This window comes from Beta vulgaris, chromosome 1 (assembly GCF_026745355.1).
Source record: "Beta vulgaris subsp. vulgaris cultivar EL10 chromosome 1, EL10.2, whole genome shotgun sequence".
In the NCBI taxonomy this organism is placed as follows: Eukaryota; Viridiplantae; Streptophyta; class Magnoliopsida; order Caryophyllales; family Amaranthaceae; genus Beta; species Beta vulgaris.
The window spans coordinates 48,035,367-48,107,455 of record NC_079202.1 but is presented as its reverse complement, the minus strand read 5'-3'; the positions used below and the strand labels follow the sequence as shown (position 1 = coordinate 48,107,455).

The 72,089-nt window shown below is 37.5% G+C and overlaps 5 protein-coding genes and 1 long non-coding RNA gene across 6 annotated transcripts; 3 read left to right on the top strand and 3 right to left on the bottom strand.

Moving 5' to 3' along the window:
• Window positions 1-4,008: 4,008 nt before the first annotated feature.
• On the top strand, window positions 4,009-4,870 carry LOC125492308 (uncharacterized). Its single transcript, XM_057396419.1, has 2 exons — window positions 4,009-4,111; window positions 4,193-4,870. Exon 2 carries the CDS (start codon window positions 4,280-4,282, stop codon window positions 4,733-4,735), a length of 456 nt encoding a protein of 151 aa, XP_057252402.1. The 5' UTR covers window positions 4,009-4,111; window positions 4,193-4,279; the 3' UTR covers window positions 4,736-4,870.
• Window positions 4,871-36,353: 31,483 nt separating this feature from the next.
• LOC104891861 (probable galacturan 1,4-alpha-galacturonidase SALK6) lies at window positions 36,354-38,675 on the bottom strand. The gene is made up of 4 exons (XM_010677638.3): window positions 38,523-38,675; window positions 37,521-37,844; window positions 36,900-37,415; window positions 36,354-36,668 (listed from the first exon to the last, which is right to left on the bottom strand). The coding sequence occupies exons 1-4, from the start codon at window positions 38,673-38,675 to the stop codon at window positions 36,414-36,416; spliced, it is 1,248 nt and encodes a 415-aa protein (XP_010675940.2). The 3' UTR covers window positions 36,354-36,413.
• A 6,182-nt stretch (window positions 38,676-44,857) lies between these two features.
• LOC125496517 (uncharacterized) lies at window positions 44,858-52,193 on the top strand. The gene is made up of 3 exons (XR_007273086.2): window positions 44,858-45,575; window positions 45,747-45,842; window positions 50,271-52,193. It is a non-coding gene; the product is annotated as an uncharacterized LOC125496517 (long non-coding RNA).
• Window positions 52,194-52,803: 610 nt separating this feature from the next.
• On the top strand, window positions 52,804-53,184 carry LOC125496512 (uncharacterized). Its single transcript, XM_057392271.1, has one exon. It carries the CDS (start codon window positions 52,804-52,806, stop codon window positions 53,182-53,184), a length of 381 nt encoding a protein of 126 aa, XP_057248254.1.
• A 6,250-nt stretch (window positions 53,185-59,434) lies between these two features.
• LOC125492311 (uncharacterized) lies at window positions 59,435-61,048 on the bottom strand. Its single transcript, XM_048634641.1, has one exon. It carries the CDS (start codon window positions 61,046-61,048, stop codon window positions 59,435-59,437), a length of 1,614 nt encoding a protein of 537 aa, XP_048490598.1.
• A 743-nt stretch (window positions 61,049-61,791) lies between these two features.
• Window positions 61,792-64,804, bottom strand: LOC104891852 (probable galacturan 1,4-alpha-galacturonidase SALK6). Its single transcript, XM_010677628.4, has 4 exons — window positions 64,511-64,804; window positions 63,396-63,719; window positions 62,740-63,255; window positions 61,792-62,496 (listed from the first exon to the last, which is right to left on the bottom strand). The coding sequence occupies exons 1-4, from the start codon at window positions 64,661-64,663 to the stop codon at window positions 62,242-62,244; spliced, it is 1,248 nt and encodes a 415-aa protein (XP_010675930.2). The 5' UTR covers window positions 64,664-64,804; the 3' UTR covers window positions 61,792-62,241.
• Window positions 64,805-72,089: the final 7,285 nt, after the last annotated feature.

Sequence of the window (72,089 nt, the reverse complement as noted above, 5' to 3'; positions counted from 1 at the left end):
ATTGGAGGAGGAAGCGTACATGAATCAACCTGAGGGGTTTGTAGTAAAAGGTCAAGAAACTAAAGTTTGCAAATTAGTTAGATCTTTGTATGGTCTTAAACAAGCACCTAAGCAATGACATCAAAATTTTGATGAGGTTATTTTGTCTAGTGGGTTCAAAATAAATCAGTCTGATAAGTGTGTATATAGCAAATTTGATAATGACGGTAAAAGAGTTATAATTTGCTTATATGTGGATGATATGCTTATTTTTGGGACTGATTTGGAACAAGTGGAAAAAACCAAAGTCTTTCTATCTTCTAGCCTCTCCATGAAAGATTTGGTTGAAGCGGATGTTATTCTAGGTATTAGAATAATGAGAGGGAAAGGGTCTATTTCTTTATCACAATCTCATAATATTGAGAAGGTGGTCAAGAGGTTTAATGCGTTAAATTCGACTCATTTTGCTACTCCCATGGATCCTAGTATTCACTTGGTTCCGAGTAGTGGTACTCCTATTTCACAATGGAGTATGCAAGCTTAATTGGAAGCTTGATGTATGCTATGACTAGCACTCGTCGGATAGAACTTTTGCTATTGCAAGCTTAGTAGGTATACTATAATCCTATAGTTGCATTGGCAAGCATTGAGAAGAGTGCTAAGGTATTTGAATAAGACCTTCGAGTATGTCATAACTTACAAAGAGAACCTTCTATTTAGAAGGTTACTCGATGCTGTTGGATTTCCAAAAGGAAGATTATTCATCCACTAGTGGATGGGTGTTTCTTCTTAGAGGAGGTATTATTTCATGGGCATCCAAAAAGCAAACATGTATAATGAATTCCACTATGGCATCAGAATTCACTACATTGGCTTGTTGTTGCCAAGAAGCGGAATGGCTAAGGAATGTGTTGAGTGAGGTTGACTTATTGGTCAAACCTATGTCACCTCTTGCTATTCATTGTGATAGTGCATCAACCATAGCTAAAGCTTATAGGGAAATCTACAATGGCAAGTCAAGGCACATTGGAGTTATACATAGCTATGTGCGGGAAATGATAAGGAATAGTTGTATAACTATTAATTTTGTTTGGTCTAGTTTGAACTTGGCTGATACGTACTAAACCGTTGTCAAGGGAACTAGTGAACAAAATGAATAAAGGATGGGTCTTAAGCCTATTGAACAACCTATGGTGAAGGAAAACTCTATTTGATGTCTAATACAACGTTAGTCTCAAATTTAAAGAGGATAGTATTCTCTAGAAGGTTGGGAGCACTTGTTTGATACATCCCAAGGTTAGTGCTTGTTGCTACAATGTTAAAGAGGTTGAATTTATTCTTAATAAATCTTTGATAAAGTGCTTAATTGTAGGAGCATGTTCATAAAGATTTACCTATATGAGCTAGAGGTTTGGCCGCTTCACCAAATCTAAGCCTTGACTTGGAACGCTTATGAATGGATATGAACACCAAGGCTTCATAGGTGTCGGAGGTTAAGAACCTAGTTTATGTTTATGTGTATTAGTATCTTCAATAATTTGTAGTGGTTATATGATTCAAAGCTTTGTCTATCATTATGATCGAAATTTACCAGTGCTTTGCCATGACTCGCAATCTGTATCGCGAGTCGCGATGGGTCTTCTGTTTTGGGGACGTGAAAAGGTGCGTTGACGGTTTCCAACCGTTATATTGTGTACGTTATCCGTTTAATGACTATTAAGATTCTTAATTAGTGGATTAAAGGTCCTTAATCAGTGATTAAAATCAGTTTTTCCATACTCTAAACTACTTGCTTTGCTTGAGAGAAACTTTGCTAATTTCTCTTGAGTGTTCTTCTCAAACTCTAAACATAAGTTCTTGTTGATTCACTTAGAAGATCATTGTTTATGCCAAATTCTGATCAGGCAGAACTTAGCTGAGGATCTACAGCTAATGGAGATGCAGCTACAAACAACAAAGGATGCTAGCTACGGAATTAAAAGAGAATGCAAAGCAAAGACAAAGACACCAAGAAATGGTGACGCGGAAAACCCCAGGAAGAGGGTAAAAACCGCGGGTGGAATTGAGTCCACCAATCCACTATTTGAGAAGATTACAACTTATAGCTAACAGCTAGCAGCTTAGAGCTTGTACTAAATACACTTGAGAATATTGTAAATGTAGAAGAGAGAAAGAATGTAAGTAAGTGCAATGTAAAGACTTGTGTTTTACAGAGTGTTATTCCCTTCTATTTATACTAATACAATTGTATAACGTTACTCCTTATTTGAACGTTGCATAACTAACTTCCCTACGAAAGTGCCACACCTCCTAGAATCTAGGGAGATCTCTTCTTCTGCTGGCTAACCACTTCCTCCTATTTCTTTGGCTTAACGTCACTTATTTTGACTTGGTCTTGATCAGTATCCAATGCTCTTTCAACCGAATTTATTCAACTCCCTTCATCTCTGCTTGTTGTAGCTGCTACCTGATAATCTCTAGTTGGGACAGATGCATAACCTGCAGGTCAGCTTAGGAAATTTTTAGGACATAACAATTCCCCTAATTGTGATGCCAACCTAGGCGTAGCTGAGTTAAAATCGCAAGTTACCAATCAAAAACAAACTGTTAGCAAAAGGACTTAAGATTTAAACAAACTTGTATTTCTCAAAATTTTATCTCTTAATCTGAGGAATTAAAACGTGTGAAGATAACAACTTTTACTCTAGAAGATAAATTCCTTTAATCCGCTGAAAAGATAATTTTCTTGGGAAGAAAAAATTCATCAGATAAATGATTACTTATCAACAGCTAAAAGATAATTTTTTCACGCATCAATAAATTTTTATCCGTTAGCCCAAACTACCGTTGAGCTACCAGTATTTAAAGGACTCCTCCTCTTTTCCTGAACTTCACTTTATTTTCTAGCGACTTCATCTCCTTCTCAGGTAAAGCTTCTTTCTCTTCTTTCTTCCTCAAGAACTCTGTAGATTTTTTCTTCTTTCTAATGGGTAGAGCCATAGATGACGTTGCTTCGTCTGTTACTGAGAGAGATCTTGAGGTGCTTAAAGTTCTGGGGGGCTTCCCTGAAAATGCTCAGATTATCCTCCCTACTCCCACATGCAGGCCCGAAACCTGCCCTGAAGATTACATTTGCTATTACGAGCACCCTTTTTACCTAGGATACAATTACACCTTTTCCCCTCACTAGATCTTTCATGGAATCTTGCACCTTTCTCCTGGCCAGCTAATGCCAGCTTTTTGGAAAACCTGCCTAACCTTAGAAGCCCTAACTAAGACATGGCATAATCCTTTCTCTCTAAACGAACTACTGACTGCCTATAGCGTTAGAAAATCGGGCAAGGGTTTCATCACTTTTAGGCTAAGGCTCCCTTCCCCCATTAATAGAATGTACAATTGCATCAGACTCTATTTGGAAGACTAGGTATTTCTTTGTAGTGAAAGATTCGCTGGGCGAAGCGGGGGCCCTCTAGTTGGGGTTGGTCTACTAAAGGTACCTAACTGTCCAATTTGTGCTTTGTTTCTAAAAATGAATTAACTAGGTTCTTACCTTGTTTCTCTTGCAGGTCTGGCCCTATTATCTCCCAGATTCCTGAACAAGCTGAGAGGCTACAAGACTTGCTTAATTTCCCTATCGAGGAACGCACCTTCACAGCTCCTGCTGAAGTTTTACCTCTGGATTCTAAGGCTTCTTCTCGTACCAATTCAATGTCGACAGGTAATTTTGATTTTTGGTGAAGGTTTTACTTTGCTCATAATTCTTGGATATTAGGCTAACTAGGTTTTCCTCATCCATGCAGCTCCAGCAAGGTCTAGCAATTTGTCTGATGAAGATGCTATGGACAGGCTGAAGAATAGGAAGAGATCAGCAGCCTCCTCTGGGCAAACTCAGGTTGAGAGGGCTCCTCGCAAGCACCTTCGCTCATCTACCATCCCAACCACCATTGACATCACGACGGATTCTCCTAGAGATGAAGTCCTCGTGAGCTTTCCTGCTGACTTCTAGCTGAAGAAGGTCTAGAAGGGGATCTGGCCTGCAGCTGACAAGCTCGTATTCCCAGCTGCACAAAAGAGGTTAAAGGGACAGGACCCTGAGGTCATCCTGAATCATGCTGTTCAGCTATCCCTGCAGGTTAGTAACGTCTTTTGACCCACTTTAGATTAAGAAAATGATTACTGCCGCTTATTCTTATGATTTTCATTGCCTCGCCAGCTTTCCCAGAGCTGCATAGCTGCCAGGGACAGCTTGCGGACTGTCGCTACCCTTCAGGATAAGGTGGCTCGTCTGCAAAAGGACAATATGAGCCACCAAGCTAAGCTGGAGAGGGAGAAACGGTCTCGGCTGGATGCTGAGAGCAAGCTAGCTGCTGAGCAAAAATTAATGGAGAAAGAGAGGCAAGAAAAAGATGAAAAGAGAGCTGAGGCGGAGAAAGAAAATGCGCGCCTGAACACAGTTGTCAGAGATGCTGAAGAAAGGGTTTTAGATGTTCAGGCTGAGGCAAAAATTATTGAAACTGCGAAGCTGGCATACCTGATAAAATTCAAGAAGCTGGACGACAAGGGTATCAACTTTTACATCGACAGGTTCCTCAAGCTGGACTCGATGGCTGCCTTGGAGGCCCTAGCTACTGGTGGGAAGGCAGATGACTCAGAACAATCTACAGCTGGATCTCCTCTACTGCTTAACCAGCCAGAGGGTGCCGCTCCAGCTAGCAAAGACGAAATTGTTGGTGATGATGCCAGCGTAGCTTCCTAGTTTCTTTAGTACTTTATCAGCTTTCTTTCTGGAACATTTTAGTTTTAATTAGCTTTGATACTTTTACCATTGCCTACGGGGGCAATGCGTTTTTGTAAGAACATATTTCCTTTCAGTAATTTAATCGTTTGAACTTATGCTTTGGCCTTTTGATTTTAGCTATTGATACTTTGATAAATACTTAAGTTACATGCATGCTTTTTGATCTTAGATATTAGAACAACCTATTTACCTGGGGTAAGTGTTGTTCAACTCAGGTTGGGCCCGTTTTCTTGGTGCTATGACCATTCAGCTAAGTTTGGGTGAACTAACCCTTAGCTGCTTGATGCTGGCGCTACGACCTTGTAGCTGAATCTCGAAATTCCAGCTACCCACCTGGGTGCTGCGACCCCTTGCGTTACCTGCGTATGAAGTGGACTTAGATGGCTTGCTGCTATGAGCATAAAATACTTAAGTTGTTAGACAAATTAAGTTGTTGTTTACCTGGTGGACCAATGCTTTCAAAGCAGTGGTTCCTTTAAAGATTCTGGCGTCTTCGGCCCGGTGGTAACCTGGTTGATGCCCCAGGTCAAAAATGATATAGCTTGAGGTGAGAAGCGTTCCAGTTTCTAGGTACTGCTTTTCCATCTTCAGTAGTTAAGCGATAAGCCCCCTTTCCAACTACTTGATCGATTAGATAGGGGCCTTCCCAGCTGATTCCTAATTTACCAGCATTGACTTCTTGGGTATTCTAAAAAACTTTCCTTAGAACCCAATCTCCTACCTTGAATACTTTAGCTTTGACATTCTTGTTGAAGCTACGAGCCACTATTTGTTGTTATGCAGCCATTCGTATTAATGCACTATCTCTTAACTCTTCGATGGAATCTAGGTCGTAGCTAAGTTCCTTGTCTTGGTTCAGGAGTCATCAATCCATATCTAGCTGTAGGGACAGCTACTTCCGCAGGTAGCACCGCCTCGCATCCATACACAAGTGAAAAAGGAGTTCTTCCTGTGGCACCTCTTGGCGTTGTTCTGTTTGCCCCACCTCATGAAAGGCCAGGGTGTTAAGGTGGGGTGCAATATCTCAGCTGGCTGATGTGTCATGCCTGCGTGTTTCTGGCAGCTTTCGCATTTTTGCACATACTTCTTAGCATCAGCACGCATGGTTGGCCAATAATACCCGTATGCTAGGATTTTGTTTGATAAGCTTCTTCCAGCTGCATGAGACCCGCATTCACCTTCATGGAACTCCTTGAGTGTGGGCTCCCATTGGTCTTTGTCTAAGCATCTTTGTAATAGATCGTAGCTGGCGCAAGCTCTTTTGAATAGAGTGCCAGAAATAACATGATATCTTGTGGCTTTCATTCGCAGCTTCCTAGCTTCCAGCTTATCTTCTGGCAAGATGCCCCTCTCCAGAAAATCGATGATTGGCTGGGTCCAGCTGGTGCTTCCTGCCTGGCTGTCATCTGATTGCACCATGTTTACCTCTTTGCTGATAGCTGGCTCAGCTAGGTGGGCTATAGGTATTGATTTGAAATCGCATTTTCTGAGTGCTGATCCGAGGTTAGCTAGGGCGTCGCCTTGGTATTCTGGTCCCTTGGGATCTGTTTTATGCTGAACTCTTCGAATAACTTGGCTTTGTCTTTGGCTAGCTCCAGGTAAGAGGCCATTTTAGAATCTTTAGCTGCGTACTCTCCATTTACCTGGCTTACTATTAGCAACGAATCACTGAAGACACGCAAACTGTTAGCTTTTAAATCATGTGCTAGTATCATACCTGCGATTAAGGCCTCATATTCAGCTTCATTGTTGGTAGCTTTAAAATCGCAGCAGATAGCGCGTACTATCATGTCCCCTTGTGGCGACTTTAGCACTATACCTAGACCAGCCCCTCTGAAGTTTGAAGATCCATCCACATACAGCTGCCATGAGCCTGATTTACCTACTTTTTAAGTGGCGCACTTCTTCCTCAGCGGTAGCTGCTAAGTCAGGGCTAAAGTCTGCCACAAAGTCAGCTAGGGCTTGCGATTTTATAGCTGTCCTGGGTAGATACCTAATGTCATGTGCACTCAGGGATATGGCCCATTTGGCCATTCTCCCTGAATGCTCAGGTTTTCGTAATACTGCTTTGATGGGGTAATTAGTCATAACATGAATGGGGTGAGACTCAAAATAGTGCCTCAACTTACGAGATGCCATATATAAAGCTAACACTAACTTTTCAAGTGATGTGTACCTGGTTTCAGCATCCAGCAAGGATTTGCTAACGTAATAAACTGGGAGTTGTTGATTTTCAGCTTCCCTGGCTAGTACCGCACTTACCGCTTTGCTGCTAACAGCTAGATACAGCTGGAGAGTCTCTCCTGTGGATGGCTTTGATAGTAGGGGAGGTTGAGCCAGGTAGGCCTTCAGATCCTGCAATGCAGCTTCATGCTCATCTGTCCAGTTGAATCCTTTATTCTTTTTTAGCACGTTGTAAAACAGGTGGCACTTGTCAGATGATCTGGATATGAATCTGTTCAGTGCAGCTACCCTTCCTGTCAGCTTCTGGACCTCTTTCAGGTTTCGCGGTGACTGATGTTGATTAGTGCTTGCACTTGGCTGGGATTGGCTTCTATTCCTCGCTGGGTGACTATGTAGCCCAAAAACTTGCCTGCTGGGACACCGAAGGAACACTTGCTAGGATTGAGCTTCATCCCATACTTCTTTAAGACTTCAAAGGTTTCCTTGCAGGTGGTCCACATGATCCTCTGCTTTCTTTGTTTTGACCAGCATGTCATCTATATAGACTTCCATCGTGTCCCCCAGCTGCTTCTCGAACATCTTGTTGACTAGCCGCTGGTGGTGGCACCCGCATTTTTTAGCCCAAAGGGCATTACCTTGTAACAATAGATGCCTCTTTCAGTCATGAAGGCGGTCTTTTCTTGGTCTGCAGGATCCATTAGTATCTGATTGTAACCTGAGTACGCATCTAGGAACGTTAGCCTTTCATGGCCAGCTGTAGCGTCCACAATGCATCAATATGTGGCAGCGGGAATGGATCTTTGGGGCATGCCTTATTGAGATCTGTAAAATCGATGCACACCCGCCATTTGCCATTTTTCTTTCCAACAACCACCACGTTAGCTAGCCAGTCGGGATATTTGACTTCTCGGATTTTGCCAGCTTTGAGTAGCTTGTCCACCTCCTCGTTGACTATCATATTTCTTTCTGGAGCAAACTTCCTTCTTTTCTGCTTCACGGGCTTTGAGTTGGATCGACGTTTAGCTTATGGGTGATGATGTCAGGCTCAATGCCTACCATATCTTCATGGCTCCACGCAAAACAGCTTACATTTTTCTTTAAGAATTCAATAATCCGCTGCTTCTCCTCAGCTGGCAGGGATGCCCCAATCTGCACGGTCTGCTCTGGCTTTGCTGGGTCCAACGCCACTTCATCTACATCTTGATCTGTTGGCTTGGCTGGCGCTGGACCTTGCTGTAATTGCTAGATAGATTCCTTTTTTGCTTTTAGAGATATGCTATAGCATTCCCTAGCCAGCTTGCGATCGCCCCTGATTTCTTGTACTCCCCACTTGGTAGGGAACTTAATAGTCTGGTGATAGGTTGAAGGTACAGCTCGCATTTTGTGGATCCATGGTGTCCCCATTATGATGTTGTATGCTGAGGGACAATCTACCACATTGAACCTGGTTTGGAGGTTGACTCCTTTTGCATAAGTGGGCAATACGATTTCCCCGAGCGTTGTAGCTGGCTCGCCATTGAACCCGAACAGAACGGTTGCTTTCCTGAGGATATCAGCTTCCTGCAGCCCCATGCTTTCTAGAGCACTTTTGAAAATGATATTAGCTGAGCTGCCATTGTCTATCAAGACTCGCTTCATGAGGCAATTGCTGACGGTGAGAGATACGACGAGGCCGTCATGATTATCAGCTTCCTCATCTCCATCTTCTTCGTCGAAGCTGATGGTCATGCTTCTGAGCTTTTTCTCTTCAGCACTCCTCAGCGGGCTAGGTGCAGTTTTGGAACCTTCTCGAGCAAATCTCTTGGCTGCAGAGTATGTTAGTCCACATATTTCTGAACCTCCAGAGATAGAATTGATTACCTTATCGTGCAGGGGCTCAGGTGGCGGATGAGGCTGTTGCTGGCTGGGGCCAGCTTTATCTTCTTGCTGCCCCTTCTTCCCCATCAAGTGCTCGAGATAGCCCTTCTTGAGCAGCCATGCCACCTCCTTTTTGAGAGCATTGCATTCTTCTGTTCGATGGCCATGGTCGCCATGGTAGCTACACCACTTGGTGGTGTCCTTCTCGCTGTCTGGTCTGTCGCTTTTGCGAGGCCACCTAACTGTGGTTCCCAGCTTTTCTAGTGCGTTTACTACGCCTCCTGCATCCACGTTAAAACAGTAGGAAGCAATGGAAGGGTAATCGTTGTTAGATGATTTACCTGTGGCCTTGCTGGCTACGTTATTACTTTCGCGCTTCTGATATGGCTGATGGCGCCAATCAGTCTTCTTCTGGTTCTGGGATTTCCGATCGTAGCTAGGCTCGCTCACGTACCTGGACGCTCGTCCTCCTCGACACGTATCTCAGCCATAGCTCTGGCCCTGACCTCTTCGAATGTGCCACATGGGTACCTGGTCAATTCATAATACAATCTAGATTTATAGGTTAGTCCTCTCCTGAATGCTTCGATAGCTGTGGGAACATCCAGGTTCTTGACAGAGATCATTTCCTTGTTGAATCGATCCAGGTACTGCCTCACAGCTTCATTGGCTTTGGGTGATGCGGTACAAGTCGCCGGTGTGCTTCTCTAGGACTCTGCTGCTTGCAAACTGCATATAAAACTTGTTAATTAAAGCAGCAAAATTTTGGATGCTACCTGGCTTAAGACTTATCAGCCATTGTAAAGCGGTCCAGATAGGGTGGCCCCGAAGGACTTGCACATGGTGGCTTCTAGCAGATGCTCAGGAATGGACAGAGTCCACATCTTCTGTTTATATTGAGCCACATGGTCATAGGGATCCGCAGCTCCATCATACAGCTTGTGAGGCTGGGTCACGTTGATCTTTTTGGGAATCCTGGCTCTTGCGATTTCTTCCACGAAGGGGATTGGGCGTAGCCATCAGGAGATTCTTCAGCCACAGGGGTAGGTGCTCCAGGCAGCTTCGTCAGCATGCGAAGTATTTTCCTGTTCTGAGATTCTAGGAGCGCCATTTTCTTAGCTGCGGGATCAGCTTCATCTGCTTCATCGTCGGACCTAGCTGCTCCATCTTCGCCTTCACTGGCCTCGGAATCTTCGAGATCAAGTACCTTAGGAATTACGTTCCGGATACGCTGTTTGGGCGTTTTGTTACTTTTGACATAATCCAATTCTTTTCTGAGGCTGTCAATGGTCTGCTGGGCCTCAGATTGAGTGCGGTGAAGGTCCTCTTGAGCCTTCAGCAAAGCCGCTTTCATTGCCTCAGCAGAATCGTCAGCCATTTCAAAGTTGGGTTGAAGTGTTTCTTTTTTTGGGATTTTGATGAGAGTTTAGCTGTAGAGCCCCACGGTGGGCGCCAAACTGTTTATGCCAAATTCTGATCAGGCAGAACTTAGCTGAGGATCTACAGCTAATGGAGATGCAGCTACAAACAACAAAGGATGCTAGCTACGGAATTAAAAGAGAATGCAAAGCAAAGACAAAGACACCAAGAAATGGTGATGCGGAAAACCCCAGGAAGAGGGTAAAAACCGCGGGTGGAATTGAGTCCACCAATCCACTATTTGAGAAGATTACAACTTATAGCTAGCAGCTAGCAGCTTAGAGCTTGTACTAAATACACTTGAGAATATTGTAAATGTAGAAGAGAGAAAGAATGTAAGTAAGTGCAATGTAAAGACTTGTGTTTTACAGAGTGTTATTCCCTTCTATTTATACTAATACAATTGTATAACGTTACTCCTTATTTGAACGTTGCATAACTAACTTCCCTACGAAAGTGCCACACCTCCTAGAATCTAGGGAGATCTCTTCTTCTGCTGGCTAACCACTTCCTCCTATTTCTTTGGCTTAACGTCACTTATTTTGACTTGGTCTTGATCAGTATCCAATGCTCTTTCAACCGAATTTATTCAACTCCCTTCATCTCTGCTTGCTGTAGCTGCTACCTGATAATCTCTAGCTGGGACAGATGCATAACCTGCAGGTTCAGCTTAGAAAATTTTTAGGACATAACAATCATCTAAGTGGATTGTTCTCTCCATTGTATCTCATTAGTTGTTTCGCGGTAACCCGTTGATCCTAGAGGGGCGAAATTAAACTAATAGGAAAGCATAATTTCCGTGCCTTGGAGTGATATATCCAATTCTCTCGTTGATCACACATAACAATATCCACAAACAGCAACTGACGAACAACAAGTTGCAACGGGTGAACAACAACAACAACAGCAACGGACGAATAACAACAACCAACAAACAACAAATGACCCAAATCATACAAATTAAAACAAGAAATTCGGAAATAAATTGAGCCCCAAACCCGTAAATTCGAACATAAATTGAGTCCCACAATGACAAATTGATTGGTGGTGATGAGCAGGTGATGGTGGAAACGAGGATGTTAGTGTTGGAAACGATATAGTGATAAGCGAGAACTAGTTGAAATGAGGTGGGTGGTGGTGGTGATGAGTGGAAATGATGGTAAGTGTGGTAGGTGGGTGATGAATGGGTACTTGGGGAGTGGTAATTAGTTTAATCATAGTTGGGATCTTTAAGTTTCTAATGAAGATTTATGTAGTTTAACAAGGTTTTTACAATTATAGTAAAGGGTATTGGTAATCCCACCCTTAAAAATTTAACTAAAATGAAAAGAATAAAATTTTTTGCGTTTGTTTTGTTATGTTGCAAAAGAATGGCAACTATTGTTTTTTTGTTACGAAGGAAGACAAAAACATGTCATATTGTCACATATACCCCAGCAATAAAAGATATGAGTTAGCTTAAGTGGGTAGAGCGCTCCCCCTTGGCCCATGTGGTCAGGGGTTCAATCCTTACCCCAGGGCCCCAACATTATGCTGGGGTATTTCCTTCGCATGCTATGCATGCCTTACCAACTAATGTGTTTGTGTTTCCTACAGGCTAATAGCCTTGTAGGGATTAGCCCTTGGGCTGACTTAATTTCCTAATCAAAAAAAAAATACCCCAACAATAAAGTAAGACTATTAAACAATATGTGTGTATTAAGGCTCAAACCCATGACCTCTCATTTGAGATGCAAATGCACTAACCAACTACTCTACAATCTCATGTTGGCCTTTGTGGGAAAAAAAATTATTTAAAGACTTTAAAAAATTCAATACAACTTGTTGAACCCTAGTTTTGATGATGACAAAGAAACAAAGATGCAAACTAAGTAGTGAACTAATGAGTTATTTAAGTGTATGATTTTTAAGGTATCAATGAAAGGAACTAAGAGAATACTAGGTCAAGGAAGAAGTCAAGAGAGGATTTCAAAGGCTAAGTAAAGAAGTTTCTATAAGTTGATACTGGAGCAAGCATTGGATCAAGAAGAATAAAAGTAAGGTGTTTTAATTTCTAGTTCCATTGTAAAGGAACAAAGTAAGGATGGTAAGGAACATTGGCAGTTTTATTTGAGAATGAGAGTTTGTTCCTTCCTAAGGAACAAACTAAGTGGCACTAAACGAATCTGTTAAAGGAACTTGATTTATAAAAGGAACTAGACTTAGGCGTGCAGTAAAATAACGGTACAATTATGTAATTGAGTAAGTCATGCCTAAATAATAGGAAATCAGTTTTACCTAAGTGAAAATCAGTTTTTAATAGAAAATCTTTTTCAAGAAAAGATTTTGTTTTTCAAAAAAGATAAGAAAATTATTTATCCGGTTTTTATAGAGTTTAATTTAAAAGATAATATTTTCTTGAAGATTAAAATTCATTTTTAGTAATAAAATTGTTTTGATATTTAAACTGATTTTCAGATAAAGCTCAAGAAACTCCTAATCTTTAGGAGTTGTGGCTAAAATATATCCACGTTCAAAAAGAGATCATGGGATCATGGGACATGATGAGGAACGTGTTCCTTAGGGGAAGGAATTGACATCATGGGTTAATGGATTTAACATGAACTCGATTTTAACTCCCACGTTCTATGTGTTAGTCACTATAAATATTGAAGTCTAAATGAGTTCCAAAGTGTGTCTAACTAAGTAATTAAGTGAGTTTAACTAATTAAGTGTCAGTGCCTTCATTCTCTCATAATAGCCATTTGTTCTTTGCTTTCTTACTCTAATTGCACTAAGCTTATTTCGATCAAGTGTATTTTGGTTTTTGGGGTAAGGGAACTTTGAGTGAAGTTCTGTAAGAGAGAAGCTTTGAGTAAAGCTAGTAAGAGTGAGAAAACTTCGAGTGAAGTTGAGAGGAGCTACTGTTAAGGGAACAGTGGCTCAGGAACTTAAGTTTAGGAACTCAAGGTGTGGCTCGAGATTAGAATTAGGTTGTAACAAAGTTGTTTGGCCTAATTAGTGAAAGAATTGAGTTCAAAATCCCTAGTGGTCGAGGTTGTTTCTTCTTGTTGGGCCCAAGAAGTTTTTCCTCGTAAAAATCCCTTGTGTTCCTCTAGCTTGTTTATTCGTTTAAGTTTAAATTTCCGCAAAAAGTTACGTTTATTTCTACACATACAATTCACCCCCCTCTTGTAGTGTTCCTAGGGAAATAACAATTGGTATCAGAGCAAGAACTCACGTAAGATAGGAAAACCCTATTGAGAAAAAGATCCAAGGAACAATGAATACCACCGAGAAACTTGAGGAAGGTTATTCCACTCAAAGGCCTCCTATGTTCAATGGGAAGTACTACAACTACTGGAAGAACCACATGGAGATATTCATCAAAGCTGAAAATTATCAGGTATGGAGAGTCATTGAACTTGGTGATTTCGAAGTCACAACTACAAATGACAAAAATGAGGTAACTCTAGAACCCCTCTCTGATTATGACAAATCTGATTTTGAAAAGATGGAAGTAAATGCCATGGCTATTAAACTGTTGCATTGTGGACTTGGACCCCATGAACATAATAGGATCATGGGATGCAAATCCGCAAAGCAAATATGGGATTTACTAAAAGTAACCCATGAAGGAACTAATGAAGTTAAAAGATCGAAAATTGATTTACTTATGAATCAATATAAACTGTTCTCCATGAAATCTAGGGAAAGCATTCGAGATATGTTTACTCGTTTTACTAACATTATTAATGAGTTATCTTCTCTTGGAAAGTTTATTTCATCTGAGGAACGGGTTCGAAAGGTTCTTAGGTGTCTTCCTAAGGACAGATGGATGGCTAAAGTCACTGCTCTTCAAGAAACAAAAGACTTCACTAAGTTCAACTTAGAACAGCTGGCAGGGTCACTTATGACTCATGAGCTTCACCTTGATACTGAATATTGCGAAAGCTCCAAATCAAAATCAATTGCTCTCAAAGCAGATGATGAAGATGATTCGGATTAAGAAGAAGAAGAAGCAGCCCTCATGGTTCGAAAATTTCGAAAGATGTATAGGAACATGAAGAATGGAAACTTCAAAGGTAAAACTAAGAAATTTTCTAACAAAGCTGCTTGTCATAAATGTGGTAGTACAGATCACTTCATCAAGGAATGTCCTCTTTGGGAAAATGACAAAACCAAAGAAAGGAACAAGGAACGCTTTGCTGAAAGGAACAAAGAATCCAAGGCACCTTTCTCTAAGGCAAATGTGCGCAAAGACGGAAGAGGAAGAGGAACAACAAACTGAAGAAACAACAAACCTTTTCCTCATGGCAAACACTGATGAAAAGGAAGATGAAGAAAAGGTTGAGGTAAGTCAACATGGTCTTGAGTCAGACTTAGATTGTAAAACTAGGCCTGAAATATATGATCTTCTTTATGATGCAATTCTTGAATGTAGAGATGAATGTGAAAAACGTAAACAAACTGAACAAGCCCTAAAGGTTTGCAAAGAACACATAGAATGGCTTAAGAAAATGAGAATAGATGTTGAAACAAGATTCTTTGATTTATTTGATAAAAACCTGAAAATCAAAGAATGTTATGAAAGTTTGAAAAATGAAAATTATCTAATTAATTTAGAAATTTCACACTTGAAGGAGTTTGTCCCTGTTCTGAGTTCCTCTGATACAAGATCAACTCCTTTGAAAGGATACAGATCTGAGATTGAAATTTTGAATAAACAGAAAAATGTTTTAAAGGAACAGAACTGTAGTCTTGAAAAGGAACTGGTTGTCGCAAGGAACAGAGGTAAAATTATGGCAGTTCCTAAGTGGATTGAGAAACCACAGACCAAAAGGAAAGAAGGTCTTGGTTTTGAAAACTACAAGAAAAGGAGCAAGACAAAGAAATATGTTGATCTACCTAGTGATAAATTTTGTATGTATTGTGGAAAGGTAGGTCATTACATAAATCAATGTCAACTAAAATCTCAGATGATTGGCAAGAATGTGAAAAAAAGTAAGAAAAAATGGATTGTCAAAACAAGTCCTAGTCAAGAACAGGAACCCACGAAAGATGGGGTTCCTACAACTAACACCTAGTTGATTTTTGCAGGTTGGAGTGAGGGGGAACAACACATGGTATCTCGATAGTGGTTGTTCCAAGCACATGACAGGAGACAAAACTAAGTTTCTCTCACTCACAACCTATGAAGGTGGAAGTGTAACATTTGGTGACAATAAGAAAGGTAACATAGTTGTCATGGGTAAGGTTGGTTGATGACTATGAGATTGGGTTGGTACAACCAAGTGAGAAAATGCAGATTCACAAGAAGAAGAAGAAGTGAAAGAGGAAAGGAACGAGGAAATTGGAAACAATAACATCGATGACGTTCCAGTTCCTCAAGGAGGAGAAGATGTTCTTGTTCCTCAAAATGAAGGAAGAGAGTCCACCGAGACTAACAGAGGAACAACTGATCAGAGTTCCTCATCCACTCAAGGAACTCATGAGGAACAACATGTTCCTATAAGAGAGTTTCAACCAAAACCTTGGAGACAACAAAAGTCACATCCAATGGAACTCATAATCTGCGACATATCCAAAGGTACGCAAACTAGATCTCAGTTAAGAAACTTTTGGGCATTTCATGCGTTCCTATCAATGATGGAACCAAGAAATCATGAAGAAGCCTTAACTGACTCTAATTGGATTACTGCTATGCAAGCTGAATTAAATGAGTTTGAAAGAAACAAGGTATGGCATCTAGTTCCCTCATCTAAACAACAAAAAGTAATTGGCTTAAAGTGGGTGTTTAGAAACAAACTAGATGAATATGGAACCATTGTCAGGAACAAAGCTAGACTTGTAGTAAAAGGTTATAATCAACAAGAAGGAATAGATTATGAAGAAACCTTTGCTCATGTAGCTAGATTAGAAGCCATTAGAATTTTAATTACATTTGCTGCTTACATGGGATTTAAACTATATCAAATGGATGTTAAGTGTGCATTTCTAAATGGCTATCTAAATGAAGATGTATATGTTGAACAACCCCCAGGCTTTGAAAATAATAATCTCCCAAATCATGTCTACAACAAGTGTTTCTTTTTCAGTACTTGTTAACGGTATTCCAGGGGAGATGTTCTCCCCTTCTAGGGGGATAAAACAAGGCGATCCCCTATCGCCCTATATATTTATATTATGTGCTGAAATCCTTGCCCGACTTTTGTTTCAAGCCAGCTCATCTGAAGAAAGATTAGTAGGGGTTACATTGGGGCATTCTCGAGTAAATATTCCTTTCCTAACTTTTGCTGACGACACCATGATTTTTGCAAAAGCTAGACCTGAGAGTTGTCGGGCTATAAAAGAAATACTAAACAAATATTGTACGATGTCCGGCCAATTAGTTAACTTTCATAAATCGGCTTTTCATTGCACTACTAATACCCCTCCAGATCTTTTAAGTGAATTTCAAGCTATTCTCCAAATGGAAAATTCTCTCTCTTTAGGAAACTATTTGGGTTATCCAATTATTTGTGGACGAGTTAAAAACTCAACGTTTGGCTCGATTCAAGAGAAGGTCACTAATCAACTTTCAAAATGGAGGGCCAATTCTCTTTCCCAAGCTGGTAGGACAGTTTTAATTCAGTCTAATCTAGCCACTAAGGCTAACTTTCAAATGCAAAGTTTCTCCCTCCCCCCCCCCCTCTATTCTTTCTTCCTTAGATAAATCTTATCGGAATTTTTTATGGAATAAGCATGCTGACTCTAAATCTCCTAATATGATTGGGTGGGATAAAGTTTGTCAACCTAAAATTTATGGTGGGTTGGGTGTTCGTAAAGCTCGTATTAATAATTAAGCTCTTCAAATGAAACTTCTCTGGAAGATTATTAGAATGCCTGAAAACTTATGGGTTAAGCTAGTGAGACATAAATATTTAAAACTTGCGAGCTTATTTTCTTATCAAGTTAAGGCTAATGTCTCGTGGCAATGGAGAAAGTTGATGCAATTGAGATCTCCTTTCAAGCAATGGCTTAGATGGTCCTTAGGGAACGGAAAAGATATCTCTTTTTGGTTTGATAATTGGGCTTTTCAATTCCCTATCGCCTCTCTTCATGCGCCTGCTCAAGGCACGGAGAACTTCGCGGTCGGTCATTTTCTTCTAGAGCATGGTCAGTGGAATCTGAATTTGTTTGCCCAAGTTGTCCCTGGTTCGGTTGTTGATGTCATTTCTAAGATGTTTGTCCCGGTAAATGAGGTGTCTGATAAGGTTTTTTGGGCCCTAACGGCAGATGGCGAATATTCGGTTAAGTCTGGAGTTGCCTTATTACAAGGGTATGGACTCCACCCTCCTCCTAAGGTTCCCTTCAGGTGGATTTGGCAATCGGATATTCCCCCTAAAATTAAGTTTTTCCTATGGAAGATTTGCCAGAATGGGCTACCCACAAAGAAAAGATTAGAGTATAGCCATGTGTTTGTTCCGATGGAGTGTGTTTTTTGTGATTTTCATGCTGAGTCTGATCATCATTTGTTCCTAGATTGCCCCTTTGGGCAAGAAGTACAAGGGGTGCTTAGTCAGTTGGGTATTACTATCTCTCTTCCCGATCCTGTCTCGTCTCACTCATTTATAGATTATGTGTGTTATATAAATGTAATTTGTTCCAAACAGCAAGTGCGGAATATAGCTATTTTCTGGTGGTTTATCTGGTATGCAAGGAATCAAATTACTTTTCGCCAAGAGTCGTTAACCCCTCGCTTAGTAGGGGAAATGATCATCGCATTTATTGGGAGGTGGGATAAGTTGGGGATGGATAAGAGTAGGGGGGATTGTAGCTTTGATTCACCAGCTGTTGATCGGCTAGCTAGAAGGAAGGATGTTGCTTGGGTTCGCCCCCCTCCTACTTTTGCTAAGCTCAATTTTGATGGTTCGGTTCTGGAAAGTGGTTCAGTGGCTTATGGTTTTGTTTTAAGAGATGAAGAAGGAAAGGTGCTTCTTAGTGGAGCCAGTGCTATTCCTCACAACTCTTCTATTCTTGTTGCTGAAGCTTGGGGTTTGCGGGAAGGTATTCGGGGGGCTTTATTTATGGGCATTACTAATATTCATATTGAAGGGGATAATCTTTCGGTTATTCAAGCGATTAAAAGGGTGTGGAAGATTCCTTGGTCCATTTTTAATATAATTCAGGAAGCTGAACTGGCTTTGCATAGGTTTGAGATTGTTGATATTCATCATGTTTTTAGGGAGGCCAACTGTGCTGCTGACTGGATGGCCCATCATGGGCATTCTATCCCCTCCCTCACTTATTATTTCAGTTCTTTGGATCCTTCTTTTTCCACAATCATCCGTAAGGATGCTTTAGGGTGGCCCATCTCCTGGGTTCCTCCCTAGTTTTCTTTCTGGCTAGAAAAAAAAAAAAAAAGCTCTTCATGGGTTAAAACAAGCACCTAGATCATGGTATGAGAGATTGTCAAAGTTCCTTTTGTAAAACAATTTTAAAAGAGGAAAGGTTGATAAAACCTTGTTCCTAAAATCTAAAGGAACTGATATTTTCAAATATATGTTGATGACATCATATTCGGAGCTACAAATGAAACATTATGCAAAGAATTCTCAAGTCTCATGAGTAATGAATTTGAAATGAGTATGATGGGTGAGTTAAATTTCTTTCTTGGACTACAAATCAAACAAACTGAAAAGGGAATAATTGTTCACCAACAAAAATACATAAACTATTAAAGAAATATGGCCTCGAAAACTCAAAGATAAATCACACTCCTATGGGAACTTCAACTAGATTAGATGAAGACTCCATAGGAACAAGTGTTGATCAAACAAAATATAGAGGAATGATTGGTTCATTTTTGTATCTAACTGCTAGTCGTCCAGACATAGCTTTCAGTGTGGTTTGTGTCTAGATTTCAAGCAAATCCAAAGAGTCTCACCTTACTGCCGTGTAGAGAATTCTTAGATATCTTAAAGGAACAGATGATCTTGGACTCTACTATCCAAGAAGTGATACATTTGAGCTAAAAGGATATGCAGATGCAGATTATGCTGGAGATCTTGTAAATAGGAAAAGCACCTCAGGTATGGCACAATTCCTTAGTCATAGTTTAGTTTCTTGGAGTACCAAGAAACAAAACACAGTTGCTTTATCCACTGCTGAAGCAGAATATGTAGCAGCTGCTGCATGTTGCTCTCAAATGCTTTGGATAAAACAACAACTTAGTGACTATGGAATAAACTTTGATTGTGTTCCTATTTATTGTGATAATACAAGTGCTATCAGTATTTCTAAAGATCCAGTGCATCATTCTAGAGTTAAACATATACATATCAGACATCACTTTTAAGAGAAAATGTTGAAAAAGGTTTGATTAAACTTGAGTTTTGTCAAACTGAGAATCAGATTGCTGATATACTAACTAAGCCTTTGCAAAGAGATAGATATGAAAAATTAAGGCTTGAGTTAGGTTAATAAAAATTAAGTGATTGTTCCTATTTCATTCCCCATGTTTGAATCAATTTGAGTGACTTTGTGTGCTAAAAATAATTGTGTTTAATTGCCTAAGACCATTGCAAATTGGAATGTTACAAAACATAAACATGAATTCAAAGGAATTAAACAACTCACAAATGTCACATAATACTCCCCTTACTGTTCCTAAGGTAAGAAACATGCATGATATGAAGAACATTGATATTAGCATTAGTTGTTCCTTAGCACAAGTTCCTTAGCATTTATTTTCTTCAAAAATTAAAACTCATAAAAATCCAAAAATCCGAAAAATCCCAAAATTATAGGAATCAGATTTAATTAAATCTTGATTCTCATTTATCTTCTTTTCTTTTTTTTTCTTTTTTTTTTTTTATTAGTTTTATTTTTTTCCCGCATGTCAAAGACACTGTTACATGCAACTCCCTCTTTAATTCATCATTCAAGAAACCGTGTTCCTCCAACCTTTCATCTTCGCCATTGCCGAAAACTCTTCCACCTCTTAACCCTTCATAAAAACCCAACTCTACTTCAAATCATGGCAAGAAACCTCACGCAACTCTCCTTTTCCAACATCAAAAACTACCAACTCCTCTAAAATGGAAAATTCTCCTTCTCCTACCAAAACCCTGAAACGACCCAAATCAAGAAACCCCATAATGAGCAACATTAGAATCTCCAAGAAGGAGTATGCGCAGAAGAAATTAATAGGGGAAGATGATGAGGAAGAAACCCCGGAACAAACTCAGGGGGAAGAAGATGTAACTCTTGTTCCTTCCAAAGGAACTGTTTCTTCCTCTTCCAAGAAACGGGTTGAAAGAAGCGAATCTAGGTATGTATTGGTTTTTTGTGTAGATCTAGAATGGGCAATAAAGTAAATTTCATGAATTAACAACCATTCTAAAGGAACAGGTATGGAATTCTTTTTGAATTCGCTTTAACAATGCACTTGTTCCTTTAGCAATGGATGAATTTTGTGTGAATTTTACTAATATTGATGGACTTTGCACAACTGAGGTTAGGGAAAGAAAATTAAGTTTAATCAAGCCACATTGGAAAGTTTGGGAAGTTCCTTCAAAGGAACGATTTATATTTTAAACGGAAAGGAATGTTTCTTTCCAATTTTCCTCAGAAAAATTGTTGAATTTTTGGAGGAACTGCTGGTCAAAACAAATAAATCATAACCTACTCTCTCCCCTTTCAAAATTTCGTTTCAACTTAGTATGGAGAGCACTCATTCCTCGCACTGAAAAGAGGAATGAAGTGGGTCTCTTAGACATGTGTTACATGTTTTGTTTAGACCACCACATTCAAATTAACTTCCCTTCTCTCTTTATCCAACATCTTACCCACTGTGTCATTGGGTATGGAGCCTTGATACATCTCTCCTTCATCACTTTGAAGTGAGACTAACCGGATGGCCACTTAGGAGTCAAGCAAGGGAACATCTTAATGAGAAGACTCTTAATGGACTGGATCTTTCTGTCCAAGAAGGAGTACTCATTCAAGGGAGAATACTCCTAGTTCCTCAAGCAAGAGGAAAACTGTCTAAGGTTGAAATTGAGGAACAGATGATGATGTTATTTTGGAGGAACAAGTTCCAAGCCGGAGGAACCTAAACCAAAGAGGCGCAAACACATAGCCAAAAAGCCTACCCTCTGTTCTAAGAGAGTGAGGAAAGCACTCGTTTGAAAATAGCTCATTCTGTTCTCTGTTCCTTCCAAAAGGACTCCCCCTTATTCCTTTCTGATGCGGAGGAACAGAAACACTCCACTCTCAAGGAACCCACTCCACCAACATCACCAAAGCTATCTATTCCTTTCACAAAACTAACCTCTATTTCTCCCTCATCCTTTTCTATTCCTTCCAGTTTTGAGCAGATTAAGGATGAAATAACAGGACCTAACCCTTTTGCTTCCACCTCCACAACTCTTCCACCAACACCACCATTTCTTCCTCCCATTTACAACCCTTCTCCATCTGTTTCCACTCCCGAAACTACTGATCCTTCAAATCAACCTACTCCAGTACCTCCACCAAACCCTACTTCTGCCTCTGGTTCCAACGGTAAGGAACAAGTTTCTCCGTATGACTATAGTTGGGTTAATGATGTTTGTCTTCCTGCACAACACATGATAGAATTCTATAATCACCTACACTGGACTTTGGATGCTAAAACTGACAACATGCTAGGTCTTATGAAGATTCTAAGTGATACGGTGATTGCGCAACAAAAGACGATGGATACTATGGCCCTAGCTTTGGAGGAGTTGAAGGAACGAGTTGGACTCAATCATGGGGAGGTAATGAAGAAGTTGGAGGATGTGGTTGAAGAAGAGATTGTTGAGGAACACCATTCCCCTTCCCTTTCTTAGTTCTTAGTTCCTGTTTCCTTTTCGAGGAACAAGACTTTTGTTTAGTTCTTTTCCTTCTTTGTTTTTGTTTTGGGACAAGTGCTATATAAAAAATGACTTTTGCTATTATGTCTGTGTTTGTGAATATTTATGCATAATTTCTTCCTTGAAATGGCTAGTATTATGTGATTGATGTTTGAGCAAGTTTACCTTTGAATTCTAACTTAACCAAAATGGTGCTTGCTTATGGTCTTAAGGTGTTAAACCAATACATCAATACACGCAGAGTCTATTATTTTTAAGGATGACAAAGGGGGAAAGGAATTAAGGAACAAACTGTGTACATAATCTGGAAAAAATCTAAATCTGAAAAATCACAAAAATTAAAAATTAGGTTAAGGTAAATGAAAAATCAAAATTCAAACATTAAGTAACTTACTTAATTGTGTTTTATTTTTTCATTTTCTTCTTTATTGTTTTATCGTCTTCATTCACTTATATTATTTGTTATTGCCTTAGTTTGTACCTTTGTTGTCATCATCAAAAAGGGGGAAATTGTTGAACCCTAGTTTTGATGATGACAAAGAAACAAAGATGCAAACTAAGTAGTGAACTAATGAGTTATTTAAGTGTATGATTTTTAAGGTATCAATGAAAGGAACTAGGAGAATACAAGTCAAGGAAGAAGTCAAGAGAGGATTTCAAAGGCTAAGTAAAGAAGTTTCTATAAGTTGATACTGGAGCAGCATTGGATCAAGAAGAATAAAAGCAAGGCTTTTATTTTCTAGTTCCATTGTAAAGGAACAAAGTAAGGATGGTAAGGAACATTGGCAGTTTTATTTGAGAATGAGAGTTTGTTCCTTTCTAAGGAACAAACTAAGTGGCACTAAACGAATCTGTTAAAGGAACTTGATTTATAAAAGGAACTAGACTTAGGTGTGCAGTAAAATAACGGTACAATTATGTAATTGAGTAAGTCATGCCTAAATAATAGGAAATCAGTTTTACCTAAGTGAAAATCAGTTTTTAATAGGAAATTTTTTTAAAGAAAAGATTTTGTTTTTCGAAAAATATAAGAAAATTATTTACCTTAAAAGATAATATTTTCTTGAAGATTAAAATTCAATTTTAATAATAAATCTGTTTTGATATTTAAACTGATTTTCGGATAAAGCTCAAGAAACTCCTAATCATTAGGAGTTGTGGCTAAAATATATTCACGTTCAAAATGAGATCATGGGATCATGGGACATGATGAGGAACGTGTTCCCTAGGGGAAGGAACATCATGGGTTAATGGATTTAACATGAGCTCGATTTTAACTCCCACGTTCTATGTGTTAGTCACTATAAATATTGAAGTCTAAATGAGTTCCAAAGTGTGTCTGACTAAGTAATTAAGTGAGTTTAACTAATTAAGTGTCAGTGCCTTCATTCTCTCATAATAGCCATTTGTTTTTGCTTTCTTACTCTAATTCCACTAAGCTTATTTCGATCAATTGTATTTTGGTTTTTGGGGTAAGGGAACTTTGAGTGAAGTTCTGTAAGAGAGAAGCTTTGAGTAAAGCTAGTAAGAGTGAGAAAACTTCGAGTGAAGTTGAGAGGAACTACTGTTAAGGGAACAGTGGCTCAGGAACTTGAGTTTAGGAACTCAAGGTGTGGCTCGAGATTAGAATTAGGTTGTAACAAAGTTGTTTGGCCTAATTAGTGAAAGAGTTGAGTTTAAAATCCCTAGTGGTCGAGGTTGTTTCTTCTTGTTGGGCCCAAGAAGTTTTTCCTCGTAAAAATCCCTTGTGTTCCTCTAGCTTGTTTATTCGTTTAAGTTTGAATTTCCGCAAAAAGTTACGTTTATTTCTACACCTACAATTCACCCCCTTCTTGTAGTGTTCCTAGGGAAATAACACAAATTTATATATTAATACTCATTAAGCTAATTCCATTCAATACTCTTATCACTAGTGGAAAAAACCTTATATGTCACTTAGTATAAGATGCGGTTTTATAAAACCGCATCCGAAAATCAACCCAAAAATTGGTGGGAAATTTGGCTAAGACAATCGGATGCGGTCCAAAAAAACCGCGCATCAGATTTAGTATCATATGCAGTTTTTTTTTTTAACCTGATGCTGTTCAGGGGACCGCATCCGAAAATCAGCTTAATGAAATGCCTTCCCTCCCAACAAAAATCCCGCTTCTAAAAACATAAAATCCTTCGCCCCTCAAATAAAACTCACTGCACTGCGACGTAACAGCCACTGCGACTGCCCCAGCTCCACACCACTGCCCACGCCGGCGACTTGCGCACCACCACCAACGTCGGCGACTGCCCCAGCTTCACACCTCAGTCTTGCGCACCACCACCAGCATCGGCGACTTACACCTCGTGGGCTTTCATCACTGTTGCCCTAGTTTCGCGCCACCACTGCTTCTCCCTAGCTTCTTTCCTCCTCCTCCCCTCTCTAAACAACTACATTACCACCTTTTCCTAGCTAGGTAACTAAAATTTCGTAACTTTTATTGTAATTCATTGTAATTTTATGAATAACTGTTGGTGAAATTATGTTGTATAATAGTTTAAGGGTTTAAATTTTATTCATTTGAATTAATTTAATTTTAATAGGAGTAGTTAGTTGGATTTAGAGGTTTAAAAAACTAGGTCTTTGTGGTAGGATGAGTATGATTGTTATTTTAGTAACATAGTTTAGTTCAGTTTAGTTTAGTTTACTTTGGTAATTTATACTAATTTGAACTTTAAACTTTGTTGTTGATTATTGAAGCTAGCTAGTGACGGAGTGCTAGTGACGGAGTGTTGAATTCCATTTCCCTATTTACAACATTGATATTGGTATATTATCGCTCATACTTAACTTTCTTTAATTTCATATTAGTAAATTGGTTTATATGTGTAAATTGGTTTATATGTGCAAATATGTATATATGTATCGTTGAATTAAGATTATATGTAAAATGCTTTATTGTTCAAAAACCTATGTATATATGCATCTTCATATCATATGCCTAGATACCCGTTTGAGACTTACTCATTAGGAGTAAGTCTTGGATAGTCCCCGGTTTGGGACTATTTTTAGATGTTTAATCTCACTTAGGTGGTGAATGTATGTCTTTATTTTGATTCTATGGAGGAAAATCTTGGCTCGTCGTTTCCCTACTTTTGTTCTCTGGGTACATATGTAGATATAAGTAACTATATATATACATCGTGTACTTGGAGAACTGTAGGGAAATTCTGTTGGATTTTCCGTAGAATCCAAAAGAAGACATATATTCACTAGTGAGATTAGACATCTAAGGATGGGTTAGGTTGGAGTGATAAGGACCCTTGGAAAGCATGCCTGATTTCATTGAATGTATATCGTTCATATATAAACTCTAATCATGTAATGAAGCTCGTAATTTACATGAGGTACTTGTTACTTGTGTGTAATTAGAGGTCTGATTGAAATGAATCGTGCATGGATGTATGGTAGTCGTGACACGAGTGAATTCGTGGTAGGGGTATTTGAATTTTGTGATGCTGCATTAATTCATCAGGCTGCAACGGGAACTGAGGGGTTTCATTTTCCTTGTGTTGATTGTGGCAATGTGGGCATGGTTAGTAACATTGGGTCGCTGAGGGAGCATATCTTTCGTCGTGGGTTTAGGCAAGACTACCATGTATGAGTTTGGCACGGTGAGGAGGGTATATATGATGGTGGGAATGCGTTGTTAACGATGTGCATGAAAGAGGTGAGTTTGATGTCATTGAGAATGACAAGACCCTCGAGGACGAATATGAGAATATTGAGGATGATGATGATGGAGACCATATCGAGGAGATGATGGAGGGGGTGGATGATCATGACGGGAAACGGCCTCGTATTTTTGAGTACATGGCCGAGGCGTCTCGGAAACCATTGTATCCCGGTTGTACGAGGTACACCAAGCTGACGTTCGTGATAACACTCTTTAACATCAAGACAAAAGCCGGTATAAGTGACTCAGCTTTCACTTCCTTGTTGCAAGCATTTGGTGATATGTTGTCGGAAGACCATGAACTACCTAAGTGAACTACTATGCGAAGAAACTGATGTGTCCCTTCGGTTTGGAGTACCAGAGGGTGCATGCTTGTCGAAACTATTGTGTGCTATATCGAAATGAATATGCGAATACGGATGAGTGTCCTCGATGTGGGAAGTCGCATTATAGGCGCGCAGGGGTTGGTGATAATAAAGGGCCTCCAGCAAAGGTGATGTGGTATCTTCTGATTATACCACGATTCAAGTGCATGTTTTCAATCAAGAAAGATGCTAAGAACTTGAGGTGGCATGCAGAACGAAGGAAAAAGGAAACTTTTCTCAAACATCCGGCTGATGCTCTTGAGTGGAAAGGTATCAATCGTCTGCATAAGACCTTTGGTGCCGAAGATAGAAATTTGAGGCTTGGGCTATGTACGGCTGGGATGAACCCATTTGGCACTCTTAGTTCTCAGCATAGTACGTAGCCGGTTCTTCTAGTTGTATACAACTTGCCTCCTTGGTTGTGCATGAAACGCAAGTACATCATGTTGTCGATTATTTCAGGGCCGAAACAGCCTGGAAACGACATAGATGTGTACCTCTAACTACTTGTTGATAATTTGAGAAAAATGTGGGATGAAGGAGTTTCTGTGTATGATGCACATGCTGATGAGGTATTCACATTGCATGCCATGCTTTTATACACTCTTAATGACTAACCTGCTTATGGGAACTTATCCGGGTACAAGAACAAAGGGAAGAAAGCATGCCCGATTTGCATCGACGACGTACAAAATCTAAATACATTTCTACTTGTCACAAAGAAGTTTATATGCGGACCCGAAGGTTCCTTCGACGCGACCGTCCTTATCATAATAAGAAGAAGGCATTCGATGGAACAGTTGAGGAAGGGGTTGCTCATAGGTCATTGACTCGTATTGAGGTTTTTGATCAGGTCAAGGGTATTGAAAGATATTCGGGAAAGGAGCGAGTGATGGTTGTAAGGGACTTTGGAAAAAGGAGTCTATTATGTGGAAACTTCCATATTAGAAGGATCTAGAGGTTAGACACTGTCTCGATGTAATGCACATAGAGAAAAATGTAAGTGACGCAATTATGGGGACACTTATGAATATTCCACATAAGACAAAGGATAGCAAAGGAGTGCGACTGTACCTGGAAAGTGAGGGGCTTCGACCAGAGCTCAAAAGAGGGACACTAAGAGAAGAAAGAAAAAAGAGAAAGTGTATGGCAAAGGAAAAGGAAAGGGAAAAAAAGAGGAAATTCAAGAAGGGTCGACTGCAAGAATTGAAGGAAAAGAAAGGTGATAGCTGATGATAGGAACTATTTGCCTCCGGCTTGCTACACTCTATCTAGAGCTGAGAAACGGCTTTTTTGCGAGTCTCTGTACAACATTAAGGCTCCAACAGGGTACTCATCGAACATGAAAAGATTTGTTACCTTAGACGGTGAGTTGAAGCTATCGAGTATGAAGTCTCACGATTGTCATGTAATGATGCAAGTATTCTTACCGATTGCAATTCGAGGAATATTGGCGAAATACGTGAGACATACCATAACAGAGTTGTGTTCTTTTTTCAATACTATATGTGGCAAAACATTACAACCGTCAAAGCTTGATGCTCTCCAGGCTGGCGTGATAGAGACTTTGTGCAAGTTTGAGATGTATTTCCCACCTGCTTTCTTCGACATTATGGTCCATTTGGTTGTACATCTAGTTTGAGAGATTAAGTTATGTGGTCCGGTGTTTTTGAGGTGGTGCTATCCCTTTGAGAGAGGGCTCTTTGAAAGATAAAGTAAGGAATCCAGCACAACAAGAAGAAAGTATTATTCAGGGGATTATGAGTGAAGAGGTCGGTAATTTTATGGCCGAGTTCTTAATAATGTTGATACTATTGGACTTCCTACATCTCAACACGAGGGCAGACTTGAGGGTAAAGGTACAATTAGCTCCAAAATGATTGTACCTCCTGTTGAAACGCGGATACAAGCACACTTATTTGTATTGCAGCATATGTGGTACATGTCCATCCCTACTTGGATGAGCATATGAAGGAGTTGCATGATCATAATCCAGGAAAATGGACTAGAGCATTGATGCAGTTGCACAATAAGACGTTTATTGATTGGTTTCATAACCGGTTAATGCATAAAGTAGATTCCACTGTTTCAGAAACTCTTAAGTGGCTAGCATTTGATCCTCGAGAAGATGTGCACTCCTATGAGGGTTATGATGTTAATGGATATACGTTTTGGACAGATTGTCAATATGAAAAATCGAGATCTTTGCAGAATAGTGGCGTTTCAGTAGAGGCGTCATCTACATAGTACGCAAGTGCCAAAGATAAGTTTCCTATTGATGCTACATTGATATACTATGGGTGGGTTCAAGATATTTGGGAGCTTGACTACTCTGGTTTCACGGTCTGCTTATTCCGATGCAAGTGGGTTGATTATAACCGGCGCTACATAAGAAAAGATGACCCTTGTGGATTTACTCTTGTAGACTTGGGTCGGTTGCGTGAAAGTGAAAAGTCATTCGTGCTTGCATCGCAATTTAAGCAAATCCTCTCATTTGTCAATGGTCGCGAGGGTTGTCTCAGGTTGCCGGCGACAACTCTTCCTTCATTCGTCACATGCAACGAAGTTTCGGTTGGTGGCTGGCGACCTCGACCCACTTCATTCGTCACGCGTTTCCTCGACCGCAAGTCGTCGTCGGAAGCGTTAGAGCATGGTTCGTCGTTCGCTCGCAGTCCCTTCGTCCGCCAAAGCTTCAACCGTGGACTAGAAATGCTACCAATGAGGTTGTCCAGATGAGCATCGGAATGAAATGGAAAGAGATTATTGATGTTACCTACAAAATTAGTTACAGCTTCCATGACAATGCCAAAAAGGATAAATCTTCCAGAGGCAGATACACTGTGTAAGAACCTGTAACTCTCCTTGAGCAGTTTGTTGTGAGTATTGGAAATTCGATACTCACTACAACACTTTAATTTTCTTCCGGCTGCTCAGCTTCAAATTTTCGTGGCTTGTCTGTTTTATCTCTTTATTTTGCACTGTTATGATTACTTAAATTTTGGAAATGAGCTGCCTACTCGATATTTGGTTTAGTCCATGAATATATATTTCTTGCGATTTGTGACCTCGTTTTTCAGTTGTTGATGAGCTATTGCTTAATGCATATGTGATACATACAGAATAGGGTTTGTGCACTTTCAGAAGGCTTATGTTACCCATGTAGCTTAATAGTGTTGCAAGTTTGGATGAATGAAGTTAGTTGTTTTTTTTATACTTTTGATTTTTATACTATACCTTACCTATATTGTAATAATATATTTCAATTTGTATTGTTTAAATTTTTGAATGTTATATAATAATTTTTTGTCATTAGTTTTAATCAGTAGTGTTTTCTTTCTTTTAGCCTTTTTGTCTTTCAAATTTGATGACAAAATACAAAAAAAAAAAAATTTACTTGTACTACTACATTGCTGCGGTTTTCCCGAGAAACCGCAGCAATATCCCTTATAAATCTGATAACAAAAATAATATATTGTTGCGGTTTTAAGGGTAAAACTGCAGCAATATAATTAATACCTATTGATGCCCTCTTAATTGCTGCGCGCCCAAAACCGCAGCAATAGAGCACTTTTTAACCGCAACAAATGGCATTTATTCTACTAGTGATGGTTGGGAGCACTTGTTTAATGCATCCCATGGTTAGTGCTTGTTGCTACAATGTTAAAGAGGTTAAATTTATTCTTAATAAATCTTTAATAAAGTGCTCAATTATAGGAGCATGTTCGTAAAGATTTACCTATATAACCTAGAGGTTTGGCCGCTTCACCAAGTCTAAGGCTTGACTTGGAACGCTTATGAATGAATATGAACACCAAGGCTTCATAGGTGTCGGAGGTTAAGAACCTAGTTTATGTTTAGGTGTATTAATATCTTCAATAATTTGTAGTGGTTATATGATTCAAAGCTTTGTCTATCATTATGATCGAAATTATTGTAAAGTTACTTTTACTACGTGGAAATTCAATTGTAAGATATTTTCATGATGCATGAAGATGTTTGTTTGTGGTTTATAGCAAGTTGAAAACTTTTCAACATTACCCTATAAATGGGAGGAGGATTGTTGGAACATTTATAATGTAATGGGTTTTCATGCTCATATGATCATATACTAGAAGAGGAGGAGGTCTAGTATGTTAAAGATTTGAGTACGCAAAAACGCAAAGGCACGTGAAAAACCAAGCAAGACATAAGGTTAGTCACGTGTCGCGACACCCGTCGCGGGTAGCGACCTGGGGGCCGTCGCGAGTCGCGACCAGTGCTTTGTCGCGAATCGCAATCTGTATCGCGAGTCGCGACGGGTCTTCTATTTTAGGGACCTGAAAAGGTGCGTTGATGGTTTCCAACCGTTGTATTGTGTAGGTTATCCGTTTAATGACTATTAGGATTCTTAATCAGTAGATTAAAGGTCCTTAATCAGTGATTAAAGTGGGGGTTATGAAAGTAACAACTCTAATCTATGAAGGGTATATTTCTATATAACCTTTGTGATTCTTATGAGGAGGTTAAGAAAAAAATCAGTTTTTTCCATACTCTAAACTTGCTTTGCTTAAGAGAAACTTGGCTAATTTCTCTTGAGTGTTCTTCACAAACTTTAAACATGAGTTCTTGTTGATTCACTTAGAAGATCATCTAGTGAATTGTTCTCTCCATTGTATCTCATTAGTTGTTTTGTGTTAACCCGTGATCCTAGAGGGGCAAAATTAAACTAATAGGGAAGCGTAGTTATCGTGCCTTGGAGTCGTATATCCAGTTCTCTTGTTGATCATACCTAAAAACATATGTGTAGATGGCATATGAATGGTCACATACGACAGACAAATGTCAAGTATTCAGAGTATTCCTAACTAGGCAACCAAGTCTTAAAAGACCGGTTGTCTAAGAAGTGGAACAATATGCAATGGAGCTAGAAGCCTACATGGTCAACTTAGCCAAAGTTAAGGCGCCTGTCAGTTAAAACCCAGCTCCAAGCCTGGCGATGCCTAAGGAAAGAGCTAAGACCTATAAAAAGGCTCCTAAAAAATTCTTATTGCAAACCAGGGCAATAGAGGGGTTAAAGCCTTTGAGAAGTGGTATGTGCGTGCCCGTCATGTGCAGATAGGCTAACCCTTGGAATAGTTAGAACTCAGATCATCCCAAATGATCCTGCCTATGAACATGCTTATCAGCATCCCTTCCAGAAAAGGTCCAGAAGTCAAGGACCAAGGAAAAGCAATAGTCGGGGGTCATACCCTCCCTCAAAAGGAAAAGAAAGGGAGCCAAGTCAAACTCCCGTGCCCAAAATTCTTAAAAGAAGGGTAAAGCCCCATGGAAATCAGGGAGATACACAGCTTAAATCAGTAGTGAGGATAGCGCCACTACAAGATGTCCAAAATTTACATAAAAGTAGGACATCAAAAATGAAAGAGCTGAATACAAAGGCTACTACAACGAGGGCTCATATTAGCACTCAAAATGTGAAGGATACCCTTATAGAAAATATAAGAATTGATGAAGAGACTCGATCTACAAGCTGGCATCACTAAATTATTGCCTTTAGAAGATGAACAGTGTGATACATCATCTATGAAGAATGATGGCTAGCAGCCTCGAGGAGGTGACTCTCTTATGAAAGAGACGTCAGGGAATGACTTTAATGAGGACTATGATTCAGAGTTTGGATAGGAGGATTTGGAATTACTTGTGTCGGACAGTGACTTAGTGTTAGAAGGAGACCCACTGGTGAATGAGCTTCAGATAGAAATGGGAGAGAGCCAAAACATGCGGTGCAACGTGGTCATGCTACCAACAGAGTTTAAAAAGTCAGAAGACCAGCCACGATTCCATACCAATACTACATCATGGGCAGACAAAGTTGATAAGGAAGAGAGGGCAGGTAAATTTAAAATTACTTCTTCTCGAAGCTTGTCATCTTACTTGAATGCACCTTAGAAAAAGTGCCTAGTAAAACATCCTTAAAGGCTAATCTAGAGAAATCAATTATAGATAAAATCTTTAGGTCAGTTGATGTTGATAATAAGTACACTAAAGCTCTATTCCTAAATGTTGATTTTGAGGGAATTCGTCTAGGCAAAAAATTAGTGGACACTAGAGCCACTTTTAATATTATGCCAGTCTCTATGTTTAGTAACTAGGAAAAACTAGAAAATATTTGCATAACAAACAAATCAGCATAACTGGTTTTTCTGGTTTATCAGAAAAAGTGGAAGGAATGACTATTTTAAAGATAAGGGTAGGAACTAAAACTACTTATATTGGTCTTTTCAGTCGAAAGTGGTATTAATTATAATGTCATACTAGGAAAGGATTGGTTACGTCATAATTATGCTATTCTATCATCACTTATCAGGTCTTAATCTTATGGAATGGTGACACTTATGAAATGGTTCAAGCAGATGAGGAAGTTTGCTTAATCAATCTCCTGATTTTTTTTTATCACGATCTCTCTAAAGTCAGTTTCCACTATCAAAATTAAGGTTGCTCTACAACTTGAGTTACAAACTCACCAAGAGATAGAAGAATCAAGTGTAATTCTCATTGAAGAAGTCGAGGACGTCCCAGAAGTTGAAGACGTTCAATCAAAATATGAATATATTCAACAGGCGTCTAACTATGATCAACCACTAGCTCTTGTTAGCTTATAGAGTTAGGCTGTATTTTTCTCATAAAAGTTTATTATGTGTAATCAAGAAGAATGTTGTAAGGGGTTTACCCCTATTGTTGATCAAGTTATGAAAGATTTAGCTTTTAGAAAATACCAAGAGGATTTTCTTATAAACTCTAATGCATGTTGCTAAACTTTACACGAAACTGAATTTTTAGAAGAAGAGGATGCGAAAGTATGGGCTAAAAGTGAGGATATTAAGCAGGAAGTTCATGATCCACTAGATGAAATAAATTTAAGGGACGATAAAAATCCATGTTTTACTTACATAAGTAAGCTCCTCACTAACCAAGAAAAACATGAAATAATAGAAATTATAAAAGAATTTAAGGATTGTTTTGCTCAAGAACCATTATGAAATGCCTGGTATTGATAGGAAAATAGTAGAACATAAACTACCTATCAAATAATGATTTAAGCCCATGGCAAAGTAATAGAAGACTAGCGTTTGAACTGAGAAAGCCTATACATTAGTAGATAAACAAACTTCTTAAGGCAAAGTTCATAAGGCCTTGCCAATATGCTGACTGGATTTCTAATATAGTCCAAGTAGTTAAGAAAAATGGCAAGATACGAATCTGCATTAACTTTAGGGACCTAATAAAGCAACACCTAAGGATCAATATCTCATGCATGTAGCTGATCTCCTAAATAGATGCAACATCAAGATATATACATATCTTCTATGGATGATATGCAGGATATCACCAGTTAAAGATTGCACAAAAGGACTGTGACAAAACAACCTTCAGATGTCCAAAAATCATTAGGTTTGCTTGAATATGTGGCCATGTCATTTGGATTAAAAAATGTTGGCGCTACATACCAACGAGCAATGGACACAATCTTTAAAGACATGATTGGTAAGATCATGGACGTATATGTGGATGACATACTCGTGAAATCAAATTATTTTTTAAGACATAAAGAGCATTTGGTTAAGTCTTTCACTAGAATGAGAGAATATCACCTAAAAATGAATCCACTTAAATGTGCATTCGGAGTTAAAGCCAGTAACTTTTAGGATTTCCCATTCAATGGAAATTGACCAAAACAAGGCAAAAGCAGTATTGGCAGCCAAGCCACCTTCTAATAAGAAGGAACTACAAAGATTCATTGGACAAGTCAATTATGTTAGGAGATTCATGGCCAATCTAGCTGGAAAAACTAAAAAGTTTTCACCTTTATTAAGATTAAAACATGAATCAGAGTTCAAATGGAACGAGGAGCATCAAAAGGCCTTTGATCACATCAACCAAGATTTGGCAAGTCCTCCTGTATTGATTCCCCCAAGGAAAAATGGAAAACCATTAAGATTATATCTTTTTGCCTGCGAAGATTCCATTGGTAGTCTCCTCACTCAAGAAAATGAGAAGGGACATGAGCAAGCTATATTCTATCTAAGTAGAATCCTTCATGACACAAAGAAAAGGTATACCATGGCAGAAAAATGGTGTTTATGAGTATATGATGCATCAATCAAGCTCACACATTATTTCATGGCCTTCACAGTAGAAGTAGTATCTCCAACAAGTGTCATAAATTATATGATATCCCAACCTTTTTATAAAAGGAATGTTAAGAGAATGGAGTCTACATTTACTGCAATTCGACCTAATATATATACGTGCCATAAAAGGTAGTAAAAGGTCAAGCTCTAACTGATTTCTTAGCAACCCATCCTTACTGTGACTCTGGAATCATTGATGAGAACATCTTTCCATGGGTCTTGTTCTTTGATGGATCTAACACCATAGAAACAACAGGAGCTGGAATATATATTTTATCCCCTGATGGGATCCCAACCAAATTGGCAGTGACCCTGAAGGGTGCATGCACCAACAATAGAGCAGAATATGAAGCTTTATGGATTGGGTTGGAGTTGTTGCTAGAGTTGGGAGCTAAGAGAGCAAAGATATACAGGGATTCTCAACTGGTCATTTCTCAAATGACTGAAGAATTTAAATATATACCATCTGTATCACATGAGTGTGGAAAGAAAGCACAAGAATTATCTAAACAATTTAAGGAAATTATTTTCATACACATTTCTAGAGTAGAAAATAAAACAGTAGATTAGCTGTCCCAAATAGCTTCTGCTAGAGAAGAAGTGCCTTCACAAAATGAAGGTATCATTCTCCAGAAAAGATCCTATATCCTCTTAACGAAACTGATAAAAAATATCAGAAAATATATTAGAAGTCTATAGAATTTCAATATTAAAGGAGGAAAAGAACTGGAGAGATGAAATTATCCATTATCTCCAAAACCCAACTGGGACAAAGGTGCTAAATAGAGTTACAATGACAGCAACTAAATTTTGCATGCAATTTGGTGAAGTACACATAAAGGATCCAGAAGGATTACTTTTGAATGTGTGGATGCTGGAAAAGCCCTAACTCTCATGGCAGAGATTCATCAAGGGATATGTGGTGCTCATCAAAACGACCTGAAAATGAGAGGGTTGTTGCACGAACATGGTTTCTATTGGCCCACTATGAGAAAGGATTGTATTGATTATGCTAAAGGGTTGTAAAAGATGTTAGAAGTTTGGACCTATCAATAGGGCGCCAGCCTCAGAACTGAAATACATTCTTAAACCTTCGCCTTTCAGAGGAGTGGAGTATGTCATAGGAGAAATCAATCTCGCATCCTCTAAAAAGCATTCATACATCCTAGTGGTGACTGATTACTTCACCAAATGAGTGTAGGCTCATACTTCTAACAAGATTAATACCCAGGTTGTAATAAATTTATTGGAAGAGAAAATCTTCACAAGATTTGAGATTCCATAAACTATAACCTTTGATCAAGCCACATTATTCAGGAACCCTGACCTACTGGATTATTTTAATTAGTTTGGAATAATTAAGTTGTATTCAACACCTTACTATGCTCAAGCAAATGATCAAGCTGAGACTACCAGTAAGATTATAGTAAAAGAGATCTCGAAGTTAATAGATAATAATCTAAGAAAATGGGATGAGCTGTTGCTATATGCCCTATGGGCCTACAAGACCTTTAAAAGGAAAGCAACATGAGTTACTCATTTTAACTTAGTTTATGGATACACTCAATAATCCCTGCTGAAGTGAATGTAAGGTCATCTCTGGTAGCCCAACAAATGGGGTTATAAGGAGATAACTATTCACAAGCAATGAATATTGAAATTATGGATGCTCTAGAAGCTAAGGAAGAAGCTTTAGCCAAAATGAGGATCCAAAAAGAAAAGGTTTCTAGGGCCTACAACAAAAAGTAGTGCCTAAAGAGTTCCAGGAGAATGATAAATTTTGGAAAATATTTCCGTCGGAATCAACTTATAAAAATCCCTAGTTAGGAAAATGGACGCCTAAGTGACAAGATCCCTTTATCATTTATAAGAAAATGACTAGAAATGCATACCTATTAAAAGATATAAATGACAACATAAAAGATAGAGCCTTGAATGGCAAATTTCTAAAGAAATATCATCCATCTATATGGGAACAACAAGATCCTATGTTTCAACAAATACATGCAAAATTGTTTCAAACATCTAGGAATTATTAAGATTACAACATTAAAAAATCCTAGGCCTGACCCTCAAGTTTCAACAATAGGGGTAGCAGGTGCATCACAAGCAGGTGGACTCTGCTTTCCAGTAAGAAGAGGCTTCACAAATTTACACATTGATACTGCAGGACCATCTGGTCCAGTGTATTGTATGTCTATGTCAGCTAGCTCTACCTTATCGCATGGCACGCCTTCGCTGCAAATCAGTTTCACTGCTTCCTTGGTGCTTGATTTTCCCTTCACATTCTTGAATCTGATGTCGGAAATCTTGACTTTTGATGGTGTCTGTTAAAATCATAAATCTGGGATATTAGTATATACTTCTATATGTGGAACACATAAGCTAGTAGTGTATCCTGTGAGAACTATTTAACAGAAGGATAAGATATTAGTTACACACAGAAAAGTAAAAATTTAGTACAGTTTCTTGTAGTTCCTGGTAACTTTTTACGTGTTTTGCTTAAGTTTTGATTTTTATGCGAAAAATAGACAGTCTGACAGAAGAACTTTTGTTACCTTTGCTTTGCAATGATTCCACGGGCAATATTCTTGATCAACAATGACAGGATTTCTGACATTTTCAACAGTGATATCCTCAAAATACAAGCCAGTGACAGTGGATTCATAAGAGTTGTGCCATGTTTTAACCCGGACACCATTGTCAGTGTTCTTGATGGTACATTTCCTGATAGTAATATTTGAAACTGGTTCTTCATTTGGGTATTTACCCAAGCTCCCAACACTGAGACCATGACCGGGCCCACATGTGACTCCTTCTATAAGGACGTTCTTAGCCCCATCACCAAAAGACACGCAATCATCTCCGGTGCCTATTGTCCACCCTCTTACGATAATGTTTTCTGAACGTCCAATGTGAATGCCATCCGTGTTAGGGCTGTCTGCTGGGGCGGTTATTGTCATGTCTGACAACTCTAGTTGCTTACACCCTAAGAGAACAACGTGAAACGACTTGCTGTTTAGCGAAGTCAAGCCACTTACTTTTGAGTTGGACACAAAATTGAACCTTATGTTCTGCAAATCACAACATAAATATTCAGGTTATTTTATCTTGTACATACAATATAATCTTAGTATCCTAACATGCTAAAATGATTAGTAGTAAGCTGAAGGGCTTACATAAGGAAGGTCGAAGGCGCAGTTAGCATTCTTAGTACATTCGTTTTTTTTCCATCCTGCTTGTCCTTGGCCATCAAAAACACCTCCTCCTTTACCACTAATGATTATCAAACTGTCGACATTTTCTACCTTAAACCATGAATCTTCCTTCTTAAAAGCTGCCACATCTGAAGGAGCCTTGAAGTTCCCTAAGATTTCAATTACAGTTGGTGTCTGGCATGGACCTTTGAGAGTAATGGCTCCTAGGATATAATTTCCTGCAGGAACTAAGACCTTGCTAGGTTTTTTTGATGCACATGCTGCAGTCCATGAGTCCAAAAAAGCCTGAAAACAATCAATTAACAAATTAAATGCTCAATTCTTTTTCATTATAAATATTATATTCCAGGAAATTTTAATATGAGACAATGTCATGCAATAAGACGTAATATGGCACCTCATCGTTTACTTAATACTATAACGACAAACATGACACATGATTTTCATCTTTTTTTATCCGAAAAGAATCAAGCCAAATAGCCAATCTTCCTAAATTATTTATCCTAAACTGATTTCGTCAAGAGTTTGAATTACTTATATAAATTTGAACCTTATCCTTGATAATAAAAAATTCCCAATTTTTTTAATAAGAAAGGCACCACATAATCCCCAAATTATATTTTCGTTTATCCTATACTATATTAAACTTCTAATTTGTTTATTTCAAAGTCAACTTTTTTAATTTTGACCATAAATTCTCTCCAATGTATAAGAGGAATAAAATGTCATGTGGGATTTTATAAAACTTCCATGAATATTTATGACATAGGTGTCCATTAAATACTTACTATAATTTTGTTAAAGTAAATGATCAAGAGTCAGTCTCACAAATTATAGGAAAACAACATATGAAAAACTTAATATATAATAGAGGAAGTATAAAATACACCCTATATTTTATACACTCGTCAAACATAAAGTAGTCTTTGATTAATTATTATGAAATGAAACAATTTGTTTTACCTGTGTGACATCAGCATCAGGTTTTGCACCTTTCGTGGTTATGTCAAATACAATGGTATCACCAGGAGCTAGGTTCTGAGTCTGACAACTAACTTCTATGATGAGCAAATAAAATCCGAGCAAAGACAATGTGAAATTTAATTTGGAAGCCATTTTTTTTGGTTTTTTATTTTTTTTATTTTCTTATTTTTGACGTTTAAAATTTTTTTTTTTTGAATACTTACTTTTTTTACTGCTATATATATATATATTTTCTTTTGTTCTCTGCCACCAGTCTTATACTAAAAATATATCACTAAAATCTGACTTAATGGATGTGGTTATGTGGATGAGAAATAATCCATTTTTAGAAACCTATTACAAATGTCGCTTAAAATACATAGAACAGATCCAACTTTACCATCCATAATATTAGTCAAAGAACCTATAAAAACATTGTGATTTGTGGGGCACCGCAAATACTGAAACCAAGATATTCAATAGATAAAGAATTACACGAGTTATTTCAAAGTCTCAAAGATTCTTAGTATCTTGTATACACAGACCTTTTTTTGCTACAGACCTAGAGCTAACCTTATATTCACAATCTCCAAGCATAGATCAATTAACTAGCGTAAGAAATAATGCAAAGTCTCTAGAAGAATACCAACAAGAGTTGGTCCAACTGGCAACTAGCTTGATATCGTTTGAGGGAGGTATCGAATTCGAGCCTCATCGTATGCAGAAACTCTGGTTGAGAGGCTCATCGACCAAAGGTTGATGTGCGACCGGGTCGTACTCGAATGTAGTCGGAGCATATGGGCAACAAAAAAGTCTTTAAAAGAACAAAGACCTAGAAGTTTGTCAACTTTTAGACAACCTAAAGAAGATATCCAAAGAAGGTGAGGAGTCATAAGTCTTATAAAAAAGACTTAAATGGACTCGGTGCACACTATGCATTGGATTGATAATTGATATTCACTTCACTTCACAAAGTGAGTTTTATAGAGATATAGTAAACTTATTCATAATATATTGGATTTTATATATTAACGGAAAACATAGTGAAATTATGTGCAATATAGTGGAGAAATTTAATTTTAATGTTTTAACATGGAGGAAGATATAGATCGTGTAGTATATTTATCGTGACACGTACTTTAACATATAAAAAGATGTAGATTGTTAATTTGTTATAGTATCTTAGAAACTATTATATTATGATATTATTTCCAATAAGGACTTGGATAATATTACAAAGTTACTTGATCACTTGCCAAAACTCTTACCTTAATTAGATCTTAGAAGCTAAGTCTTGGATTTAGATCTTCTCAAGTGTGGTGTTTAAGGATAGGAACCCCCTTATGTTACCCTTATTATCAAACACTCGACCCGCAAATGTTCTCTTAAATTGTGAAATTTGAAATATGTACATGCCTACATGGTTGTTGTTCTTATGATTAAAAAAATATTTCTGCTAGATCTATGATGATTTGGGGTAGTTCTCAAAATATTTTATTTCTCCTTTATAGGTACCAAGTTAGTTTGTGATTTCCCAAAATCGGTAATATCTACATTAACCTTTAAAGATAAAGTTTAGTTGTCCGTTGATTTTCAGTCCGAATCACTCAACATTGGCCTCTTTTAGAGTAGTAACTATTTTCGACTCTTGTATAATCCTCTTATCTCTATTATATAAGGGAAGGGGGAGCAATGGTGTCCTCTTTTGAAATGCCTATTTTATCCCCTTCTCTTTCTAAATTACAAAAGGAATGTCAAAATCAAAATACCGAAAATAAATTTACAACACTCACTCACAAATCACTTAAAAGAAGAAACTTTACAAATCACCCATACAATTGAGAAAATCACGTTATAAAAATCACGCAAATCACTCAAATAATCAGGAAACTTTATTAAAACTTAAAAATTAATATACAAACTAAAACTAATAACCTAGAACGTCAATACATACAAAAACATTTACAAAACTTTACTTACAAATCACTATTCTCAAGAACCATTGACAATTAATGGTGGGTCATGATAAAAAATAGAGGTGTATTTGTAGTGAAATCAGAATTTAGAAATTAGACAAGGAAAAAAATTATTTACTTTTTTATAGTGTTTCCTATATATAATGAAAATTTTACATATATTTGGACGTATTTTTTTCTATTATATAATAGCGATAAATTATCAAGGTAAAAAAGTTTATATAAAATATCATTCAAGAATTAAAGTACATCATATCTCTATTATATAAGGGAAGGGGGGAGCTATGGTGTCCCAGAATGAAGAGACTATCTTCTCCCCTTCCCATCTAAATTACAAATTCACTTACAAATCAAAGGGGCTTCAAACAAAAATATCAAAATATAATTATAATAATCACTCACAAGTCAACTAAAATCATAAAATTGCATAATTTACGTTATGCAAATCACTAAAATGAGGAAACTTTACAAAAACTTAAAAATTCACTTACAAACTACAACCTATGAAAAAAATGACTTGAAATCAAAGTGTCTACTTTCTTTACAATTTATGAAGTACTGTAATTAATTCAAAAATCAACTAAAAAATTATAATATTAGAAATCATAAATAAATTCAAAAAAATTTCTATTTTATTCATAGAATTTAACTTTGAAAAGTAAAAAAAAACAAAAAGAATGGTGAGAGACTTAAGTGACAGAAACTAAACCAATTAAATTTTGCAACTAAAAACAATTATACTTCGTATGTCTAATGTTCAAATTTTGGCTCTTATGCCGAAAAAAATTGAGAATCTGTTCGAAAAAAATTCAAGCACGCATCGCGTGCAAAAAATTCTAGTATTATATATCGCCAGTCCAAACCTAAAAGGTTAAGCCGCATTTTTTCCAATTATCGTACAACCCCTTATTTCCACGACCATCCTTAGCTAGGTTCAAATCTCAGCAACAACATAACTGGGAGTAAGGGGAGGCAGTTTGAGTTTGTCTGGGAATAGGGCTGGAACTTGAGAAAAGATGGACTAAATTATGTTTGTTCAGGTAAAAAAAATGATTCATTGGTAATTGAATATAAAATAATTATGATATTCCCATATCCATAACTATATCCACTAATTTTTCGGTATTGGGTAGATAACCCACTACTAATAGATTATTAAAAAAAGGAAAATGATATCGTAGTTCTTAGGACTATGTAGGAAAAAACTTGGTTAACCCACCGAGTAGACTACCCACCCCATAATATAAGGTTGCATTGTGGTAATTATGATAGTGGAATCCAACTAGACTTAAATACTAATATTTTAATTATCTATTAGTAGCGGGTAGTCTACCCAGTGGGTTAACCTAGCAATGTCCGACTATCTATAAGAAGCTTAAAATAGAAATAAAAATTTGAATCAAGCATTTATTATCTCAAATGATGTGAAATTTTGTCATGAATTTCTAAACTGTTTCCATTTTAAGACATGTATTTAATGCTTATATGTAGCCCTTAGGGCTGCATATAACATTATCCTTAAAAAAAAGAATTTTTATGTTGAGTTGTATTCCATTACCACAAGACACAATAATTTTTATTATATAAGGGAAGGGGGAGCAATGGTGTCCTCTTTTGAAATGCCTATTTTGCTCCCCTTCCCTTTTTAAATTACAAAAGAAATGTCAAAATCAAAATCGGCACTCAAAGAAAACTACCGAAAATTAATTTACAACACTCACTCACAAATCACTTAAAAGAAGAAACTTTACAAATCACTCATACAATTGAGAAAATCACGTTATAAATATCACGCAAATCACTCAAATAATCAGGAAACTTTATTAAAACTTAAAATTAACATATAAACTAAAACTAATAACCTAAAATAATGTCAACACATACAAAAACATTTGCAAAAATTTACTTACAAATCACTATTTCTCAAGAACCATTCACAATTAATGGTGGGTCATGATAAAAAAAATAGAGGTGTATTTGTAATGAAACCATAATTTAGAAGTTAGACAAGGAAAAAAATTATTTACTTTTTTATAGTGTTTCCGGTATATAATAAAACTTTTACATATATTAGGACCTATCTTTTTCTATTATAATAGCGATTAATTATCAAGGTAAAAAGGTTTGTGTAAAATATCATTCAAGAATTAAAGTACAACGTATCTCTATTATATAAGGGAAGGGGGAAGCTATGGTGTCCCCGAATGAAGAGACTATGTTACCCCCTTCCCATTCTAAATTACAAATTCACTTACAAATCAAAGGGGGCTTCAAAAAAAATACCAAAAATATAACTATAACAATCACTCACAAGTCAACTAAAATAAAAAAATTGCATAATTTACGTTATGCAAATCACTAAAATGAGTAAACTTTACAAAAACTTAAAAATTCACTTACAAACTACAACCTATGGAAAAATTGACTTGAAATCAAAGTGTCCACTTTCTTTATAATTTATGAAGTAATGTACTTAATTCATAAATCAACTAAAAATTAATATTAGAAATCATAAATAAATTCAATGAAATTTCTATTTTGTTCATAGAATTTAACTTTGAAAAAGTAAAAAAAAAAAAAAAAAAAGAATGATGAGAGACTTAAGTGACAGAAACTAAATCAATCAAATTTTGCAACTAAAAACAATTACACTCCGTATGTCTAATGTTCAAATTTTGACTTTTATGCCGAAGAAAATCGAGTTTTTGTTTCGAAAAAAATTCAAGCACGCATCGCGTGCAAAAAATTCTAGTAAATCTTTATCAATAATGGGTAGTCTATTTGATGGATAGACAAGTTTTTTACCTGTTGGCACTAGCTAAATTAAAGAAGATGCACTTACAAAAAAAAGACCTCATGTTATTGGTTAAAGCATTCTCATCTCACTAGGGGGTAAACGGTAATCAGTAATCATCGTTAGTTGTTTGGAATGTTAGGTTGCTTGTCAATTGTTGGGTGTTTGAGCACTCCCAATGGTGATGGGTTTGATCATCAAAATTTCCTACTTACTCATATTTTGATCATTTCATGATCAAATGTATCACCTCCACCCCACTCATGAACAAAAAAACCATCAAACTCCACTTTATCTCTCCTACTTTTCACTACCCACCTCAACTTTCTCTCTCATATTTCTCTTTCCTACTTCAATAAATAATATAATTCACATATTAAAAATAAAAATGAATCATCTTATGATTACTAAAAATTATAATAATTAATTACCAAAATTAATTATTATTATTATTGGGTTATTAGTAAAATAATAATTAATTACAAAAAATTAATTATCATTATTGGGTTATAAGTAATTTTATTTAGAGAGAGGAGGATTAAAGATGTTTTTTTAGTAAAAGAAGGTAAATATATTTATTAGAAAATATGATTTTTTTCCCTCTTTTTAGGTGAGGAGGAGAAGGTAAAAAATTATAGAGAAAAATGATGTATAAATATTTTTAGAGAGAGAAAGGTGAGGAGGAGAAGTGTTTTTTTTTTTTTTTTTTGTTCTGAAATATATCAATATGGGTATCATTTTACAGAGGGGAAAAAAATATGAATTTTGGTTTTTTTTTTTTTTTTTTGAAATACGAATTTTCTGGGAAATTCCGTGGAAATTTCCACGAAATTTCCCAAAAAGATCACAACAGCAGCCACGTGGCAGCTTGCCACTGGCTGGCTGTGTGTGACTAAGCTCATTTTGTCTTCCATTCACACGGTTCATTTGCTGATGGATTTGTTCACATGGTGATGGATGACAAAACATGTCATTTGGTGATAGGTTTTCTATCACCAATGGGATGCATATTTTTTTTGTTCAGCCCAAATTTTTTGATTTTGGTGATGAGTTATGTCACCATTGGGAGTGCTCTTAGTATTTGTTAGTAGTCCCAACTTAAACGTATTGTTTACAATAATGGTTCCAGTTGACTAGTTATTACCTGTTTACCTGGTTAAAATTTAAAAAAACTTTTACCCGTTTTCCTTTTCTTCCTCCCATTTCTCTTTCCTTCCTCCTGCCAGGCGAGTCCGGATCCTTTTACGAGTTAGAGTTGCATTTGAGCCATATATTTTTAAAATCAAAGGCTTATATTAGTGGAAGGGAAATATGTAGGCGTGAATTTTGATGAGATAAAATAGGGGATTGTGGAAAGAGAATATATGAGCCATTGATTTTTTATTCAATGTTTGATATTGCTCAAACTCTACCTTGTAGAGTTATTTTACAACTTTAGAGAATCCAAACACAAAGGAAAGAGCACAATAAACGAGTGGCATTTCATATAGAATTATCCCATTATTATTTCTTATTTGCTAGGTTCAAAGGCTGAGCAACACTATAAAATACATACCAACCTTGAATTCAGGGGCATCAAAATAACGTCCTTGAAGATTGAAATAAGACATTTTATATTTATTAATTATGGAGATTAAGAGTTCAGTTCCGGTTATGGTCTTGAAGAAGAGTAATAAACTGCAGATTGATGTTCTATCTGCAATTTCATCATGGTACAACAACATCATGCTTTTCTGGTGCTCTCTAAATCTCTTTAAAGCTTCTGCAATTCAATTCAAAATTCGGTAAATCAGTTTCGTTCTTTGTAGTTTTATGTTCCAAAAATTTGTTCTTCGATCTTCGTTGATCTCTAAAATTCTGAATTTCTTGCATTGTCATCTAAAATTTTCGTCCTACATATCCAAATCAAAATACAAGCCTGATTTCTTTCTAGATTTTAGGGACTAACCTTTTAACTTTTTCACTTTTTAGGTACTCACTATTTTTTTTTCACCTCTTAGGTGCTCAATCCATATTCTGATAATTTTACCATAGTTTAACCATAGTAGTGGGCCTTAGTTTATGACTTGAAAAACATTGCCACGATATTTCTTTTTACGCCAAAACAGCCAAAACACATATGAGTAATTTTAACTCCAAAGAAATTGACTTGGCATAAACCCCTCCCATAAGTTCAACTTCTCATATTTCTCTCTGTTCTTCGAAACACTCTTATGGGCAAATTATCAAACACTTGCGATTGAGAAGGAATTTAAAGGTCAATTATCTACCCAATAATTCAAGGTAAGATATTATATCACTCTTTTCTTTAATTTATTTTCTGCAATTTTCTGCAAATTAGAGAATTTTATGGGTTGGTATAGTTAGTTAGAGACTTAAGTTAATGATATTTTTTGCAATTAATTATGTTTAATCAACTGTGCTATACACTTAATTCTGTTTTTTAATTAATAGTATGCAAGTGATAAACAAAGAAGCAATAGATCAACTTTATCAAGTCGTCAAGTTGCAAATGTTGGATGTTCAAGTTAAATTATTGCCACTAATCAGGTAAATACTACCATAATAGGTCTTTTGATAACTTTTAGTCTCAGTATGAACTATTTTCCATTGCAGAGAAAATCTTTAGAGCACATAATTTCAGAGAGAATGTTTTCTATTTCATTCAAACGCTTAACCTGTAGTGTTGTCACCTTATTACAATATATATGGCTAATAGTACAGTAATGATAGTTGCAATGATAGCTGACATTAGTACAAATAGTAAAATTAGAGAATAACCAATTATCACAGGCTACAGATTACAGAAGGTGAGTCATCAGCAACAGTCGTCAATAAGATGAGGTAAAAAGACTGTAGAGTCCTTAATACTCCCCCTCAAGTTGGTGAGTGGAACCAGGTGTAGCTCCCAACTTGTTAAGGTGTTGAGTGTGAAGCTTGTCAAGAAGAACCTTAGTCATTATATATGCAATTTGCTCAGAGGAAGGCACATGAATAGTGTGATCTTGCCATACTTGATTTGGTCCCTGACATAGTGGCAATCTAGTTCAACATGTTTGATTTTTTCATGAAGAATTGGATTGGATGCTATGGAAAGTGCAGCTTTGTATCACAGTGAAGGATGGTAGGAGGAAGATTTTTAATTCTTAGATCATTTAAGAGAGCAAATAGCCAGGTAACTTCACAAGTTTTAAGTGCCATAGCCTTGTACTCTGCTTTAGTAGAGGATCTAGCAACAACAGTTTGCTTCTTGTCTTCTAAGACACCGGTGATGAGCCAAGAAATATGCAGTAGCCTGTAGTTAATCTCCTGGTTACTAGACAGCTGGCCCAGTCACTGTCACAGTATACCTGCAACTATGCTGTAGTATTTGTAGCTAGAAGGATACCTTGCTTAGGATTGCCAGCTAGGTACCTGAGAAGTCTCTTAGCTAGCTTGCATATGCACTAATGTTGGGTGTTGCATGAAGTGAGCTAACAATTGAACTGTGAAACATATATCAGGCCTTGTTATGGTAAGATAGATAAGCTTGCCTAGCAACCTTTGGTATGGAGTAGGATTAGGGAGGGCATATTCACCCTTTTCAGCTGTGAGCTTGATGTGAGACTCCATATGGAGTTGGAGAGGCTTAGATTTGAGCATGCCATATTCTTGCAATATGTCTGTAGTATATTTGTTATGAGAAAAAAAGAAGCCAGCAGCTGATCTGTCAATTTCAAGCCCAATATCTAACAGGACCTAGATCTTTCATTTTGAAGGATTGAGAGAGGAGATGTTGAAGATCAGTTAAGGTAGATAGGTGAGAGCCACACAAAAGGAGGTCATCAACATAGATAAGGATTAAGGTAATGCTGGTGGGGCTTGTTTTTGTGAAGAGACTATAATCAGATTTGGATTGATTAAAGCCTAGGTGGATTAAGGTTTGAGAAAGCTTGCTGAACCACTACCAAGGGGCCTGCTTTAGACCATAAATGGCCTTTTTTAGCTTACAAACTTGCACAGATTGAGATTTGGGAGGATAGGTAGGGATTGTGTGCACTTGAATTCTGCTGCCAAGCTCAGTGTAACCCTTAGGAAGAGACGTGTAGACAGTTTTAGTTAGGTCTCCATGTAAGAAAGCATTACTTACATCCATTTACAAGGTGTGCCAATTGTACATTGCAGCAACAGCTAGAAGAGTTCTGACTGTTATCATTTTGCCACAGGGGAAAATGTCTCTGAGTAATCAACTCCATGTTGCTGTCTGCAACCTAGGATAACCAGCCTAGCTTTGTATCACTCAATTGTTCCATCTGGGTTAAGTTTGGTTCTAAATAACCATTTAGAGCCAATAGCTGTCTTGCCATGAGGAAGAGTGACAACATCCCATGTGTTATTACTCTCCAAAGCCTCCAACTCACTGTTCATATCTCCCAGTGAGTGTGAGCTACAACTTCTTTAAAGGACACAGGATCAGGGGTGCTTGTTACGGAAGTAAGAAGGCAATGAAATTGGGGATCAGTATATGTGTGAGCTAGGTTGGATATGTGAGATGTGGAGGAGTGAGCAGCATAATCTTGGTGCCAAGATGGAGGGATATAGGTCCTAGTGGTTTTTCTGACAGGGGGAGGTAGAGTGTTTGATGAAATTGGAGAAGAGTAGGAGTGAAAGGTTGGTGTTGTTGGTGGTGGTGAGGGTTAAGTGACTCTTGGAGAGGGAGGTGGTGTAGGGTTAGGGGTAATGTTGGATTTAGTAGGCTCAAACAGGAAGTCATCATAAGTAGAAATGGGTTGGTTTTGAGTGGTTATTGATGGGAGGGGTATGGTGTCATATAAGAGTGTTGAGAGGTTGATTGGAAAGGGAAAATGTGTTCATGAAATCAAACATTTCTGGATACAAATGATTCCATAGTGAGCAAGTTTAGAAGCCTATATCCTTTTTACAGGGGGAGGGGGTAGCCCAAGAAGACACATGGAACACCTCTCACAACAAATTTATCTGAGGAAAATGCAAGGTTTGAGGCAAAAGCTAAACAACCAAAAACTTTCCAGTGTTCATATGTAGGTGGCTTGTTGAATAAGCACTCAAATGGTGTTTTATGTGCTAGGATAGGTGTAGGTAACCTGTTAATGATATGCACAGCTGCCATCACACACTCACCCCAATATTGTAGAGGAAGTCCAGATTGAAATCTGAATGCTCTAGCTATCTCTAGAACATGTCTGTGCTTTCTTTCTACTCCGGCATTTTGCTGTGGTGATTTAACACATGAAGTTTGGTGAGTAATACCATGTTTAGCAAAGAAGTGTTGACAAGGAGCATCATCAAACTCCAAAGCATTGTCAGACCTGAGGTGTTTAATAAGAGTAGCAAAGTGAGTTTGAACATAGTTTAGGAAGGTTTTTAAGGTGTGAAGAGAATCAGATTTATATTGAAGTAAGTAACCCAAGTGTGTCTTGTGTGGTCATCCACAATGGTCATGAAGTATCTGTATTTTCTTTAGAATACACCCTATATGTCCCCCAAATGTCCATGTGTATGAGATAAAAAGGAGCAGAGGCATGTGAGGAGCTCAAAGGATAAGGCAGTTTAGTGAATTTGGACATAGGACAAGTAATGCATATTTTGGTGGACTGGTTGTGATAGGGCTTGACACAGGTTATGTGCTTGAGCTTAGTGATAGAGGCATGGCCTAGTCTGTGATGCCAGAGGGCTAATGTATTAGATGTGTCTAGGTTTGGGATGTTTTCAATGGTATTAGGAACATCATTTACTACTTTGACCAGGTACCATGCTAGACAGATGCTTAACAAGGTAATATAGACCATGCTTAGCTTGACCTACTCCCCCCCCCCTCACTTCCTTTGTGGTACTGTCAACAATTACACAGTGAGTTTAAAAGAATTTCACTTGGCTCTTATTATCAGTGAGCAGCCTTTGCACTGACAATAGATTGTGTTTAAAGTTTGGTACACACAGGACATTGTTCAGGATCAAGCCTGATTCTAAATAGACAATACTAGTGTGAGAAACAACAGTTGTTGCTCCAGTATGCAAGTTAATCTTGGAAAGTGTGGTCACAACACCGGGGTGACTCAGATTGCACAGATGTGGAGTCATGTGATCTGAGTCATCAGTGTCTATGATCCACTCTTCATTACAACTGGTGACAATGTGGCATGAAAGCATGCCAGAGAATGACCATCAAGCTCTTCATCTGTTTTAGAGCCCATAGCTGGAGACATAAGTTTAGGCATCAATTTGGCAAGTTGAGCATGTTGTTGAGGTGTAAATAGAACACCAGGTGTAGCATCGAGTGTGGGGTTTGCATTTGTGTGAGCAGTTGCAGCAAGTTTTGGTTTGTTATATCTAGGGTTTAGTGGCCATTTTGAGCTGGAAGGTTGATTGAAAGTTTTTGGTTTGAAGGGTGTGGTATTTTGGTTGGAGTTATGTCTAGGGTGGTTTTTTGAAAAACCTACAACAAACTAACATTTATCTCCTTTGTGGCCTCTCTTTCCACAGACATGGCAAGATGGAACTTTGTCTGATGCTTTGCTATACATTGCAGAGACATCATTATCACTTTTATTGAGATGAAGCACCTCTCTTTGAGCCTCATCTTGCTGCAAAGCAACTGCTGTAACCTCATCAATCCCATTCAGGTTCTGAAATAGTTTAGCTTCCTCTCTCTCTTGTTCAATAGCCCTCAAAAGAGCTTGAACTTGTTCACTAGGGTTTAAAATTATAGGCAGGGTGTTCATAGCATCCAACTCTTCCCAAATAGCTTTCATAGATGTATAGTTTCATTAGTAGGCAAAGAGTGCTGCTTGATTTCATATAACTCCCTATTTAGCCTATATTTCCTAGTATTCATTAGTGAGAGAGAAGTGTTTCTCTAGGTTTAACCATATTTCCTTAGCATATGTCATGTACATGATAGATTTTTTAACAGAAACCGAAATATTTTGAGTAATCCAGGCTATTACCATATTGTTGCAGGTATCCCAGAGTTCAGCTTTTATTTCATCATCTGTGGACCTCGTGACTGTGCCATTCACAAATCCCAGTTTTCGTTTTGAAGAGAAGTTGATATCTATTGATCTCCTCCATGCCCTGTAGTCTACTGAGCTCTGCAATTTTTCCACTTGAATGGTGCTTGTACTATTAGAAGGATGCAAGAACAAAGGATTCAGCATATCTTGGAATGCTATTCTTCCTGCTGCTGCTGCCATTTTTCTTTGGTTTTAAAAGATGGGAAATTTTTTGTTGAGAAAAGAAGATGAGATATAGAAGAGTATAGAATAATAGATCAGAAGAGGAAATAGAGAAGAGAAAGACTTTTCAAAATATGAAGAAAGATGTTTGGACAGATTTCTCTAACTACAATGGTGGCTCTGATACCATGATAACTTTTAGTCTCAGTATGAACTATTTTCCATTGCAGAGGAAATTTTTAGAGCACAGAATTTCAGAGAGAACGTTTTCTATTTCATTCAAAAGCTTAACCTGTAGCGTTGTCACCTTATTACAATATATAGGGCTAATAGTACTAGAGGCCCACTGAACAGCGAATTAAGGCACGCCACGTGTATTGTGCAGGCTGCTTTTGTAACGCTTCTTTTTCTACTATTTCCAACGGTTATTTTGTAACGTTAATATTTTTAATTTGTAACGTTAATAGAAAAAATTCAGCTTATTATTTAAAAAAAAAAATTACACCAACGGCTATAAAAAATTTTTATCTATAAATTGAGTCCAAATTTCATATATTTTACCAAAATTCTTTCCAACTCATTTTTTTCTAATTACTCTCTCCCACCTAATATTACTTATACTAAGCCAATATTATGGATTCAAATAATCCTAATTACTCCCAAACTAATCCAAACCACCCACAAAATTCCCAAAATAATTTTCAAATCGATCCAAGCTAAGTGTGCTACAAAATCCGGAATTCCAAAGAATGTTTATGTTTTTTCAAAGCCAATGGAATAACCAAAATTCTCAACAAGTTACACAAGAATCTCCACAAAGTTCTAATCATCTATCGCAACAACAAGTTGAACCATCTTTTCCTATATCCCAACATATTTCACAACAACATGAACAACCTAACGAAAAGGACGATGTAAACGAAATCTATTCGCAAGAAATTCAAAACACTCCTTCTTCAAAAAAAAGTCACAACACCAAAGTTTCCATGGAGTGCAGATGAAGATCATGCACTCATTTCGGCATATCTAGAGTACGGATGAGATATGTTGAAGGGAACCGACCAAAATGGTGACGGTTTTTGGGGTTCAGTATTTGAGAAGGTTGAAGAGTCACGACGACTCAATCCAACTTTACGCTCAAGGACATTCAGAGCTATTACTAGTCGTTGGAAAAAAATCAACGGAGATGTGAATGCATGGGTCGGGATATATACCGAGGCAAAAAGGAAGAAGGGTTCCGGCTGCAATGACGAAGACGTCCTGACTGAAGCCCATGAGATGTGAATAAAAGTCCATGGGCCTCAATTTACATTGGAGCATGCATGGAATGTTATGAAACACTACGACATATGGACAGATGGCACCCAATTGAGCGGCGGGAGCTCAAAACGATCTGGTCCAGATGAAGGTGTGAGCTCAAAACGTCCTGACGGCGTCAAGAAAGTTAAGAAAAGCCCCAATATCCAGTTCTACATCTCCATCCTCTTTGGAAATTACGACGAGGAGGATCAGTGTGGGAGAGGACTTACTTGAGTGTCAAAAGGAGTGTGATGCCTTGAGATAATCAACAAAAGAGGAAGATAGAAAGTTCAAAATTTGGAATATATTAATGGCTAAGTCTTCCCTTGATCCGGATGAGAGAGAGATGTATGAAAAACTTAAGCTACAATTTAAGGACAAATATGTTTAGTTAGTGTTCATGTTTTTAATTGTTTTATTTTGCAATTTAGTTGTATCGTAATTTTTAATTATGAATATGTATGTGTCGTAACGTTTCATTATGAATGTATCATTGTCATTATCGTTATAATTATTTATTACCATATCATCATCTTTTTCATTATTATTATTATTATTATTATTATTATTATTATTATTATTATTATTATTATTATCAATCATATATCATCATCATTATTATTATTATTATTATTATTATATTTTATTATTATTATTATTAATATTATTATTATTATTATTATTATTATTATTATTATTATTATTGCATTGAATTGTCTAATCACCTGATATTAAATTATGTCACAAATAGTATTGCATTGAATTGTCAACTCACCTGACTTTGAATAGTATGATGCATAGTGCCGCATTGAATTGTCTACTCCTACATTGCATTGAATTGTCTGATCCTATATTGCATTGATATGTCTAATCTGTAAATGAATTACTGTTATGTACATATGATGGATTTTTCCTATATAATAGAGCATAACTTCAACAATAAAATCACAACTCCATTCACATTTCCTCTCAACTTTTTATTTTCTAGAAAGCACCACTTCAATCAACATATCTCCAAAATGAACTATGATTCAAGCTCTTCTAGTTCAGGTTCTGAGTTTTTTAATTACATGGTTCAAGATTACATAGAATGGAGTCAGTCCGTTGATGCTGAGCAACAAAATGAAGAAGAAATTGTACCTTGCACTAGAAATTTTGTGCGTAGGGAACATGAGGAAGCTCATGAAAAATTGTTTCATGATTATTTCAGCAACGAACCTCTATACCCCGAGAATATTTTTCGTCGTAGGTTTCGTATGCATAAGCATGTTTTCCTTCGTATTGTCGAAGGTGTAACGATTCAAGATGATAAATTTTTTAAGCAAAAACCAGATGCTACTGGAAGGATGGGGGCATCTAAACTACAAAAATGCACAGCGGCTATCAGGATGTTGGCATAGGGTTCATCCTCTGATGCTGTTGACGAGTACCTGAAAATTGCTTCAAGTACCGCTAGAGAATGCCTTCTTCATTTTGTCGAAGCGGTTGTTGCTAGATTTGGAGATGAATACTTGAGGAAGGCAAATGCAAATGACATTGAGCGTCTCCTACATGAAGGCGAGCGTCGTGGCTTCCCAGGCATGATGGGAAGCATCGATTGCATGCATTGAAACTGGAAGAATTGTCCTCGGGGCTGGAAGGGAATGTATCAAGGAAGAAGCAAAACAGCAACCATAATCTTAGAAGCGGTTGCTTCAAGTGACTTATGGATATGGCATGCTTTTTTTGGCACCCCGGTTCATGCAATGATATAAACGTATTGCAGAGGTCTCCCGTCTTTGATGATGTCCTACAAGGAAAAGCCCCAGAGGTCAACTTCTCGGTGAACAGGACAACTTATAACATGGGTTACTATCTTACTGATGGCATCTACCCGAGATGGTCAACATTCATCCCCGCAATAAAGCTCCCCAAACCCCCAAACAAAGACTATTCACACAACATCAAGAAGCTGTTAGAAAAGATGTAGAGCGTGCATTTGGAGTATTGCAAGCTAGATTTGCAATCATTCGTAAACCCGCTCTCGCGTGAGATAAAGACATATTGTGGAAAATAATCATGGCATGTATCATCATGCACAATATGATTGTTGAAGATGAGCGTGATACTTATCAAAATTACCGAGATCCAGACGAATATGATCAGCTTCAAACTCAAAATAACGAGGGGTCATCTAACCAAGTCGGAGAAGACTCATTCGTTGTGCACAATGGAAGACTCGATGCGCGAAATTTAGGTGCATACATGGAGAGAAGATCTGAGATGCGAGATGCGGAAACTCACATCTCACTAAAAAATAACTTGGTTGAACACATATGGCGTAAGTTTGGGCCTAATCGTCAAGTTGATTAACTAACTTTATTTAATTAATTATGGTTTAAGTTAATTTCAAATTTCATGTATTTGTGTGTTTTAAATTATCTATCTTAGCTTTATGTATCAATCTATCATGTATTTATGTTTTAAATTATCTATGTTTATGTATCAAATTTCATGTATGTGTGTTTTTTTAATTATCTATCTTATGTAATGTGTTCGTTTTTTTTTTTTAATTTATAATGTCAAGTTAACGTAATTTAATTTAAATTAAGCTAATTAACACATATTTACTATAATCTCAAGTTAACGCTAATTTAATTTAACATAAGCTAATTAGCTAATTAACTTGTAACGTAATTTAATTTATCGTAATTAATTTAACGTAAGCTAATTAGCTCGTAATTAATTTAACGTAATCTAATTAGCTTTTATTAATTTAAATCATCTATTTTATATATAAAAAAATTAAACATTGAATATGGTGGGGTTTGGTAAAAGTAGGAGAGAGAGTATATGGTGGGGTTTGGTAAAAGTAAGAGAGAGAAATGGAAAAACCAAGTAAGACTAACTCACCCATTGTGAGAAAAAAAAGATGAGTTGGTGGGAGTTTTAGTGGGATGTGAGGTGTAAGAAGGAGGGAAGGAGAGAGAATGACAAAACATAAAAACCAAGTAAGACCAACCCACCCCATTGTAGATGCTCTTAGTATGGGTTGTTGCCAACATACATTTCTTTCTCCTATAGTATTTGCGCTGTTATTGTTGTATTGTTGTTGGTAATGGTACCATAAGCGCACCGGCGTGCCTACTGCCATCTTAAACCGATGCCCAATTTTGGGGGATGGGGGAGGGATGGCAGGGGAGGGGTAGGTATTTCGAGGGTGGGGGAAGGGTTGCAAGGGCGGAGGGGGTTTGAGGGTGGGGGCAGGGGTGGCTAGTGTGGTGTTTTATGGTGTTTTACTTATTGTAGCAGGTCATTTACCTGTTAGGTCCATTTTTATAAAACATAACCTAAAGTTGAGACCACTCATGAATAATCAAAAGTTGGGACTAAATATGACGGAACATCCATAGTGGGACTGTTCTTGACAATTTTTCCAAAAAAAAGTTGTATACTTCTATGGAAGCAGATGACCCGACCCGTGTCAGACTTGTTTGCCACTTGTAGTATAGGCTTGGAAATTAGAGTACAATAGAAAGTACTAGAAGGATGGGAATACAATAGCTCATTGAATGTAGGCATGACAACGGGTCCAGGAGCCTACCCAAACCCGCCCAGACCCAATCCTATATTAAGGGTATGGGTCTTAATTTTTTGGACCTTACGGGTAAGGGTAGGGTATGGGTCCTTGTACTATCGGGTAAGGGTGGGGTAAGGATCCACTCCTCAAATATCTAGACCTTACTCATGGACCCACACCAAGTAAAACAAGTTACCATATATATATATATAAACATATCCTTCCAGTAAAACTAAAACCCTCCTTCACCCAGGAACCCTAGCCACAAATCGCAATCACGTCTCATCTTTTACTTTACTCTCACTCTTTCAGTCACTCACTATCACAATGTTACTCTCCCGCTCTACTCTCACTATCTTTCTCTACTCTTAGTCTTTCACTATCACAATGTCACTCTATTTATTTATATTTTGATTTATGAGACTTTTGGCATGTGCAAAAATTATGTATTGCTATGGAATGTGATATTATGTAAGCTAATTGCAAAATTAATATATGGAATTGTGCTTAACGATTTTATATTCACGTGAAAATGTAAGTGGATTTTTTTTGTATTCGACCCATTTTAGACCATAAACCCTACCCATACCCTATCGGACCCTACGAGTACGGGTGAGGGTCCTAAAAAATTTTACCCTATGGGTACGGGTAGGATATGGGTATACATCCAAAAATAAGATACAGGTATGGGTCTAGTCTTACCCTATCCATAATTCCATAACCTACCCATTGCCATCTCTAATTGTATGGCTACAATTGTTCATTCTTTAAGGGATGAAATATGAAACTATCTTTGTTGGTAATTTTCCTCGAGGTATTCTTGCCTTGATGGAAATTAATACTTACATACATATTTGTCTCCCTGTATTACACTTCAAAGAAAATTTAAGAAGAAAAAGAAAAATTTATTAATCGTATAATATTGGAAATTAGAAAACTACAGAAAATACTACAAGCGTCGGAATACAATAGCGCATTGTATGGCTACAACTGTTCCTTCTTCAGGGGATAAAATATGAATCTATCTTTGTTGCTAAGGTGAAGCCGAGAGAGAGAGACAATGGTTTAGGGTTTTGAGTATGTGTTTCCTTAATCAGAATCAAGAGAATATACAACCCTAAATACATATTCACAATGAGTGATATATGGGCTTAATAACATATTAAGCTATTTACACAAGTGGGCCTAAACATATTATACAAACTCTAAATACATATTATACGTGGTCCAACACCCCCCCTCAAGTGGGAGCATGGGGATCACCAATGCCCAACTTGCCAAGTAAGAAGCGAAATTGACGCAAACCAAGCGCTTTAGTAAAGCAGTCAGCCAATTGGGACGTAGTAGGCACATAAGCAGTGGTGATAAGCCCCTCTTGAATGGCATCACGAACATAATGACAGTCGACCTCTATGTGCTTGGTGCGTTCATGGAAAACGGGATTCTGAGCAATATAAAGAGCGGATTTGCTGTCACAGAAAAGAGAAATGGGTTGCGAATGAGACACTCCAAAACACCTAAGTAAAGCACGCAACCATTTTAGTTCTGCAGTAACATCCGCCATAGAGCGATATTCGGCTTCAGCAGAAGAGCGAGAAACAGTGTGTTATTTTCGGGTTTTCCATGAAATAGGTGAGGACCCTAGAAAAATAAGCCAGCCTGAAACAGATCGATGAGTCAAAGGACAACTGGCCCAATCAGAGTCACACCAAGCTGTCAAATGTAAGTCACACAAGGAAGAGAGGATGATGCCCTGTCCTGGACTCCCCTTTAAGTAGCGGACCACACGAAGAGCCGCTTCCCAGTGCTGGTGGTGGGGCTGATGCCTGAACTGAGCAAGCACATGAACAACATAAGCCAAATCAGGCCTAGTAAAAGCCAGATAAATCAGACGACCCACAAGTCGACGATATTGAGCAGGATCCGGGTGTAGAGGACCATCGGCAAGAGCCAACTGATGGTTTTGCTCAAGAGGGGTATCAGCTGGTTTAGCACCCGACAAACCAATTTCAGAGATAATATCAAGAGTATACTTCCTTTGAGAGAGAAAGAAACCATCTGCACTTCGAGCAACTTCAATCCCTAAAAAATATTTCAGAGGCCCAAGATCTTTCATGCGAAAACAATCACTAAGATAAGCCTTAAATGAAGACAAAGCAGCAGAATTATTGCCAGAAATGATGAGATCATCAACATAGACAAGAACATGGATACGAACATCACCGCGATAGTAAGTAAATAGAGAATAATCAGAGTAAGAACGACAAAAACCATACTGTCGCAGAGAGGTGGCAAGTTTTGCGAACCAACACCGAGGTGCTTGCTTAAGACCATATAGAGATTTCTGAAGACGACACACTTTTCCAGAAGTAGCAGGGGTAAAGCCATGGGGAAGTTTCATATACACCTCCTCATCCAAATCACCATGAAGGAAGGCATTGTGGACATCCATCTGATGGACTTCCCAGTTGCGGGATGCTGCTACAGCAAGAAAGGTACGAACAGTGACCATTTTGGCCACAGGTGCAAAAGTCTCATGATAAACGATCCCTTCAACCTGATGATTCCCGAGAATAACCAACCGCGCCTTAAGACGCTCCACACTACCATCAGAGTTGTATTTGATGTGATACACCCATTTGCACCCAAGTGCCTTCTTACCAGGAGGTAGATCTGTCATAACCCATGTACAATTATCTTCCAAAGCACTGATTTCTTTTTGCATAGCCTCGCGCCACCCAGAAAACTTCATAGCCTCTGTAAAACTCTTAGGCTCAACACCATCATCAACTGCAGCAAGAAAAACACGGTGGCGCATAGAGAAATTATCACAACTCACAAAGTTAGCTAAAGGATACGGAGTACCTGAGGGACGAGGAGCATCGAGTGAGCCTGGAGGGGGGCTGCCAAGCTGGACAGAGTGCACAAAATAATCACGCAACAAACAGTTAGGTTGCTTGGCCCTATGATCGCGGCCCAAAGAAGGAGAGGATGGGTCAGGAGATGACGAATCTGGCTCGGTAGAAGAGTTGGACTGGGCTGAAGAAGATGTGTCAGATGGGCCCGCGTCAGAGGAAAGGGGCTGGATTTGTGTGGGAGCACTGGAAGTGAGTGAGATGGGCTGAGAATCGCAGGATGAAGGCGGGGGAGAAGAATCAGAGTCTGGGCCGGACAAAATTGGAGTAGGTGGGCTGGGAGAATTTGAGGAGCTGGGGTCAGTAGTAGAATCTAAATCAGTGAGTGGGCTAGGCTGTGTGTCAAGAGAAAAGGGACTGGCAGTAGATTCAATAGAGGGAGAGGAAGAATAAGGAAAAGAATTTTCAAAGAAGAGGACATCTCGAGACACGAAGATGACACCAGTGGCTAAGTCCTTCAATTTCCACCCCTTTTTCCCCGTGGAATAACCAAGGAAAATACATTCTCGACTACGAGGAGCAAATTTATTTCCTTTGGATTTCTGGTTATGAGCAAAACACAAACACCCAAACACCCTCAAGGCCTCAAAATCAGGTTCATGCCCAAAAATCATTTCATAAGGAGTTTTATTACCCAACACCCCTGATGGAGTTCGATTAATAAGATGGACTGCGGTAAGAACACATTCACCCCAAAAATCAACAGGTAGATTGGCTTGAAACATCAAGGCTCGACTCACATTCAAAATATGTTGGTGTTTACGCTCTATCCTCCCGTTTTGTTGAGGTGTCCCAGTATATGAGGTTTGAAATAAAATACCGCTTTGATCAAAGAAAGGAAGCATGCATTGAAATTCAGTCCCGTTATCACTCCGAACAATTTTAACAGAGGTATCAAATTGACGTTCAACCATAGCAAAAAAAGATAGGAAATATTTGTGAACTTCAGTTTTATTGTGCAACAGATAAACCCAAACGGCACGGGAATAGTCATCAACAAGAGTTAAGAAATAAATAGCACCACAAGATGAAGGTACACTATATGGCCCCCACAAATCACAATGAACCAGTTCAAACAGTTGACTGGCTTTATGAGAACTACTAGGAAAACAATCACGAGTTTGTTTAGCCATAGGACAAACGTCACAAACATTATTCAATCTTTTCTTAGCATGACTAGAACGAATAGCAGGAAGCAGCTTCACTACACGTTGATGGATGACCTAACCTTTGATGCCACAGATCAAAAGAAGGTAAAGCAGCAACTGCAGCTGCATGAATTTTCGCCACCGTCCGGAAATAGTAAAGCCCCCCTCGCCGCTCACCTGCTCCAATCAGAGTCCCCGAGGACCGGTCCTGTATAGCACACAAAGATAAGGTGAATTGAAGAGTACAATCATTATCAGCAAGCAAATGAGAGATTGAGATCAAATGACACTGAAAGCCAGGAACAAATAAAACATGATGCAGAACTAAAGTGTCAGTAAGATAAACATCTCCCTCCATAGTAGCATTAGCGGAGCATCCATTAGGAAGACCAACAGGGCACGCTGCAATACTACGAACATTGACTAACACAGATAAAGTGCCTGTAATATGATGAGAAGCACCAGTGTCTAGTATCCACTCTATACCTGCCATCCGATCATCAGATTTTGGTTCGAGATTGACCAAGTTCATGAGAGCTTGAATTTGGTCTTGCGTGAGGCTCGGCAAAGGAGTCCCACCCCCTTCATTTGTCCCAAACACACCGTTGGACACCACATTTGCACGAACCCCCCCTGTACTACGGGCTGCCACAGCCCCACCACCGACACCGCCGATTGTCCCCGCCGCATTATTACTGCACCCTGCTGCTGGAGACACGGCAGGGGCACTTTTCTCAACCCGCCCCGAATGATTACGCACACGTTCCTCATACCATTCAGGGGTTCCATGAATCTTAAAGCAAGTGGAAATTTCATGGCTTTTTTGTTTACAATGAGTGCATACCAACTTAGATTTATCAACACGAGTGAAACGTGGCTTACCTCGATCGAATTGAGCATAAAATGCATGAACAGATTCACTAACCCCTTTGTCTCGAGTAGCACCTCGAGAGTGTTCCTCTTGAATGAGAGTTTGGTAGGCACGATTAATATCACCAAGGGGCTGTTGAGACAGCAAATTAGTGCGGACAGCAGCATACAATGCACTATCTAGTCCAATAAGAAACTGGTGAAAGATTTCTTCGTCACGGTCACGCGCCAGCTTTGCGCCCAGACCACAGTCACATTTATGGCATTCACAGGCAGGTAATGGCTTCAAACGAGCCAGCTCATCATAATATCCCATAAGTTTGGAATAATACTTGTCCACCGTCATCGAAGTCGTCTGTTTGCACTCTGAGATAGCGGTTTTAAGTTGCTGAATTCGTGGCCCATTAGCCACGCAGAACCTTCGTTCAATATATAACCACAAGTCGCGTGCGTTCTCGTGCAGTGGAATAGTCCCTGCTATTTTTGTGTCCATGCTCCTTAAAATCCAAGAGATTATCATTGAGTGAACAGTGTCCCAATCTAGGACAGCCATCACTTCAGTTGGTTTAGGAATGGTTCCTTCAATGAAACCATATTTACGTCGCGCTCGCAACGAAAGTGTCATGGCCCGAGCCCATGCCACGTAATTATCGCCGGTAAAGGTAACGTGAGTGATCATATTTCCTGGTTGATCACCCGATCCCAAATAAAAAGGTGAAGTAACATTCACAATCCATTTGCTCTTAGTCAATGCTTTCTTCTCGTCGCCCATGGTGTCACTCGACCTGTCGCACGTCACGCGGGTGAGGCTAAGGTACGATGTTCAGGCCACGAAAAAATTATAATACCGCCGGAAAAGATGCCGGCTCTGATACCATGCTAAGGTGAGCCCGAGAGAGAGAGAGATCGAGGAGAGAGAGACAATGGTTTAGGGTTTTGAGTATGTGTTTCCTTAATCAGAATCAAGAGAATATACAACCCTAAATACATATTCACAATGAGTGATATATGGGCTTAATAACATATTAAGCTATTTACACAAGTGGGCCTAAACATATTATACAAACTCTAAATACATATTATACGTGGTCCAACAGTATGTCAGTATGGCTACAACTGTTCCTTCTTCAGGGGATAAAATATGAATCTATCTTTGTTGGTAATTTCCCTTGAGTTATTCTTACCTTCATGGAAATTAACACTTACATACATATTTTGTGTTCGTGTATTACACTTCGAAGAAAAATTGTGCAGAAAAAGAAGAAGTTACTAATTGTATAAGATTGGCAATTAGAAAACTGTAGAAAGTACTACAAGAGTCGGAATACAATAGCTCATTGTATGGCTACAATTGTTCCTTCTTCATGGGATGCAATATGATTCAATCTTTGTTGGTAATTTCTCTCAAGGTATTCTTGCCATTGATGGAAATTAACACTTACATATTTATCTTCGTGTGTTACACTTAAGAAGAAAAAAAAGAAGTTATTAATTGTATAAGACTGGAAATAGAAAATTGTAGAAAGTACTACAAGGATCGGAATACAATAGCTCATCGTATGGCTACAATTGTTCCTTAGCTTCTTCACGAGATAAAATATGAATCTATCTTTTTTGGTAAATTTCCTCAAGGTATTCTTGCCTTGATGTAAATTAACACTTACATACATATTTTGTCTCCCTATATTACACTTCAAAGAAAAATTAAGAAAAAAAAGAAAGAAGTTATTAATTGTATAAGATTGGAAATTAGAAAATTGTAGAAAGTACTACAAGGGTGGGAATACAATTGTTCCTTCTTTAGGGGACGAAATATGAATCTATATATGTTGGTAATTTCTCTCAAGGTATTCTTGCCTTGATGGAAATTGACACTTACATAAATTTTTTCTCTCACTATACTATACTTCAAAGAAAAACTAAGACAAAAAAGTACTAATACTTGCAAAATCCTAGGCCCTACCCTCAACTTTCAACAACAGGGGTAGCAGGTGCATCACAAGCAGGTGGACTCTGCTTTCCAGTAAGAAGGGGCTTCACAAATTTACACATTGATACTGCAGGACCATCAGTTCCAGTGTATTGTAAGTCTATGTCAGCTAGCTCTACCTTATCGCATGGCACGCCTTCGCTGCAAATCAGTTTCACTGCTTCCTTGCCACTTGATTTTCCCTTCACATTCTTGAATCGAATGTCGGAAATCTTAACTTTCGACGGTGTCTATTAAAAACATAAATCTGGGATATTAGTATATACTTCTATATGTGAAACACAAGCTAGTAGTATATCCTGTGAGACTATTTAATAGATGGATAAGAATAAGATATTAGTTACACACATAAAAGTAAAGATTTTTCAGTTTCTTCTAATTCCTGCTAACTTTTTACGTGTTTTGCTTTAGTTTTGATGTTCTATATGCAAAAAACAGACAGTCTGACAGAAGAACATGTGTTAAGTAAGTACCTTTGCTTTGCAATGATTCCATGGGCAATATTCTTGATCAACAATGACAGGATTTCTTACATTTTCAACAGTGATATCTTCAAAATACAAGCCAGTGACAGTGGATTCATAAGAGTTGTGCCATGTTTTAACTCGGACACCATTGTCAGTGTTCTTGATGGTACAATTCCTGATAGTAATATTTGAAACTGGTTCTTCATTGGGGTATTTACCCAAGCTCCCAACACTGAGACCATGGCCGGGTCCACATGTAACTCCTTCTACAAGGACATTCTTAGCCCCATCACCAAAAGACACACAATCATCTCCGGTGCCTATTGTAAACCCTCTTACAATAACACCATCTGAACGTCCAATGTGAATGCCGTCCGTGTTAGGGCTGTCAGCTGGGGCGGTTATAGTTATGTCTGACATTTCTAGTTGCTTACACCCTAAGAGGGCAAAGTGATACAACTTGCTGTTTATCGAAGTTAAGCCACTTACTTTTGAGTTCGTCACGAAATTGAACCTAAAGTTCTGCAAATCACAACATAAACTATCATGTTCTTGTATCCTAACATGCTCCCATCTAGTGAAAGATAAAGGAAAACAATACAATTATCTCATAACACAAAGACAAAGGTGACCCTTAATAAATAGGGAGCTGAAGGCATTACATAAGGAAGGTCGAAGCCGCAGTTAGCATTTTTAGCACATTCGTTTAGTTTCCAAGCTGCTTGTCCTTGGCCATCAAACACACCTCCTCCTTTACCAGTAATGAGTATCAAACTGTCGACATATTCAACCTTAAACCATGTATCTTCCTTGTTAAAAGCTGCCACATCTGGAGGAGCCTTGAAGTTCCCTAAGATTTCAATTACAGTTGGTGTCTGGCATGGACCTTTGAGCTTAATGGCTCCTAGAATATAATTTCCTGCAGGAACTAACACCTTGCTAGGTTTTACTGATGCACATGCTGCAGTCCATGAGTCCAAGAAAGCCTGAAAATAATCAATTTACAAACTATCAAGTCCTATTTGTTACAGATATTATATTTTCGTAAATAATAGTATGAGACAGTCTCATGTTTTTTTTTTTGGTGTTCGCACCCGGTTCACCCTTCGGGCTACATCCGGATCGAGACCAAATTCGGGTGGCTAGGTTCCATTCCTCTTGTGATAAGGAGAAATATGTCATCTCGTTCATTGCTTAACAGTAGTACTACTTAATACTACAATGACAAATAACACACATTATTTCAATCTCATCATTTTACCTGAAAAATGTCTACGCCAATCTTCCTAAACCATTTATGGTAAACTGATTTTGACAAGATTTTGAAGTTGTATAAAATTTAAATTTAACCTAGAAAATATAAAAAAATCCCAGAACTTTTTTGAAATGGCACCTTATAATCCCCAAATAATTTTTTCCTCTCCTATCGTCATAACTTATAAGCTTCTCATTTGTTTATTTCAAATTCAATTCTTTTAATTTTGACCATAAATTCTCTCCAATGTATAAGAGAAAGAAAATGTCATGTGAGATTTTATAAAATTCCCCTAAACATATTATATACGAAGTATGTGATATAGGGGTCCGTTAAATACTTACTATAATTTTGTTAAAGTAAATGATCAAGAATGAGTCTCATAAATTGTAGGAAAACAACAGATGAGAAACTTAATACAAAATGGAGGAAGTATAAATTCAACCTATATAGTATATTTTATACACTCGTCAAACATAAAGTAGTCTTTGATTAATTATGAAATGAATGAATTTGTTTTACCTGTGTGACATCGGCATCAGGTTTTGCACCTTTGGTGGTTATGTCAAATACAATGGTATCACCAGGAGCTAGGTTCTGAGTCTGACAACTTATTTCTATGATCAGCAAATATAATCCCAGCAAACACAATGTGAAATTTATTTTGGAAGCCATTTTTTTTTGGTTTTTTATTTTCTTATTTTCTTATTTTTGATGTTTAAAATTATTTTATTGAATGCTTACTTTTTTACTGCTATATATATTTATATATATATTCTTTTGTTCTCTGCCACCAGTCTTATACTAAAATTATAGCACTAAAATCTGACTTAATGGATGTGGTCATGTGGATGAGAAGATATCCATTATTTTATTTTTTTTGAGGAAAAGAAGTTATCCATTTATAGAAATCTATAATAAGTGTCGCTTAAATACATATACCAATTTCTAGTCTCTTCTTAGGAGCTAGGAAGTGGTCCAGCCTCCCCTCTTTTCACTACTAGCCTTCATATGCACGCGAATGCGTGCATTAATTTCAAAATTTGTTATTCTATTAGATACTCCATTCGTACTTTATTTATGATTAAACTTAAATATGAAAAATTCAACAGTTAGATGAATTTAGATATATTAATTCGCTAATGTAAAAAAATAAAAAAGGTTGTGAGTGATTGTTAACATTAATTTTTTGTGAATGAATATTGAACAGAAAGAACAAAAATAATGAGTCGGTTTAACTGAATTAAAGAGTATCAAATGTAGTGAATGTTCAAACTTTTCATATGCACATTATGTATGCCATCTTTTTTTATAAGGTATAAATATTTTGTCCATTTAATTTTTGATTGAAGTATTTGATGCATATACCATTTTAAACTTGTTTTAAATGGCAAGTTGGAATGAGAATTTTTAAATGATTTGCTTTTGTAATTTTTTTCATTCCATTAATTAGATCATTAAGGGTATTTTAGTCACTTCAAAAGAGGACACCACACCTCCTCCCTTGGCTTATATAATAGAGATATAATACAATCCCAAATTATCAAAAAAAAATACATATAATAGCTCCATTTTTACCATCCATGGTTTAATTCAAAGAACCTCTAGAAACATTGTGGGGTACCGAAAATACTGAAAACAAGTTATCCAATAGATAGATAATTACCTAATTAAGGTAGTCAAAGAATTATAGTATTTACTGACTTTTTTTAATTGGGGAACAGAAGTGTCCTACTAGATCAGAATCTTGTACTGGTTAGTCCGATCCAACAACACATGCAAGACTATATGGGATTGGGAGATGGAAAGGGAATTCTATTCCCAAAGTGCCTGCAGTGAAATTTGATCCCACAATCTCAAAATTGTAAGATACAAACTTTACTACTAGACAAATTTCTACTTAGTAAAAAAGGTATTTAGACATCTCTAGAGCTAACTTAAAAAAAGAAAGTATACTACATATTATCAACACAAATACCATATACAAAACATAAACACTATATTTACTTCCTCCGTTCTATATTAATTGCGCAATTCTTTTAATTGGAAGTTTTATATAAATTGCAATATCATTTTAGATATTAATTCTTCTCCATATTTCTATTCTTTATTAGTCCCTCCCTTTTATCTATCTATATCTCTCTCGATCATCTCCACATACATGACTTTCTTAACAAGTGTGTCAAACATATAATTGCAATTAATATGAAAAAAACGAAGTATATTAGAGGCAATTGTAGCTGACTAGCTTCTAACGGTTAAAACTTTATCATTCCTTTATAGAAAGTAGAAACAACATGTCACCTTTCACCTACATTTCTCATCCTTTTCCCGACATCTTTCTTTCCTATCTTATCTTGGAGGGTTTTGTCGAGGAAATTACCTTTGATACCATATTGACTAATGTAAATTAATAAGAGGGCATTTGATTATTCATATAGTGGTATGGGTTTGGAATCAGGAATGAAACCAATGTGGTATAGGTTTGAAACTTGATACCTAATACCATGTGTTTGGTTTTATTTTGAAATGAAATTTTTTTCTTTTATTTGATACGTTGAGGTATTGGTATGAGCCATACCCACCTCCCCCTTGGATTTTTAAACCCCATACCTTATGGGTTTGAGGTATTGGTTTTAAAGTTATTAATTTCGTAAACAAACACTAGGTATGATTTTGCACATTCTAAACACATACCTCATACCAGAATCATATAAACCAAACGCCCCCTAAAAAAAATTTGACTATTATCCGAGGTGGAAGAGTTTCTCGAGTACCAATGACATTTGATATTACCTTGGAGAGCAATAAACCCATCAATTTAATTGGCTTGAACAAGTGGACATAAGTGTTACACTTAATAGGTTAAAACTAGTTTTTTTCGCTCGGGCGATGCTTCAGATTAGCTACAATAAACAACAAACATGTTATTATTTTTTATTTCATAATTTATTTTGCTACTTTTCGTATTTTATGTCCATTGAAAAATTCATGTCACGACGTGATAAGTAAAAAAATTTGAAAGCTTTGAGTTTGAAAACAATACCTTAAAAAGAATTATGGTAAGATAATATGACATCAATATTCTCTAAGTTACGTAATAAGAGTGTTAAAGATGTACTCCCCCTGTTTTGTTTAAATTGTTACGTTTTCCTTATATAGTTGTTTCTTTTTAATTGCTACATTTATTTGGGGTACTTGGCCCACCATAAAGTAATACTTTTATATTTGTTCTTCTCTTTTTCCACCCAAAAATACTACTTTTCTCATTATTTTATATTAAATGATCAAAAAGTACACCCCAAAAAGCTTGAAAGTGACATTGCATAAATTTTTGTGTATACAATAATGTAGTAATAAAAAAACGGAGGGAATATATAACTGTTAAGTCTTTTTAGTTAACTACAATTACTACAAGACTTTATCATATTTTATTTGAAACATTATATAATAAAGTCATAATGTATTGATGATTAAACTCTTACTTTTCGTTTCAAAGGTCACGTGTTCGATACATTGCACTTACACATTTTTTTAAAAGTGAGGAGTACACATAAACATAAAATATTTGCATTAGAAATTTGGGGAGAGCGCCACGTGGCACATGGACTTTCTTTTGAATGCCTTTTGATATATTTATATATTTGTATAGGTAGATATGATATACTTCCTCCGTTTCTTTTTACTTGCAACAGTTTGACTTTTACACTATTCACCAACTCTACTTAGTTTATGTTTGGTGATTTATAGTTAAGGAAAAACATATTCATGTGGGATCTTGTTAGATTCGACTGAATGTATATTTTCCGAATATATACTTTTTATAATTTTTATTTAATCGGTAATTAAACTTATTGATGATTGAAATTATGCATTGGCAAACGTTAAAGTCAAACTGTTGCAAGTAAAAAGAAACCGAGGAAGTACGTACTAATAGAACGGAGGGAGTATACTAATATGTTTGTTGCGGTCCAAAATGTGACCGGCAACGTTGTCACTACATAATACGGGAAATGTGCAACACCTCATAGAATCTCTTTTGGCAGCCATGTTAGAAGCGTATATTACATTTATAGCTATTATTATTTGCAGCTAGTTAACAAACTTCGGAGAAGGTAGCAAATGCTCTCATTAGAGTTTAGGTCTTTAGGAGGATTATTCAATGGTGAACAAAATAAAGGTAGCATTGTTTCAATTCAACACACATATATTTGGTAAATTGTTAGAGATTATAATCCACATGTGTCCCACATTGGAAGAATTGAAAGTATATGACTAATATATAAGCTAATGGGTTACTCCACCTATCACCATATAGTTTTAGGATGGAACCCCATTGGGCTTGTATGTGGTCATACTCTTCTCTTGTGTGGGCTTGTGTTGAGCCCACCAAGATCTGTCATGGTATCAGAGCGGGCGATCCCGGCCCAGGGTATGTGGCCCATTGAATGCAAGATAGAAGGTTTGATTTGTTTGGAGCACGTTGCCCAACAGAATTGTGTCCCATGTAGGGGCGCCCCAAGTAGGGGCTTGTTGACCTCGTGTTGGAAGCCCAAGTAGGGCCAACGAGGTGTATGTGACCTATCCAATTGCAAATGGGAATTACTCCACCTATCACCATATGGTTTTAGGATGGAACCCCATTGGGCTTGTATGTGGTCATACTCTTCTCTTGTGTGGGCTTGTAATCGAGGTGATCAAAAAAATAGTTACCTTGTTTTCACCCTCTCTTCTCTTTTTGTGGAAGTATATAGTACTAAGCCATTTCTACTATACCATTGCTAAACAAAGAGTAGCTCAAGAATTTGGAACAATGAAAATCACGAAGCAGTGCAAAAATGCAATCCTTTAAGACATGCATGATGCGCCCTACTATTGGTTTTTTTTTTTTTGAGATGTTTTGACTTTTAACATGTGATTTTGCTGGCTACATACTATTTGTATTTTGGTGGATGTCAACTAGCTTAATTGGTTAAAATCTTGTATTAGGGCTGAATTCAGGGGCGGATCCAGAATTTCGAGTCAGGGGTAGCGTAATTTTATGATACTATCGTGTACCAAAAAAAAATTGTAACAATTAAATTTAAAATGTTACAAAATCCAAATACAATCTTGAAGCATTTTAATAAAACAAAATTACAATCGTTCATCACACATTCTCAAATTTTTAGAACCAATTTACTATAGCATTATCTTTTATATCGAAAAATAAATAGTTCTCAAGATAGTAACTAAACTATAATTCAACCATTCTTCTCATAATTTTCAATTTGTTTAAGTTGGAGGAAGGGTTGGATTTGGATCAAAATTATTTTCTCTGCGAGTTCCTTTTGAAAAGAAAGCTTGAGATATTCATTTCTTTCTTTTCTCGTGATAATTCTAAAATACATTAATACATATATTAGAAGATTTTATTAATCAATTCAACTAGTATCTTTCTTACTCCTATGGGAACTATAGAATTTCTGATTCAACACTCTAATAATAAAATAAAAACCTCAGCAAGTTACTTTCACAAAATCACAATTCACTAACAATTCACACCTTATAATATACTTGTTCAAAATTCACAAAATAATTTTGTGATATGAAAGTAATAGCAGTTTAGGTGGGCAAACAATTTAGGCCATAATCACCTAAAACTAAAAATAAATACAACCAATGTAGACATTGGATAAATAGAAAACAACAATAAATTAAGTCTGATAAACCAGAATATACTCATAATTGAGATTGTTTGCATAAAGCAATTCTCATATAATAAGTTTTACTTCCATAAAGCAGTTATCTATTTTTATGGCACAATTGCTTAATTAAGTTAGTTAAGCTAGAGTAGTATTTGTAGGATATTTTGGGGTAATAATGTGGAAAGATTAACAACAAATAAGTGGATATAAGAATTAAAGAGTTGCTCAAATGTAAACACTAAAACACACTTATATTATCTTAATGTAGAACACTCTTACATGAAATGATAAACTCACTCTTTAACAATTTTCCACTCACAAACTAGCTCTCGTAATACTAATACTTAGTATTACTACTTCACAACTCACAAGGTTGGGCACAGATCAACAATACTAACACCTTACCTATTTATACTACCACATTATACTGCTCCTTTGGCAGCTTTCACACATGCTACATCATTAGTCCAACTTTTCCTACTATAGCTTATAGAGAAGAGGTGATAGGTGGCTTGAATTTCTATCCAAGCATTAAATTCACAGCAGCAAATATTTACCAAATAGTATATAGGTAGAGAGAGAGTGGACGGTGGTGTATTGTAACACTCCCCCTCAACGACAACTCTCTCTCAGAGTTAATCTAGAGGTCATGCCAAGTTGTTTTTGAAACTTTTCGAACTTTGGTCCTCCAAGACCTTTTGTGAATATATCTGCAACTTGTTCCTCTGTGTTCACTTGTTCAAGTTCAATCTCACCCCGTAGAACCTTCTCTCGGACAAGATGATAATGTACCTCCACATGTTTTGTCCTTGCGTGAAAAACAGGATTCCCCGCTAAACGTATCGCGGACTGATTGTCACAGCATAATTTGATTCCCCGATCAATTGGTTGATACAGATCCTTGAGTAATTGCGTCAACCACACACACTCCTGTGTTGCCATAGCCGCCGCTCTATATTCCGCTTCCGTACTTGATAGTGACATTGTTGGTTGTCTCTTGCTACACCAAGAGACTGCTCCAGAACCCAGATTGAACACATAACCCGTAGTTGATCGACGTGTGTCAAGATCACCAGCATAGTCAGCATCACAGTATCCGACAACTTCAAATTCTTTATCATTGCTGTACAGGATTCCATAGTCAATGGTCCCTTTCACGTACCTTAATATCCGTCGTACCGCCTCCAAGTGACGTTTCATCGGTTTTTGCATAAACCGACTAATCACACTCACTGCATATGCAATATCTGGTCTGGATAGCGTGAGATAGATAAGACTTCCCACCAACTGTCTGTACATGGTCACATCTTCTAGATCTTTGCCTTCGATTGAACATAACCTTGCATTAACCTCCATTGGAGTTGACATAGGCTTGCAATCGACCATTCCATATTTTTCTAGAAGATCTTGGGCATATTTCTGTTGGCATAGAAATATCCCATCCTTAGTCCGCTCCACTTCAAGACCAAGAAAATGTTTTAGTTCTCCTAGCTCCTTCATTTGAAATCGTACTGAAAGATTAGCTCTTGTTTGTTGAATCTCCTCTTCAAAATCTCCTGTGATGATAAGATCATCTACATATACAAGAACTATTGCCAACTTTCCATTTTGAGCTTTCACAAATAAGCTCGAATCAGCTGGTGCTACAGAATAACCACTCTGTAACAGAAACTCCGCTATCTTTCCATACAGGCACGTGGTGCCTGCTTCAAGCCATAAAGTGCCTTCTTCAACTTGCATACATGGTGTGGATAAGGCTGACTCTCAAACCCCTTAGGTTGATCCATGTATATGTCTCTATCCAACTCACCATGTAGAAATGCATTTTTGACATCCATTTGCCAGAGCTTCCAAGAATTACTAGCTGCAAGTGCTAGTAAAACACGAACTGTTGTAATCTTGGCAACTGGGCTAAATGTTTCATCATAGTCTAGCCCATATTGCTGAGAAAATCCTCGAGCTACTATCGTGCCTTGTACCTTTCAATGGTACATCAGGTCTAGTCTTCACTTTGTAACACCCATTTGCAAGAAATAGGTTGAACTTCTCGAGGTTTGGCACTAACTCCCAAGTTTCGTTCTGGTGAGAGCTTGAATTTCTTCTTCCATGCTTTTTCCAATCTTTGCTTCGAGCTGCCTCATCATAACTATTTGGCTCTTTTACATCCTCAACCATTGCAGCATTTGCATATCTTGGATTTGGCTTTTTTCGCCTTGTGGACCTGCGCAGTGCTGGGTGAGGTTCTTCTTCTTCAAAATCTTCAATTTGACTTGGCCTTTCTTCTTCAGTATTTCTATGATGTGCTCCTGTTTGCCATGGACTTTTCTCTCGTTCTGTTGGTGTTGGTGTAGGTTGAGATATCTCAATCTCAAGACTACCACCATCTTGATAGACTGACCTTCGTCTTTCTCGTC

Coding starts and splice junctions, on each gene's coding strand:
- LOC125492308 (XM_057396419.1), top strand. CDS start 4,280: ATGAGCCACCAAGCTAAGCTGGAGAGGGAGAAACGGTCTCGGCTGGAT.
- LOC104891861 (XM_010677638.3), bottom strand. CDS start 38,675: ATGGCTTCCAAATTAAATTTCACATTGTCTTTGCTCGGATTTTATTTG. Junction 37,845..38,522: donor CTGATGCTGATGTCACACAG/GTAAAACAAATT, acceptor GATTGTTTTCAG/GCTTTTTTGGACTCATGGAC. Junction 36,669..36,899: donor GGAATCATTGCAAAGCAAAG/GTAACAAAAGTT, acceptor TGATTTTAACAG/ACACCATCAAAAGTCAAGAT.
- LOC125496512 (XM_057392271.1), top strand. CDS start 52,804: ATGAACTATGATTCAAGCTCTTCTAGTTCAGGTTCTGAGTTTTTTAAT.
- LOC125492311 (XM_048634641.1), bottom strand. CDS start 61,048: ATGGGCGACGAGAAGAAAGCATTGACTAAGAGCAAATGGATTGTGAAT.
- LOC104891852 (XM_010677628.4), bottom strand. CDS start 64,663: ATGGCTTCCAAAATAAATTTCACATTGTGTTTGCTGGGATTATATTTG. Junction 63,720..64,510: donor CTGATGCCGATGTCACACAG/GTAAAACAAATT, acceptor GATTATTTTCAG/GCTTTCTTGGACTCATGGAC. Junction 62,497..62,739: donor GGAATCATTGCAAAGCAAAG/GTACTTACTTAA, acceptor TGTTTTTAATAG/ACACCGTCGAAAGTTAAGAT.